Source organism: Carcharodon carcharias, chromosome 1, assembly GCF_017639515.1.
Source record: "Carcharodon carcharias isolate sCarCar2 chromosome 1, sCarCar2.pri, whole genome shotgun sequence".
NCBI lineage: Eukaryota > Metazoa > Chordata > Chondrichthyes > Lamniformes > Lamnidae > Carcharodon > Carcharodon carcharias.
Window position 1 is genome coordinate 250,148,287 of NC_054467.1, and position 72,089 is coordinate 250,220,375.

Below are 72,089 nucleotides of genomic sequence, written 5' to 3' on the forward strand. Positions count from 1 at the left end.
GGCACTGTATTCTGCTTCTCAACGTAAACAGGATCATTTTAACCTAAGACGACCATTTAAACCCTGCCTGATTTACATTTAAGTAAATATAATCTGATCATGGGAACAATATAGGAACAGGGTTAGGCAATTCTACCCCTTGAGCCGATTCCTTCATTTTATTAGATCATGGACCTTCAGCTCAGCTCCATTTTATCCGCCTTTGATCCATCATATCTCTTGATTTCCTTTATCCAAGTGAAATATATCTATTTCAGATTGGAAATGTTTAATGCCACCCCCACCCCTCCGTCCCTCCCCCCAGCATCTACGACATGTTGGGGCAGAGTTCTGGGTTTACCTTACCATTAGTGTGAAAAAATGGGTTGTTCCCCCATCTCAGCAGCCTCACTCTAATTTTAAAATTACATCCCCTTGATCTTCGCACCAACAAGAGGAGATGGTTTCCCTGTCTTTGCCCAATCAAAACATTTTAATGTTTTAAACACACCAATCAGAACACCCATTCAATCTCTTATGCTAGCCTGGTCTTTGTGACCTGTCTTCATCATTTAACCCTTGAAGTCCTCGTGTCATTCTGATAAATCAGCGCTGCACTCACTCCAACACCAATATATCCTCACTGAGGTGCCATGCTCAGAATTAATTGCAGGTGGGGCCTGATCTGCAGTTCCCAGCCAGACTTATCCGGGTAATGTACACCTCACAAACCAACACCACCCCCACCCCCCAACAACCACGCCCCCACCCCCCCCCCCCCCCCTCCGGGGTGAAGGGAAGATGTGTTTGGTGGTGGCATCATGGTCCATCTCTGACACTTCCTTTCCCTTCCTTGACGTCTCTGTCTCAATTGCTGCTGAGAGACTGTCCACCTTCAAAAACAGTTCCTCTGACATGTCCTTCTTCTTCCTTAACCAAGCTTTTCCACCCACGGTAGTTGACAGGGCCCTCAACCGTGTCCGGCCCATCTCCCGCGCATCCGCTCTCACACCTTCCTCTCCCTCTCAGAAACATGATAGGGTCCCCCTTGTCCTCATTATCACCCCACCAGCCACCGCATTCAAAGGATCATCCTCCGCCATTTCCGCCAACTCCAGCATGATGCCACCACCAAACACATCTTCACATCACCACCCCCACCCTGACAGCATTCCGTAGGGATCGTTCCCTCCGGGACACCCTGGTCCACTCCCCCATCACCCCCTATTCCTCAACACCCTCCTACAGCACCTCCCCATGCAAACACAGAATATACAACACCTGCCCCTTCACTTCCTCTCTCCTCACCGTCCAAGGGCCCAAACACTCCTTTCAAGTGAAGCAACATTTCACTTGCATTTCCCCCAACTTAGTCTACTGCATTCGTTGCTCCCAATGTGGTCTCCTCTACATTGGAAAGACCAAAAGCAGACTGGGTGACCGCTTTGCAGAACACCTTCGGTCTGTCCACAAGCATTACCCAGACCTCCCTGTGGCTTGCCATTTTAATACTCCACCCTGCTCTCTTGCCCACATGTCTGTCCATGGCTTGCTGCATTGTTCCAGTGAAACTCAATGCAAACTGGAGGAAAGCACCTCATCTTCCGACTAGGCACTTTACAGCCTTCCGGACTGAATATTGAGTTCAACAATTTTAGATTGTGAACTCTCTCCTCCATCCCCACCCCCTTTATGTTTCTTCCCCCTCCTTTTTGTTTTTTCCAATAACTTATATAGATTTTTCTTTCCCCACCTATTTCCATTATTTTTAAATGTATTCCACCTATCGTTTATTTCACCCCACCCCCACTAGAGCTACCTTGCTTGTCCTGCTCTCCACCCTTAATTAGCACATTTTTTTAGATAATATCACCACCTTCAACACCTCTTTGTTCTTTTATCTGCAACATCTTTTGGTTATCTCCTCCTATCACTGCTTGCTTGTCCCAACAACAACCCCCCCTCCCCCACCCCAACCAAACCAGCTTATATTTCACTCCCTTCCCTATTTTTACTTAGTTCTGTTGAAGGGTCATGAGGACTTGAAACATCAACTGTGCTCTTCTCCGGCGATGCTGCCAGACCTGCTGAGTTTTTCCAGGTATTTCTGTTTCTGTTTTTGTTTTGGATTTCCAGCATCCGCAATTTTTTTGTTTTTATAATCCAGGCTCATGGTCTGGGGATATACAAATTCAAATCCTACCATGGCCGCTGGCAAAATTTAAATTCAATTAATGAACAAATAAAACCTGGAATCAAAAAGCCATTCTCAGGCTGTCAATGACTGTTGTAAAAAACCCATCTGTCTCACTAATGAGGATATCAGGTCTGACCTCAGTCTGACTATGCTGCTCAGTTCAAAGGCAATTAGGGATGGACAACAAATGCTGGTCTTGTCAGCGATACCCACATCTGATGAAAGCATAAAAAGAATCAGAACAAAGAAACACATGAACGTTTGCAGTGCTGAATTTTTTTTTATAAATTGGAGAAAAGCTCTGTACATTCGGAAAGTGCCTTTCGGGAGTCAAAGGATTAATTAAAGGTTATTTGTAAAACAGGGGCTATTACTATGTTAAACGGATAATATAAATGTGAGGAGATGTTGCTGTGGTTAACAATCGAGTGCCCAAGAGGGAGGATTTCTGAAATTTGCCCTGTAATAACTGAGTGTTGTTCAGTACGTGTTGGTGTGTTGTGGCAGGGTGGGGGGAGGGCTGGGGATTGTGGTGGGAGGGGCTGCCAGACTCCTCTCAATGGAACACTACTGCAGGCTGACTGAGTGTCTACATGACAGGCTGCACGAAGTCCTGCCTGTGGCCTGTACAGAGTGACCTCATTCTCCTCACTGCTCTCTTTAGTGTCCTACATAAATTGGATTACACAGTGAGAGAAAGAGAGAAAAAAAACCTCCTTAACTATTTCAGCACCACAGTTATGGTTGTGCACTAGGACAAGAAAGAAGGAAAGAAAGAGAAAGAACTCGTATTGATATGGAGCTTTTTAGAATGTTTTATAGCCAATAAAGTTGTTTTTGAGCTGTATTCACTGCTCTAAGCTACAAAGCACAGCAGCCAATGTGTGCCAACTGCAAACTCCCACAAACAGCAATGAGATAAATTACCAAATAATCTCTTTTGGCAGAGGGACAAATATTGGTCAAAGCACCTACAAAAACTCCCCTCTTCTTCTTCCAATTGTGCCATTGGATCTTTAAGGTCCATCTGAGAGGGACAGTGGAGCCGTGGCTCAACATGCCATCCAAAAAGAAGGTGCCTCCAACAGTGCAGCACTGCTTCAGTACTGCAATACGAGGTTCTTGGGACATAAAACAGCCAGAGACACCGAGAATTAAAATTGCAGGAGCAAACGATGGTTTTCTTTGCTAGTACAAATGAGTATGGTAACTTCACAGAATCACACAGTGCAGAAGAGGCCCTTCGGCCCATCGAGTCTGCACCGACAGGTGAGAAACACCTGACCTACCTACCTAATCCCATTTACCAGCATTTAGCCCATAGCCTTGAATGTTATGATGTGCCAAATGCTCATCCAGGTACTTTTTAAACGTTGTGAGGCAACTCGCCTCCACCACCCTCCCAGGGAGCGCATTCCAGACCGTTACCACCCTCTGGGTAAAAATGTTTTTCCTCACATCCCCCCTAAACCTCCTGCCCCTGACCTTGAACTTATGTCCCCTTGTGACTGACCCGTCAACTAAGAGGAACAGCTGCTCCCTATCTACCCTATCCATGCCGCACATTATCTTGTACACCTCGATCAGGTCGCCCCTCAGTCTTCTCTGCTCCAACGAAAATAACCCAAGTCTATCCAACCTCTCTTCTTAACTTTTATGTTTCATCCCAGGCTACATCCTGGTAAATCTCCTCTGCACCCCCTCCAGTGCAATCACATCCTTCCTATAATGTGGTGACCAGAACTCCACACAGTACTCCGGCTGTGGCCTCACCAAGGTTCTATACAACTCCAACATGACCTCCCTACTTTTGTAATCTATGCCTCGATTGATAAAGGCAAGTGTCCCGTTTGCCTTCTTCACCACCCCACTAACATGCCCCTCTGCCTTCAGAGATCTATGGACACACACGCCAAGGTCCCTTTGTTCCTCAGAACTTCCTAGTATCATGCCATTCATTGAATACTTCCTTGTCAAATTACTCCTTCCAAAGTGTATCACCTCACATTTTTCAGAGTTAAATTCCATCTGCCACTTATCTGCCCATTTGACCATCCTGTCTATATCTTCCTGTAGCTCAGGACACTCAACCTCACTGTTAACCACCCGGCCAATCTTTGTGTCATCCGCAAACTTACTAATCCTACCCCCCACATAGTCATCTATGTCGTTTATATAAATGAGAAGTAATAGGGGACCGAGCACAGATCCCTGTTGTACGCCACTGGACACTGGCTTCCAATCACTAAAGCATCCTTCTGTCATCACCCTCTGTCTCCTACAACTAAGTCAATTTTGAATCCACCTTATCAAATTACCCTGTATCCCATGTGCCTTTGCCTTCTTTATAAGTCTCCCATGTGGGACCTTGTCAAAGGTTTTGCTTAAATCCATATAAACTACATCAACTGCACAACCCTCATCTACACAATGTGGTCACCCACTCAAAAAATTCAATCACATTTTTTAGGCATGACCTCCCTCTGACAAAGCCATGCTGACTATCCCTGATCAAACCTTGCCTCTCCAAGTGGAGATAGGTTCTCTCCTTCAGAATTTCAAGTGAACAAAATGAACATTGCCCTTCTGAGTAAATAAGAGACATATCATGTTTTAATGTTTCATCTCAGAAGGTCAAACAATAAACTTTCATATTCTAGCTTTTGTATTAACTTAACAATGCATTCGATTATATGCAATGAGATGAAAGGTTTGTTCACCAATTGGAAATAGTCCACTTCGTGACATAAGCACTTAAGTACGGTGGGTGTTTTCTCTCGCCAGTAGGATATTGACTGACATCAGGTATCGTTTTATTCAACTCCAGTGCTTCATCAGAGCTGTCAGTGTCAGAATCGGATCCAATGCTTGTGAATGGTGTTTACAGAGCTTTGAAAATTGACACATTTTGTATGATGACTTGTGAACCACACTTAACAGTGATAATTGATCTTTTGTGTTCGTCACAACAATTGGATGTCATAGGGGGTTGTTTGTTTTCCAACATGAACTTCACATTCCCAGTTGCGTTCATGTACATGTTGATCATTAACTCTGCGGCGTAGCTCGGGAAGACATGTGCCCATAGGAATTGCAAAGATGAGGGTAGCTGGTGGCTTTCCAGTAGCCGAGTGAGAAAAGCAATACAGCCATTGCTTCCATGACATGCTTTCAAGTGGAGCTGTAGGTATCCATTTTTGCCAGGTATGCATAAATCTATCAACTTCTCTATTTGCTCTTAGCCACTGGGGTGTAATCTTTCGACGAGTGAAACCTAGCTACTTTGTAAATTTACCAAACTCATTGCTTTTGAATGGGGACCCATTGCCACTTCTCACAATTTGAGGAATTCCAAACATGGTGCGAACCTGGTCAAGCTTTGGGATGACCTGCTTTATCTGAATTTAATGTGACTTTCCACAACTGGGAATCTGCTGTAGTTGCCAGTGACAACAAGCAGGTGGTCACCACTGGGCAAATCCGAAAAAAAATCAACACTAATCATAATCCAGGATCTTGGTGGCAGTTCAGGCCTCTTGAGAGGATCACAAAGATTTGCGTTTGTGGTTGCATAACACGGCAACTGCTGACTGATTTTGCGTTCTACCATGCAGTCATTTCCCTGGGAACCACACCTTTTTTTTTCCCTAAGGGGTTGTTTGGTTTTGACAAATCCCTGGTGATCTGCATGTGCTACATCCACAACACGTTTCCTCCCTCAATGATTGTGGAATGACAATGCAGTTGTTGCGTAACTCGAGGTCGGATGTGGTTGTATGGTGAGCTCATTTCGAACATTGTGAATACCTTTTGTAGTATGAGCGATTTAGTTTGTAGATGCTCTTTTGATCTCGCCTTTCCCATTTTGTGTTTCCATGGCTCTCATACATAGTTGTAACGCCTCACTTGTTTTGTTGCCACTTTGATGTCAGCTACTTTTAGTGACATTGGCACTGCACTTAGGCTTAAATAGTTAAGATTGCTCAGCAACCTTTCCCTCACGACTAGTAGGGCTGACTATTGGCAAAGGATGTCATGAAAGACAGTCCACTGGATTGAGCTTGCCTGGTTGATCACTTGACAGGGAACTCCTACTCTTGCAGCTTGAATATCCAACACTCTATTCGAGTGGGTGCTTTGCTGTGTGGATTGTTGAACAAGCTTGGTCTATGATCGGCTACGACTTCAAACTCATGTCCAAAGAAACAGAGATGAAAATGTAAGAAGCCGGCTTGAGAGCGCTTCTCAGTCTCTGTGAATAAAATGCCCTACAGGCGTTAGCGATCTGCTTCCCACTGTAATAATCGATGTGTTCCCTGCCTTGCTGCCCAAGAAGTTTTCTTTCCTTATTCTTTCACGGGCATTTCAGTGGGCATCACTGACAAAGCCAGCATTTGGTGCCTGTCCATAACGGCCCTTGAACTGAGTGGCTTGCTACGCCATTTAAGAGTCAACAACAACATTGCTATGGGTCCGGAATCACATGTAGGCCAGGCCAAGTAAGGATAGCAGGCTCCCTTCCCTAAAGAAGATTAGTGAACCAGATGGGTTTTTAAGCAACAATTGATGATAGTTTCATGAGACTAGCTTTATATTTCAAGTTTATTCATTGAATTTAAATTCCCCCAGCTGCCATGGTGGGCTTTGAAGCCATGTCCTCAAACCACTTGCCTCAACCATTGGATTATTAGCCCAGTAACATTCCCACTACACCCTCATCTCCCCCATAATGTGCCTAAGCCAACCAGGCTTGCATCCATGACTAGCTGGGTGGTTTACTCAGGGCCAAAGTAGGCATTTATGCAATTTGCTGAAAACTGTTGTTTGATCTGGTGGACAGCCTGTTTGTGTGATGTAGTCCACTCTCACTTGGTGGTCTCTTTTGTCAGATTGCGTAAGGGAGAAGGTGACATAGCGAGGTCAGGAATGAAGCAACTACAGTAGGTGATGAGTTCAACCCAAACCTCATAGTGCCATTCTCAAACTTTCTTTAGAAGGTCAGTATTGAGCTCAGTAAAGCTTACAAAATTATTTGGGTCATGGTAGGTAACAGGTACATCAATGTGCAGCATAGAAACAGGCCATTCAATTAGCATATCCTTCTATTCTTTTCTACTGCATATGCTCATGTAGCTTCCTTTTAAATGCATCTATCCAATTTGCCTCAACTACTCCTTGTGGGAGCAAGATTCTCATCACCCCGGGTTAAAGAAGTTTCCCTATAGTGACTATATTATATTTATGGCCTCTGTTTTGGACTCTCCCACATGTGGAGACTTTTTCTCAACATCTACCCTATAAACCCTTTCAAACATCAGCTGTAGCTCAGTGGAGAGGCTCTGAGTCGGAAGGTCATAGGTCCAAGTTCCAGTCTACAAACTGGAGCAGAGAATCTAGGCTGTCTCTCCAATACTGAGGATGTACAGCACATTACCATTATGCCACCGTCTCTCCATGTAACTAATGTTGTTACTTCAACATAACTGATTAAGATAGAGCTTTACCAACTGTTTAATGTTTCCACATCTCAGAGAAAAGCAGTTCTTTATATTCATCCTTCAATCTGCATTACTGAAGAAACAGGTTATCTGGCCATTATCATATTGCTCTTTGTTGGGCCTTGTCTGTAAACTGGCTGTCAAATTTCCTAAATGATAACCATGACCACACTTCAAAAGTAGTTCATTGGTCTTTAAGTGCTTTGGGATGTTCTGAGATCGTGAAAGGTACTAGACAAATACAAGTTTATCTTTTAAAAGACCTTTATTAGATCATCCTTAGTCTTTTTTCTCGGGGAAGGAATTTCAGCCTGTTCGTCCTTTCCTCCTCAATACAACCGCTCAGCTCTGCAGTCATCCTTGTATATTGTTTTCAAGCTTCTCCAGTGCCTCTATATCCTTTTCTCATGATATGCAGATCAGAAAGCCTGTATAATTTCGGGGATGCGGAGCTAAGTGTCAACTGTGTCAGAAACTTTCCTTGTTGAGCAGGTGGGAATTGAGCTGGATGAGAAGACCATAGACATAGGAGCAGAAATTAGGCCATTCAGCCCATTGAGTCTGCTCCGCCATTCAATCATGGCTGATACATTTCTCAACCCCATTCTCCCACCTTCTCCCCGTAACCTTTGATCCCATTACCAATCAAGAACCTATCTATCTTGGTCTTAAATACACTCAATGACCTAGCCTCCACAGCCTTCTGTGCCAATGAATTCCATAGATTCACCACTCTCTGGCTAAAGAAGTTTCTCCTCATCTCTGTTCTAAAAGGTCTTCCCTTTACTCTGAGGCTGTGCCCTCAGGTCCTAGTCTCTCCCACTAATGGAAACATCTTCCCCACGTCCACTCTATCCAGGCCTTTCAGTATTCTGTAAGTTTCAATCAGATCCTTCTAAACTCCATCGAGTATAGACCCAGAGTCCTCAAACGTTCCTCATATGTTAAGCCTTTCATTCCTGGGATCATTCTCATGAATGATCCCAGGGTGAATGAGAAGGATGAGAAGGATGGGATCAGGTCCACGCATCGAGCTCTGGGTGCATCTTGCAGTGTGCATGATCTCTCCTGGTGCAGATAGGGTCTCTTTGTCCCTTGTCAGCTCCTGGGTTGTGGAAGAGGGTCTTAAACTCTTTACAATCATGTCATATCCAATCTTTACATCAAGGTCATTACTTCTTGTCTAGTTTTGCTTTTAGTTGTTTACTTGCAGCTGGCGAGTGTTAAAGCGGCTTCCTGGAACTGACTCTAAGACAGAAGTTCATTTCAAATAGAAGCGTTAAATGAATAATAAAGCTATGCCGAATAATCAGTTCCCTTGAAGTCAGCAGATTTCATATTTGCATTGCTGCCCATTTAGCACTACTGACATATAAATATTTCTGTGTAATATAGCCAATGAACTAACACAGAGTGGGTGTGCCTACACTGCAGAAACTGCAGCGGTTCAAGAAGGCCGCTCACCACCACCTTCTCAAGGGCAACTAGGGATGGGCAATAAATGCTGGCCCAGCCAGCGAAGCCCACATCCTGTGAATGAATTTTTAAAAACCTTCATCTTTTGCCTTTTTTAATTCTTTCAGGGGATGTGGGCATCTCTGGCTGGGCCAGCATTTATTACCCATCTTTAATTGCCTTTCAGAAGGTAGTTCTTGAACTGCTGCAATCCATGTGATGTAGGTACACCCACTGCGCTGTTAGGGAGGGAGTTCCAGTATTTTGACCCAGTGACAGTGAAGGAGTGGTGATATATTTCCAAGCGAGGATGATGTGTGACTTGGAGGGGAACTTGCAGGTAGTGGTGTTTTTAGGAAATAGAAACAGTTTAAGTAAATTATACTTGTATTTGTGGGTTTTAGGGATGAATTTTAGCTTTAAAGTTTAAGCTTGATTTGTATTTCTGTATTTGTGCATTAAGAGAAAGGTCAAGTTGAGTTTTAGTTTCATTTTAAAAGTTGAAACCTGGGATTTAGTTTCATTTTTGAGGGAGGCAGAAGATCTAAAGCTATTTGTATGCCTGCATTTCTAATAAGAGCTTTACGACTCTTTAGGAGAAGTTAAAGCAAACACAAGAGTAGAAAAAACTGTGCTGTTGCCTAGCAACAGGGGTCCAAGAGGAACACCCACCCACACACACATGCACAGAAAAAACTAGAAGAAGCAGTTTTGAGTTCAGCTGGAGGCAGTTGTCAGCAGAAGCAGCCCATATAGCTAGTCCCAAACCAAAGTTCAGTTGAAGCCAGGGCTCCAGAGAGACTGGACACTGGGAGAGAGAACTGCCGAGTGAGAACAGGTTTTCCAAAAGAACGGAAAGGTCCCAAGGCCAAGGAGTGAGGCAGAAACAGGCGAAAGTCCCCAGAAGACTTCTAGTCAAAAGAAGGATAGGAATTTGGGAAACGTCCTGTTAAGTGAAGTTAAGAGTGAGGAGCAGAGGAAGGCTCCAAGCTTCAAGCTTAAAGGAAGAAAAACTGCAGGAAGCAGATTTAAAGGTAGAGGCCAGAAGGTCCAAAGAGACAGCTGAAGGTCAATAGCTCTTTGTTATGGGCATGTAAAGCAGCGGTGTATTGTTGACAGCTGAGTCAGTGAGAGAGAGTGCGTGGAAGAAAGTTTGAATGCACATGGCAATGCAGGGGAGAGGTAAACCAGAAGGAGAGTTGGAAACCCTGGAGGAGGACCCTCACAGGAGGTGTCTGAGAGAAAGCGTCACACTCCTGACTTGTAACTTGTGGGTGGTGGACAGGCTTTGGAAAATCAGGAGGTGGGTTACTCATCACACGATTCCTAGCCTTTGACCTGTTCTTGTAGCCATAGTATTTATATGGCTCGTCCAGTTCAGTTTCTGGTCAATGGTAACCCCTAGGATGTTGATAATGGGGGTTCAGCAATGGTAATGCCATTGAAGGTCAATGGGCAATGGTTAGATTTTCTCTGGTTGGAGATGGTCTTTGCCTGGCACTTGTGTGGCACGAATGTTATCTGCCACTTATCAGCCCAGCCTGGATATTGTCCAGGTCTTGCTGCATTTGGACATGGATTGCTTCAGTATCTGAGGAGTCACGAATGGTGTTGAACATTGTTCAATCATCAGCAGACATCCCCACTTCTGACCTTAGGATGGAATGAGGCAGCTGAAGATGATTGGACCTAGGACATGACCCTTTAGAGAGGGAAATCTGCCACCCTTACCTGGGCTGCCCTACATGTGACTCCAGAGCATGACAATGTGGCTGAAATGGCCTAGCGAGCCACTCGGTTTAAACTGCTACAGAAAACTCAAAAAGGAATGAAACAGGATGGGCCACCCAGCATTGACCTAAGCAACAACAATGGTACACCCAGCCCTCTTGACCCTGCAAACCCCTTCTTACGAACACCTAGGGGCTTGTGCTAAAATTGGGAAAGCTGTCCCTCAGGCTCGTCAAACAACACTGACATAGTCATAATCACGGAATCATACCTTATAGACAATATCCCAGACACCAGGGCCAGGGAGAGAAATCATGAGCCCTGGTACCTCTCCTGTTTCTAGGCCCTTTAACCCTCCCCCTCACATCCTTCAGGTGGCCAGGACATGTAAACCATAGTCACAGTGGAGTTGAACTGTTTCATATATGATTAGCAGAACCTCTTGGCTTTTGTACTCCATGCCTCTATTTATAAACCCATTGAAAGCTCAGGTTTCAGGATGATATACTTTACAACCATGGCTTTGCTGGACAATTGCACACAGCTTGGTCATTGATATTATGCAGCCAGCTTCACATCTTTGAACCCGGCTTCATGTAACATCTGGACAGTAACATCCAAAAGGCTTGAACCTCACAAGCACTGTAAACAACAGTCCTATGCATAAATCAGAATATCTTAAATTAACAGTGGCATATTCTATTGGCGCACAATTGAGCAATAAATATTTTCTCATTTCAAATTGAAACGCACAGCATTTACAAATGCTCAGTGTGGAGCTTATAATAGGAGAGCAAAGTACTGCAGATGCTGGAAATCTGAAATATAAAAAAAAAATGCTGGAAGTGCTCAACAGGCCAGGCAGCAGCTGTGGACAAATAAACAGAGACAGGGATTTTCCAGCCCGGTCTGTGGCGGGGATCATCGCGGGTGGGGTGGAAAATTTGATGGACCAGCCAGAGGTCCGTCGAGTTTGGGTGGGGAATTTCTGGACGCCCTGCAGGTGGGGCCAAAATATACCGGCCAGAGTCAACGCTTCAAGTCCACTGTCTGCACCAGTTCTGATGAAGGGTCCCTTTCTTTCTGTACAGTTGCCACCAGACACGCTGAGCATTTCCAACATTTCCCGCTTCTAGCGGAACAAAAATAACTCCTTCTGCCAGTCCTCCAAAAAGCAATCAGACTTATTGCGAGCGTCTCATTCCCCGTTAGCAAAACGCCCAGCAGCAGCTGCCCGGTTTGGTACAACATTAAACAGAATTTTTTTTTTTAAATGTTAAGGCGTGAAGAAAACATAAACAACTTGCTGAGCAAAAAATCAGTCAAAGCTACAAACTGATCATTTCTAAAAAAATGATTAATCAATATGAATGGCCATTAAAAACTGCCAAGCAGCAGAGCTAACTAATAAAACCGTTTTTGCCTCTTCATTTAAGAAGTAGAGTTAGAGAGAGACAGACAAGACCCCAAATCCTGGTCACCAAGGAGGAGGGAAGGGGCTGAGCTAGGGAGGTAAAAACAAAAAACTGCGGATACTGGAAATCCAAAACAAAAACGGAATTACCTGGAAAAACTCAGCAGGTCTGGCAGCATCGGCGGAGAAGAAAAGAGTTGATGTTTCGAGTCCTCATGACCCTCCAGCAGAACTGGGTGAATCTTAGGAAAGGAGTGAAGTATAAGCTGATTTAAGGTGGGGGGGGGGGGTGTGGGGAGAGAAGTTGGGGGCGCTGGGGTGGTTGTAGGGACAAGCAAGCAGTGATAGGAGCAGATAATCAAAAGATGTTACAGGCAAAAGAACAAAAGAACACAGAGGTGTTGATTTTGGTGATATTATCTAAACGAATGTGCTAATTAAGAATGGATGGTAGGACACTCAAGGTACAGCTCTAGTGGGGGTGGGGTGGAAAAGCTAGCAGGGCATAAAAGATTTAAAAATAATGGAAATAGGTGGGAAAAGAAAAATCTGTATAAATTATTGGAAAAAACAAAAGGAAGGGGGAAGAAACAAAAAACAAAAGGAAGGGGGTGGGGATGGAGGAGGGAATTCAAGATCTAAAGTTGTTGAATTCAATATTCAGTCCAGAAGGCTGTAAAGTGCCTAGTTGGAAGATGAGGTGCTGTTCCTCCAGTTTGCATTGGGTTTCACTGGAACAATGCAGCAAGCCAAGGACAGACATGTGGGCAAGAGAGCAGGGTGGAGTGTTAAAATGGCAAGTGACAGGGAGGTTTGGGTCATTCTTGCGGACAGACCGCAGGTGTTCTGCAAAGCGGTCGCCCAGTTTACGTTTGGTCTCTCCAATGTAGAGAAGACCGCATTGGGAGCAACGAATGCAGTAGACTAAGTTGGGGGAAATGCAAGTGAAATGCTGCTTCACTTGAAAGGAGTGTTTGGGCCCTTGGACGGTGAGGAGAGAGAAAGTGAAGGGGCAGGTGTTGCATCTTTTGCGTGGGCATGGGGAGGTGCCATAGGTGGGGGCTGAGGAGTAGGGGGTGATGGAGGAGTGGACCAGGGTGTCCCGGAGGGAACGATCCCTACGGAATGCTGCCGGGGGGGGGTAAAGGGAAGATGTGTTTGGTGGTGGCATCATGCTGGAGTTGGCGGAAATGGCGGAGGATGATCCTTTGAATGCGGAGGCTGCTGGGGGGGGTGATAAGTGAGGACAAGGGGGACCCTATCATGTTTCTGGGAGGGAGGGAAAGGCGTGAGGGTGGATGCGCGGGAGATGGGCCGGACACGGTTGAGGGCCCTGTCAACGACCGTGGGTGGAAAACCTCGGTTAAGGAAGAAGGAGGACATGTCAGAGAAACTGTTTTTGAAGGTAGCATCATCAGAACAGATGCGACGGAGGCGAAGGAATGGAGAAAATGGAATGGAGTCCTTACAGGAAGCGGGGTTTGAGGAGCTGGAGTCGAGGTAACTGTGGGAGTCGGTAGGCTTGTAATGGATATTGGTGGACAGTCTATCACCAGAGATTGAGACAGAGAGGTCAAGGAAGGGAAGGGAAGTGTCAGAGATGGAGCATGTGAAAATGATGGAGGGATGGAGATTGGAAGCAAAATTAATAAATTTTTCCAAGTCCCGACGAGAGCATGAAGCAGCACCGAAGTAATCATCGATGTACCAGAGAAAGATTTGTGGAAGGGGGCCGGAGTAGGACTGGAACAAGGAATGTTCCACGTACCTCTAAAGAGACAGGCATAGCTGGGGCCCATGTGGGTACCCATAGCCACACCTTTTATTTGGAGGAAGTGAGAGGAGTTGAAGATGAAATTGTTCAGTGTGAGAACAAGTTCAGCCAGATGGAGGAGAGTAGTGGTGGATGGGGATTGTTTGGGCCTCTGTTTGAGGAAGAAGCTAAGGGCCCTCAGACCATCCTGGTGAGGGATGGAGGTGTAGAGGGATTGGATGTCCATGGTGAAGAGGAAGCAGTTGGGGCCAGGGAACTGGAAATTGTTGATGTGACGTAAGGTGTCAGAGGAATCACGGATGTAGGTGGGAAGGGACTGGACAAGGGGAGAGAGAAGGGAGTCAAGATAACGAGAAATGAGTTCCATGGGGCAGGAGCAAGCTGACACGCTCGGTCTACCGGGACAGTTCTGTTTGTGGATTTTGGGTAGGAGATAGAAGCGGGCCGTCCGAAGTTGGGTGACTATCAGGTTGGAAGCTGTGGGAGGAAGATCTCCAGAGGAGATGAGGTCAGTGACAGTCCTGGAAACAATGGCTTGATGTTCAGTGGTGGGGTCATGGTCCAGGGAGAGGTAGGAGGAAGTGTCTGCGAGTTGACGCTCAGCCTCCGTGAAGTAGAGGTCAGTGCGACAGACAACAACAGCACCACCCTTGTCTACGGGTTTGATGACAATGTTGCGGTTGGACCTGAGAGAACGGAGTGCAGCAAGTTCAGAGAGAGACAGATTAGAATGGATGAGAGGAGCAGAGAAATGGAGACAACTAATGTCGCGCCGACAGTTCTCAATGAAAAGATCAAGAGAAGGTAAGAATCCAGAGGGAGGGGTCCAGGTGGAGGGAGAATATTGGAGGTGGGTAAAAGGATCCGTTGAACAGGGAGAGGACTCCTGCCCAAAGAAGTGAGCACGGAGACGAAGCTGGGAGAAGAAGAGTTCAGCATCGTGCCGAGCCCGAAATTCATTGAGATGTGAGCATAAGGGTATGAAACTAAGTCTCTGTCCAAGGGCCCAAACACTCCTTTCAAGTGAAGCAGCATTTCACTTGCACTTCCCCCAACTTAGTCTACTGCATTCGTTGCTCCCAATGCGGTCTCCTCTACATTGGAAAGACCAAACGTAAACTGGGCGACCGCTTTGCAGAACACCTGCGGTCTGTCCGCAAGAATGACCCAAACCTCCCTGTCGCTTGCCATTTTAACACTCTACCCTGCTCTCTTGCCCACATGTCTGTCCTTGGCTTGCTGCATTGTTCCAGTGAAGCCCAACGCAAACTGGAGGAACAGCCCCTCATCTTCCGACTAGGCACTTTACAGCCTTCCGGACTGAATATTGAACTCAACAATTTTAGATCTTGAACTCCCTCCTCCATCCCCACCCCCTTTCTGTTTCTTCCCCCTTCCTTTTGTTTTTTCCCAATAATTTATATAGATTTTTCTTTTCCCACCTATTTCCATTATTTTTAAATCTTTTATGCCCTGCTAGCTTTTCCACCCCATCCCCACTAGAGCTGTACCTTGAGTGTCCTACCATCCATTCTTAATTAGCATATTCGTTTAGATAATATCACCAAAATCAACACCTCTGTGTTCTTTTGTTCTTTTGTCTGTAACATCTTTTGATTATCTGCTCCTATCACTGCTTGCCTGTCCCTACAACCACCCCAGCGCCCCCAACTTCTCTCCCCACACACCCCCCACCCCCCCCCACCTTAAACCAGCTTATATTTCACTCCTTTCCTAAGATTCACTCAGTTCTGCTGAAAGGTCATGAGGACTCGAAACGTCAACTCTTTTCTTCTCTGCCGATGCTGCCAGACCTGCTGAGTTTTTCCAGGTAATTCTGTTTTTGTTTTGGCTGAGCTAAGGAGTTGGGTTTTACTAACAATGACCTTGCCTTTGCCTCTGGTGATGCACACTCTGAAATGGCCTCAGCAGAATTCATATGAAAGTGGGAGTGGAAAGGGTGTTGCCTTTCAACCTGGGTTTTTCTCCACTCACGAGAGGGAGGGGGTGGAGTAGGGGCTGTGTGTGTTTGTGTGTGTGTGTTTGAGTGTGTGTGCATGTGAACACACAATTCGAAGCAGGAGTAGGCCATTCGGCCCCTCGAGCCTGCTCTGTCATTCAATGAGGTCATGGCTGATCTGAATGTAACCTCAACCCCACATTCCCACCTACCCTCTGTAACCTTTCACCCCTTTGTTAATCAAAAACCTATCCAGCTCTGCCTTAAAAATATTCAAAGGCTTTGCCTCCACCACCTTTTGAGGAAGAGAGTTCCAAAGACTCACAACCCTCTGAGAGAATTTTTTTCCCTCATCTCTGTCTTAAATAAGTAACCCCTTGTTTTTAAACAGTTACCCCTAGTCCTAGATTCTCCCACAAGAGGAAACATCATCTCCACATCCACCCTGTCAAGACCCCTCAAGATCTTAAAAGTTTCAATTAAGTCGCCTCTTTCTCTACTAAATTCCAGTGGCCACAAGCCTGTCCTTATAAGACAACTCGCCCATTCCTGGTGTTAGTCTAGAAAACTTTCTCTGAACTGCTTCTAATGTATTTACATCTTTTTTTTAATAAGGAGGCCAGTACTGTGCACAATACTCCAGATGTGGTCTCACCAAAGCCCTGTATTACTGCAGCATAACCTCCCTATTTTTGTAATCAATTCCTCTCACAGTCAGCTCCATTAGCTTTCCTAATTACCTGCTGTACCTGAATACTAACCTTTTGTGATTCATGCACTAGGACACCCAGATCCCTCTGAAATCAGAGCTCTGCAATCCCTCACCATTTAGATAATTAGGTTTTTTCTTATTCTTCCTGCCACAATGAACAATTTCATATTTGCCCATATTGTACTCCATTTGTCAGGTCTTTGCCCACTCACTTAACCTATCTGTGTCACCTTACATCCTCTTCACAATTTAATTGACTTTCCTACCTATCTTTGTGTCATCAGCAAATTTAGTAACCATCCCTTCAATTCCCTCATCCAAGTCATTTATATAAATTGTAAAAAGTTGAGGCCCTGCAATAATCCCTGTGACACATCACTCTTCACATCCTGCCAACCAGAAAAAGACCCATTAATGCCAACTCTCTATTTCCTGTTAGCTAGTCAATCTTCTACTCATGCCAATATGTTACCCACTATACCATTAGCTTTTGTTTTCCACAATAACTTTTGATGTGGCACTTTATCAAGTGTCTTCTGGAAATCTAAGTACAGTACATCTACAGGCTCCCCTTTATCCACAGCAAATGTAACTCCTTCAAAGAATTCCAATAAATCGGTTAAACACGATTCCCCTTTTACAAATCCATGTTCATTCTGCTTGATTGCCTTGAATTTTTCTAAGTGCCCTGCTATAACACCTTTAATAATAGCTTCTAACATTTTTCCCTATGACAGATGTTAAGCTAACTAGCCTGTAGTTTCCTGCTTCCTGTCTCCCTCCCTTTTTGAACAAACAAGTTATATTTGCTATTTTCCAATCTAATGGAACCTTCCCCGAATCTAGGGAATTTTGGAAAATTAAAACCAGTGCATCAACCATCTCACTAGCCACTTCTTTCAAGACCTTAGGGTGAAGTCCACCCTGACCTGGAGATTTGTTAGCCCACGGCCCCAACAATTTGCTCAGTGCTACATCCCTGGTGATTGGCATTTTCCTGAGTTCCTCCCTCCCTTGCATTTCCTGCTATTTCCGATTTACAGCTATTTCCAGGATGTTACTTGTGTCTCCTATAGTGAAGACTGAAGCAAAATACCTGTTTAACTTGTCCGCCATCTCCCCACTTTCCATTATCAATTCCCCAGATGCATTTTCTGTAAGACAAAAGCTCATTTTGTTAACTCTTTTCTTATTTAAATATCTATAGAAATTCTCACGACCTGTCTTTATATATTACCAGCTAGCTTTCTCTCATACTCTAATTTTTCTCCCCTTATTAATTTTTTTGGCATTCTTTGCTGTTCATTATATTCTTTCCAATCTTCTGACCTGCCACCAGCCTTTGCATAATTATATACTTTTTCTTTAAGTTTGACACGGTTTTTAACTTTTTTAGTTAACCACAGATCTTGGGCCCTCCCCTTGGAATTTTTCTCTCTCGTTGGAATGTATATATTCTCTGGATTCTGAAATACCCCTTTAAATGTCTGCCAGTGAACTGCTATTGAAATATCCCTTTACCTCATTTGCCAGTTCACTTTAGCTAGCTCTGCTTTCATGCCCTCATAATTGCCCTTCTTTAAGTTTAAAATACTAGCCTTGGACACACTCGCTTCTCCCTCAAAATGAATGTAAAATTCAATCATATTATGATCGCTGCTACCTAGGATTGTCTTCACTGGGAGCTTATCAATTAGTCCTATCTAATAGCCCAGCACATCAGTGCAACAGATAAGGCTGAAGCATTTGCTACAAGGTTCAGCCAGAAGTGCTGAGTGGATGATCCATCTCGGCTTCCTCCAGATGTTCCTAGCATCATAGATGCCAGTCTTCAGCCAATTTGTTTCAGTCCATGTGCTATCAAGAAGCAGCTGAAGGCACTGGATAGTGCAAAGGCTATGGGTCCTGACAATATTCCGGTAATTGTACTTGTGCTCCAGAACTTGCTGTGTCCCTGGGCAAGCTGTTCCAGTACAGCTACAACACTGGCATCTGCCTGGCAATGTGGAATATTTCCCAGGTATATCATAGCCACAAAAAGCAGGACAAATCCATCCAGGCCAATTACCAGTCTACTGTTGATCATCAGCAAAGTAATGGAGGGGGTCACCGACAGTGCTATCAAGCAGCACTTACTCAGCAATAACCTGCTCACTGATGCCCAGTTTGGGTTCTACTGGGGTCACTCAGTTCCTGACCTCATTACAGCCTTGGTTCAAACATGGATAAAAGAGCTGAACTTCCGAGGTGAGGTGAGAGTGACTGCCCTTGACATCAAGGCCGCATTTGATTGAGTGTGGCATCAAGGAGCCCTAGCAAAACTGGAGGTAATGGGAATTGGAGGGAAACCCTCCACTGGTTAGAGTCACGCCTAGCACAAAGGAAGATGGTTGTGGTTGTTGGAGGTCAGTCGTCTCAACTTCAGGACATCGATGCAGGAGTTCCTCAGGGTAGTGTCCTAGACCCAACCATCTTCAGCTGCTTCATCAGTAACCTTCCTTCCATCACAAGGTTGAAGTGGGGATGTTCGCTAATGATTGCACAATGTTCAGCACCATTCGCAACTCCTCAGATACTGAAGCAGTTAATGTCCAAATGCAGCAAGACTGGACAATACCCAGGCTTGGGCTGACTAGTGACAAGTAATATTCGTGTCACACAAGTACCAGGCAATGACCATCTCCAGCAAGAGAGAATCCAACTGCATCCGATTTACATTCAATGGCATTACCATTGCTGAATGCCCCACTATCAACATCCTGGAGGTTACCATTGACCAGAAACTGAACTGGACTAGCCATATAAATACTGTGGCTACAAAGAGCAGGTCAAAGGCTGGGAATTCTGCAGCGAGTAACTCACCTCCTGACTCCCCAAAGCCTGTCCACCATCTAAAAGGCACAAGTCCGGAGTGTGATGGAATATTTCCCACTTGCCTGGATGAGTACAGCTCCCACAACACTCAAGAAACTTGACACCATCCAGAACAAAGCAGCCCATTTGGTAGCATCCCCATCCATCATCCTAAAGATTCAATTCCTCCACCACCAACAAACAGTAGCAGCAGTGTGTGCCATCTACAAGATGCACTGCAGCAACCCATCATGCCTCCTTCAACAGCACCATCCAAACCTGTGACTTGTACCACCTAGAAGGAAAAGGGCAGCAGATACATGGGAACACCATCACCTGCAAGTTCCCTTCAAGCCACCCACCATCCTGACTTGGAACTATATCGCTATTCCTTCACTGCCTCTGTGTCAAAATCCTGAAACTCCTTCCCTGGCAGCACTATGGGTGTAACTACACCACATGGGCTATAGCGGTTCATGAAGGTGGCTCACCATTACCTTCTCAATGGCAAACTTATGCTGCAAATGCTGGCCTAGCCATTGACACCCACATCCTGTGAAAGAATAATGAAAACAAATCTGTTTTTTACTTACAGCCCACTAGCCACCCATTCTGGTACTTATCTCCTGACTCCCCATGTTCTGACGTTATTCATTAATGTATTATGTGGTGCCTGAAGGAAGGCCTTTTAGAAAACTAGATATATTACATCTACTATGTAACCCTTGTCTATTCTCTTTGTTACCTCCTCAAAAAGTTCCATGAGGCTGCTCAAGCAAGGCTTTCCCTTTTAAAATCCATGTTCACTATTCAATGTTATATTTTTTTGGTTTCTAGATACTTTTTGTATCTCCTCCTTTAATAGGGATCCCATCATTCTTCCCACTACTGTTTTTAAAGTGACTGGTGAAGAGTCCTTTCGATATGTTTTAGCTCCCTTCTTAAAAGGATATTGTATTGCGATCTGCCAGTCCTCTGCTATAACACCTTTTTCCAACAAATGATTAAATGTGTATAATAGTGCATCTGCTATCTTATCCCTAGATTCTTGTAAAATATCTTGATTCTATCCATCTGGGCCAGGGGTTTTACCCTCTTTGATTTGATTAGTTTATTGAACGTTTCTCCTCTTTTTATTTTAATTGCAGTTGCTGGCATCCTTCTGTCGGTAAGAGAGGCTGGATGTGCGGGAAACAATGCATTTAGCTTTTGGGGGAGAGGCATAGGGGAGTCTTCATTTTGGGGGCCTTTCCTGATGATTGAAAAGGCCGAGACACGAGAGGTGGGTTTTGCCACAAGCGCCAAGTGACGTTGTAGGTTGTTGCTTTCAGCGTTGCCGTCTGTTGCCATGCAGCTGGAGCCACTGGTCATCGTGGTGGTGCCCGCCAGCCCACAGGGTGTCACCATTTTCCTCTGTTGTCAGCCAGGGACTCCCAGGTGTGACAATCGATGTTTTGGGCCCTTATGGCATGCTTTAAAGCACCCACGAAGCAAAGTCTTGGGCATTCCACTGGTCACCTGGCTGCGGCTATCTCCCCATACAGGATGTCCATGGGCACGTGGCAGTCTTACATCCTGAGCAACCATCTGATCCAATGAAGCATTGAAGATCCATTGTTTGATGAGTGCCAACGCACTTAAGCGCTCTGTCTTTGACAGACCTGCCACATTCATGACTTTGTCTGGTCCGGGTATACCCATAATGCAGTTCTAATCTCACTTTCTGATGCCACGTCCACCTAATCTGTCTTCCTGGTAAATAGTGAAGCAATTATTTAAAGCAATTATTTAATATTCCTGTCATTTCTCTATCGTTACCTCTGCTTTTATCCTGTTCAATCCTTAGATCCTTTTCCCATCCTGATTTTCATTTTCTTAGTTGCCAGTAGAATATTTTACTAATTTGCTTTATGTTCTTTGAAAAGTTAATTTCATGGTTCCTCTTGGCCTTGTTAAATGTTCGTTTTTATTTCTGTTCTGGTCCCTTCATATTCTACGTTGTCATTATCTTCTCTTATCCATGTACTTAGTGTCCAGCCCTTTTCTCTCCCTCGGGTCTTCTCTTATGTCTTACTTATCCATGACCTCTCATGAATGCTTAGTTTGTTCTTTTTCGGTGGAATTATTCTTTTCCTGGACTCTGCTGAACAGTTTTAACTGTTTTCCCGTTGCAGTTCTACGTTTTTGTTTGTCAGTCTTCTTGTCCCTTTTATTTTCCCAAGTTCTACTCGCAAGCCCCTCAAAAAATCAGCATTTTTTTCCAATCTGTTAACCTGTTATGTATCATGATTACATCTTTCATAATTATCATCTTATATCATATTATACCTAGTACAGTCACTAGTGCTAGCACTAGCACAGTGCTGTGCTCAATGGATGTGAGAGTTTTTAAAATTCTGTCAAGGGATATGGGGGTCACTGGCAAAACCAGCATTTGTTGCCCATCCCTAATTGCCCTTGAACTGGGAGGCTGGCTAGGCCATTTCAGAGTCAACCACATTGCTATGGGTCTGGAGTCACATGTAGGCCAGACCAGGTAAGGACAGCAGATTTCCTTCCCTAAAGGGCATTAGTGAATCAAATGGGTTTTTTATGACAATCAATGATAGTTTTGTGTTCACCGTTACTGAGACCAGCTTTCAATTCCAGATTTATTAATTGAGCTGCTGTGGTGAGATTTGAACCTGAAACCCAGAGCATTAGCCTGGGCCTCTGGTTTACCAGTCCTGTGACATTACTGCTACACACCACCTCCCCTCTAACACTGTGAAGGAGGGTGAGAGGAGGATAACAGTTTTCGAAGTGTGGGTATGGCGGAGGATGCTCAGTGTCAGCTGGATGGACAGAAAGGCAATTGAATGGGTTAGATCAAGAGTAGAAGTTCCGGAATAAAAATGGCAGCTAAACACAGTTAGAGAGAGAGAAAAAGATGGTCAAGTACGGACATTGGAAACGAAGACCAGACAGCCCTGTCCTGGCAACAACTGAAGGAGATATTGAGGGTAAAAATAGAAGAGGAGGAAGAAAAACCTGATGGGTGGATATTATTGAGACATGGACTGAGAGAGGATTGAAGAAAACCAAAGAAGAAGGAAGACGATACCAATGGCCCACCAAGGCTATGGTGACAACAAACAAAGGAATGAACTGTATTGTATTGTGGTCACTATTGCTTAGATGCTCCCTTACTTTGACTCCCCTTATCTGACTGGCTCATTCCCCATTACCAAACCCAATAGCACAGTGAGTCCTCCTTTGTTTGGCTTCTTGCATATTGGGTTAAAAGGGAGTCCTGGACACATTGTAGGAACTCACCCTTATTCTGTTTACCCATCTCTTCTGGCCAATTAATTTTGGGGTGGCTGAAATCCCCCATGATTATTTTTTTTTTCTAATTTCCCTAATTTTTCTATATATTTCTTCCTCCACCCCCTTCCACTATTAGGTGGTCTGTAGACTGCCTATTAGCCAGACTTGACCAGCAGAGGTTGATATTTATTGTAGCAAATAGAATGCTCCAACTCATCTCACAAGGCAACCCATCTCACAAGACAAAGTAAAAGTACTCATTAAAGTCTAAATCAGCAGGAATTGGACTTACACAAGATTTACTCTTCTTACTTGGAAGAGATTATACTGTGCTTAAATATATGTCAGCAAACTGAGGTATCACCTAAGTCGCTGTCAGGGTAATATGCCATTTATCTGATTGACATGCTCCTGTTCAGCTCTGCCCTGGACACAGTTTGCAGTCAACTGCCTTAACCCTATACAAAAACAGAATTACCTGGAAAAACTCAGCAGGTCTGGCAGCATCGGCGGAGAAGTAAAGAGTTGACGTTTCGAGTCCTCATGACCCTTCGACAGAACTTGCGTTCGAGTCCAAGAAAGTTTAAATATTCTTGGACTCGAACGCAAGTTCTGTCGAAGGGTCATGAGGGCTCGAAACATCAACTCTTTTCTTCTCCGCCGATGCTGCCAGACCTGCTGAGTTTTTCCAGGTAATTCTGTTTTTGTTTTGGATTTCCAGCATCCGCAGTTTTTTTGTTTTTATGCCTTAACCCTATGTTGTTTTTTAATTACCTTTCTGTAAAGTGTGTAACCACTGCCACCCAGTGGTGATTATACAGTTAGTGCGACTCCTTCCGCAGTTTACAATCTATCCTACCAATTTAACATCCCAGGCACACACACTATCTTAATGACTCCACCCATTAGTTTCATTCCACAACTCATGTACAATTTATTGTAGCACTATTCAGCACATTTAATTTTCCACAGAAGAAAGACTTGCATTCATAAAACATCTTTCCATGACCTGAGGATATTCCACTTGCTTTACAGCCAATTAAGTAATTTTGAAGTGTGACCATAGTTAATTTACACCCAGCAAACCCCCACAATAAACAGTAATAGTCAGATAATCTGCTCTTAGTGAGATGTTGAGTGAGGGATAAATATTGGCCAAAATATTGAGGAGAACTCACCTGCTCTTCCTCAAAAGCATCATAAAATATTTAACTTTCAGAAGATTTTTCCCAGGGTGGAAGAGTCAATTACTAGGGGGCCATAGATTTAAGGTGAGAGGAGAAAACTATAGAGGAGATGTGCAGGGCAAGTTTTTTACGCAGAGGGTAGTGAGTGTCTGGAATTCGCTGCCAGAGGAGGTGGTGGGAGCAGGTATGATAGTGGTGTTTAAGAGGCAGCTTGAATAGGATGGGAATAGAGGGATACAGACCCCGGAAGTGCAAAATGTTTTAGTTGATGGGCAATATGATCGGTGCAGGCTTGGAGGGCCGAAGGGCCTGTTCCTGTGCTGTACTTTTCTTTGATCTTTGTTCTCCTTCAGGTTGGAGCTCGGTTTAAAGTGTTGGTTAAAGACGGCACTTCTGACAGTGCAGCGCTCCCTCAGTACTGCACTGAGTGTCGGGCTAGAGTTCATGCTCAAGGGTCTGGAACGGGGTTTGAACCCACAAATTTAGAAGCTGCTGATATGCCAATGATGTACACCATTCCCTTTTTCTCTTCGAAAAGCGCATCAAATTGCTGCCTTTCACATTGAAACAAGTGACTGGGCCTAAGGGCACAGGAGGAGAGCTAGTGGGTCCTCTGTTAGGCAGGAGGGAACACAGCAGACTCTCTATTACCGCCATTGGTTCAATTCTCAGCTCCTTACATCTGCTCAGGAAGAAATAAAAGAGTTGAAACAAATGACTGCTCCAGTCCTGACTAGGAACTGATTCGGGACTTCAGTTACCCAAATGTAAACTGGGGCAGTGGTAGTTTAAATGGGGGAGAGGGGTAAAAGTTCCTCGATTGTATTCAGGAGAATTTTCTACAGCGGTATGTGTCCAATCCAACAGGAAAAGATGCACTGTTGGACCTGGTTCTTGGAAATGAGATGGGCCACGCAGATCAAGTGCCTGTGGGGGAACATTTAGGAGACAGTGATCATTGTATTGTACATTTTAGGATGATGATAGAAAAGGACAATAGGCAATCCAGAGTAACAATAATTAACTGGACAAGAGATGACTTCGATGGGGCAAGAACGGAGCTGGACCAGATAGACTGGAACGAAAGATTGGCAAGAAAAACTGTAGCTGAACAATGGGCTACCTTCAAAAAAGAATTGGTTTGGACACAGTCAAGGTATATTCCATTGAAAGGGAAAGGTAGGGCAAACAAATGGAGATTGAAATTAAGATAAAGAAGAAAAAGCATGCTTATGACAGGTGTCAGGTAGAAAATACAACTGAGAACCAAGAGGAACACAGAAGGTTCAGAGGGGAGGTGAAAAAGCATATTAGAGAAGCGAAGAGTGATTATGAGAAAAGACTAGCAGCCAACATATAAGGGAATCCCAAAATCTTTCATAGGCATATAAATAGTAAAAGGGTGGTAAAAGAAGGAGTAGGGCTGATTAGAATTTAAAAGGGAATTTACACATGGGCAAAGGGACCATGGCTGAGGTATTAAATTAATGCTTTGCACCCGTCTTTACCAAGGAGGCAGATGCTACCCAGACCATGGTGACAGACAAGGAAACCCTGTCACTAGAAGGATTCAAAATTGATAAGGAGGAAGTGTTGCATAGACTGTCGATACTTAAAGCTGACAAGGCATCGGGACTGGATGAGATGCATTCAATATTCTTACATTGAAGAAAGTGAGAGTAGAAATTGCAGGGGCATGGCCATAATCTTTCAGTCTGCCCTGGACTCAGGGGAGGTGCCAGAGGACTGGAGAATTGCAAATATTATGGCCTTGTTCAAAACAAGTGGAAAGGATAAGCACAGCAATTACAGACCAGTCAGTTTAACTTCAGTGGTGGGTAAGAATTTAGAAACAATTATTTGGGATAGAATTAGTAGTCACATGGAAAAATATGGGTTGATAAGGAAGAGCCAGCATGGATTTCTAAAGGGGGAATTGCTGGAGTTTTTTGAAGTGGTAATAGAAAAGGTCAATGAGGGTAATGCTGTTGATGTGGTGTACCTGGACTTTCAAAAGGTAGGGCGCTACACAACAGACTAGTGAGAAAAGTTATTGCTCATGGAATCAAAGGGACAGTAGCAACGTCGATAAAAAATTGGCTGAAAAATAGGAAGCAGTGGGTAATGGTCAATGGATATTTTCCGGGCTGTAGGAAGGTTTGTAATGAAGTTCCCGAGGGGTCGGTGTTGGTACCGTTGCTTTTCCTGATACATATTAATGATCTAGATCTTGGCATGCAGGGGACAATTTCACAGTTTGCGGATGATATGAAGGTTGGGAGTGTTGTGAACGCGAGGAGGATGGTGTGGAACTTCAAGAGGAAACAGACAAGTTGGTGGAGTGGACAGATAGGTGGCAGATGAAGTTCAATGCAGAGAAGTGTGAGGTGATGCATTTTGGTAGGAAGAACATGGACAGACAATATAAAATAAGGGGTGAAACTTTGAAGGGGGCGCAGGAGCAGAAAGACTTGGGTGTATATGTGCATAGATCATTGAAAGTGGAGAGAGCAGTTAATAAAGCATATAGTACCCTGGGCTTTATTAATAGGGGCATAGAGTACAAGAGCAGGGAGGTTATGCTGAATTTATATAAGACACTCATTACACCTTAGTTGGAGTATTGTGTACAGTTCTGGGTGCCACATTATAGGAAGGACGTGAACACATTGGAGAGAGTGCAGAAGAGGTTTAAAAGAATGGTTCCAGGGATGAGAAACTTCAGCTATGAGGGTAGATTGGAGAAGTTGGGACTGTTCTCCTTGGAGAGAAGACTGAGAGGAGATTTGATAGAGATGTTCAAAATCATGAGGAGGCTGGACAGAATAGATAGGGAGAAATTGTTCCCACTGGTAAAAGGATCAAGAGTGAGAGGGCACAGATTTAAAGTGATTTGCAAAAGAAGCAAATGTGACATGAGAAAAAACCTTCTCACACAACGAGTGGTTCAGATCTGGAAATAACTGTCGGGAAGTGTGGTGGAGGCAGGTCCAATTGACACATTCAAGAGGGCATTAGAGGATTATTTAAATAGAAACAATATACAAGGGTACGGGGAAAAGGCTGGGCAACGACACTAGGTCATAATGCTCATTTGGAGAACAGGTGCAGACATGATGGGCCAAATGGCCTCTTTCTGTACTGTTAAAATTCTGTCACTCTGAAGCAAAGAATTATTATTATGATTTGAGCAAATCCCAGTGATCCACCACTGTACCATCACTCTCCACTCCTGGTGCAACCTCCTCGATAAGGTTGTACCCCGGACATGTTTGGAAGGGGAATTGGCAGGCACCCTCCCAATCACAGCCTCTGTGCTGCCTGTCAGCTACACAGAGTCTCTAGCACATGATATCACAGATGGGTATTGTGTAATGAGAAAGGAATAATTGGCAATCTAGCTGTGCGCGGCCTCTTGGGGATGAGCAACCATAATATGATAGAATTCTTCATCAAGATGGAGAGTGACGTAGTTGATTCTGAGACTTGGGTCCTGAATCTTAATAAAGGAAACTACGATGGTATGAGGAGCGAGTTGGCTATGATGGATTGGGAAAGGGATGATGGTGGATAGGCAATGGCAAACATTCAAAGAGCGCATGGGTGAACTGCAACAATTGTTTATTCCTGTCTGGCGCAAAAGTAAAACAGGAAAGGTGGCCAAACAAGGGCTTACAAGGGAAATTAGATATAGTATTAGATGCAAGGAAGAGGCATACAAATTGGCCAGAAAAAACAACAGACCTGAGGAATGGGAGCAGTTTAGAACTCAGCAAAGGAGGACCAAGGGATTGATTAAGAAGGGGAAAATAGAGTACGAGAGTAAGCTTGCGGGGAACATAAAAACTGACTGTAAAAGTTTCTATAGGTACGTGAAGAGAAAAAGATTGGTGAAGACAAATGTAGGTCCCTTACAGTCAGAAACAGGGTAATTTATAATGGGGAACAAAGAAATGGCTGAGCAACTAAATACATACTTTGGTTCTGTCTTCACAAAGGACGACACAAATAACATACCAGAAATGTTGGGGAACACAGGGTTTAGTGAGAGAGAGGAACTGAAAGAATCAGTATTAGTAGGGAAATGGTATTGGGAAAATTGATGGGATTGAAGGCCGATATATCTCCAGGGCCTGATAATCTACATCCCAGAGTACTTAAGGAAGTGGCCCTAGCAATAGTGGATGCATTGGTGGCCATCTTCCAAGATTCTATAGACTCTGGAACAGTTCCTACAGATTGGAGTGTAGCTAATGTAACCCCACTATTTAAAAAGGGAGATAGAGAGAAAACAGGGAATTATAGACCAGTCAGCCTGACGTCGGTAGTGGGGAAAATTCTGGAGTCCATTATAAAAGATTTAATAGCTGAGCACTTGGAAAACAGTGGCAGAATCGGACAGAGTCAGCATGGATTTATGAAAGGGAAATCATGCTTGACAAATCTACTGGAATTTTTTGAGGATGTAGCTCATAGAGTTGATGAAGGGGAGCCAGTGGATGTGGACCAGTGAAATGAAGACATTGGAAAGTACCAGACAGTGTCCAGACCAGTTTTGAGCACGGGTGCTCCATTCTGATAAGGATGGCACCTTCTGCCTTACAATTATGGATCCAAACTCTCCGGCCCGGAGTTAAGGGTGGTAGGGTTTTGGCCCTGTGCCTGGAATTATGTCATTTCTGTTGTTTCTCACAGAGGCTCGTTTCCCTGTTCGTCAATCTTTTGTGGTCAGCAGGGGTAACATTATGTTGGAGGTTTCTTGGCAGGAGAGGAACATGCGTCTTTAGATGTCAGCCCATGAGTAATCCAGCTGGAGAGAATCCATTAGCCAGAGGCGAGGTCCAAAAATGCAACAGGGCTAAATGCCAGTCTGGATTCTTAGACATTAGGGCCTTGCTGATCCTGATCACTCGCTCAGCCTCCTCGCTGGATTGAGGATGAAGTGGGGGAGCTGGTGATGTGGGTGATCCCATTATCAGCAGTGAATTTCCGGAAGTGGTCATTAGCAAATTGTGGATCGTTACCGAGATGATTTCATTAGGGAAGGCACGGGTATGGAAGATGGTCTGCACCACTCTCATCACCGACTCAGCTGTAGCGGTGTGGAGGCTGACTGCTTTCAGCCATCGTGAGTAAGAATCAACTGCAATGGGGTATGTCTTACCTTGGTTATCAAAGAGGTCAAGCCCCAACTTCAGCCAGGGTCAGTGCCAAAACCCACAATTAACATTGAGTTTGTTGAACAGGGTGCTGTAGGCAAAATTTGCCAGGTTGTCATCTACAGACGCCATTGGGTGGACCTCCCTCTGGACTGCTTTGTTTAATTGCGGAGGGTCTGCACACAGTCTGAGTTGACCGTTTGGACTGGGATCTGTAACCATGCCAGAACGCCACCGTGTTGGTGAAATGGCACCCCCTGTGCAATATGCGGACAAGTTCCTCCTTGACCTGCGGTAGTAGAGGGTTAGGTAACTGGCACACCGGCATGGCGTCTGCGAGCAGTGAAATGTTTTTTAGTTTACCCAGCCCCCCGGAGGAGTCATGGAAAAATCCGGGCAGAATTCAGTCCTGTTGTCCAGTGGAAGGATGTCATCTACTTTTTGTGGGATATCCAGTTGTATACACACACACATTCCTGTTGTATATCCAGTTGTATACACACACACACATTCCTGTTGTATATCCAGTTGTATACACACACACACATTCCTGTTGTATATCCTGTTGTATACACACAAACACATTCCTGTTGTATATCCAGTTGTATACACACACACACATTCCTGTTGTATATCCAGTTGTATACACACACACACATTCCTGTTGTATATCCAGTTGTATACACACACATTCCTGTTGTACATCCAGTTGTATACACACACACACACATTCCTGTTGTATATCCAGTTGTATACACACACACACACATTCCTGTTGTATATCCAGTTGTATACACACACACACATTCCTGTTGTGTATCCAGTTGTATAAACACACACACATTCCTGTTGTATATCCAGTTGTATACACACACACACACATTCCTGTTGTATATCCAGTTGTATACACACACACACATTCCTGTTGTATATCCAGTTGTATACACATACACACACATTCCTGTTGTATATCCAGTTGTATACACATACACACACATTCCTGTTGAGTAAAGAGATGTTTTGTAGAATATAAAGAGTCTGTGTGATCCATCACCCCTTGTGGCATAGACTGGCTGTACTCTGACCTTTGACCTGCAGATCAGGCCCACTGGAAGTCGGAGAGCTGTGAGCTGCAGTTGTCCTGTTGTTTGCTCCACTTTTTCGGAGGTTTTGAACTGCTGGAAGTGCCCTGCCTTCCCACACTGGAAGCACTCTGTACCCCCTGCTGGATGGTCTTGCTGCCTGTGTTGTCTCTTTGCGCCAAGTGCGCCACACTTCAAGATGGTGGCGGTACGGCTTCCTACCTTTTTGGCCTGTTTGGCGGGCATCTGTGTGGGCCGGGCTACCGTGTTCAGGGCCTGAAGGGCGAGTAGGCCTCCCTGACTCCTCGGAGCGTCGGAAGGTGATAGGCTGAATTCGGGAACTGGGGCCAACCTGACTAGTGTCATGAAATGGTCAAAGGAAAATGCAACCAGACTCCTGTTTGTGGGCACGAGCGACAGTGCACAAAGTGACAAGAAGTGATTCGACCGATTTCCTTGGTGTGTGGGACCCACGGTTATAGCGCGTTTGTCCAGTGGTGGTAACCCGAGATGAAGTGAAAGGCTTTTAACGCAGAGCCAAAGCCTGCAGAGGTCTCGTCATAGATAATCTATTAACATATGAAGGTGGTTTAGACGGGGAAGATCCTGCTTATGACATCCATTAGGTTTCACTCCAATCAAAACCTTCTCCGGGATTAGCATTTGCAAGGGTTGCGGATCCAAATCTGTCCGTATTATTCACAATTCCACAGATTGTAGACGTGTGCCCATGGTGTGGCCTGCAAGCTTCACTTGTCTTTTCACTAGCGTATTGGAAAAGTCACCTCAGGGCCTGCATGACAGGCTTTCAATGTCCTGTGGAATGCTGGGACGCAGAGCTTGGCCAATTTCTGAAAATTGTCCGTCACAAACAGCCTGCTTTTGTTTTGCTGGACCTTTGTTATTGGCTTTTAACCGTTGGCTTCTTTTAATTTTAATGCGTTGGGGCTGAAGCATTGCTTCACTGTTAGATGGCCTTTGATGGCCTCAGCTTTGTCGACTGTTATCAATTTGTTATTAAAGGGAAATCACAGCTAATTCCAGGCATACAAGGAGACATTAGTCCACGAAAGAGATATGCTGGTTAAAGTTAGACAGGGCAGAGCTCTGTCTGGTGTGAGAATATTTATACAGGGCAGAAAGATAAGGAGTAGGATATTAGTGAAAGAGCATGCACAGCAGATTTGTGAACAAGACATTAATCCTGTACTGCACTGCTGAGCGCAAGAGCAAGTCACCCCAACCTTGAATCTCATAGAGTCATAGAAAAAGGCCCTTCGGCCCATCGAGTCTGCACCAGTCAAACAAGTACCTAACTATTCTAATCCCGTTTTCCAGCACTAGGCCCATATCCTTGTATGCCATGGCATCACAAGTGCACATCCAAATACTTCTTAAATGTTATGAGGGTTTCTGCATCTACCACCCTTTCAGGCAGTGAGTTCCAGATTCGTACCACCCTCAGAGTGAAAATATTCTTCCTCACATCCCCTCTAAACCTCCTGCACCTTACCTTAAACCTATGCTCCCTGGTTATTGATCCCTCCACCAAGGGGAAAAGTTCCTTCCTGTCTACCTTATCTATCCCCTCAAAACTTTATACACCTCAATCATGTCACCCCCTCAATCTCCTCTGCTCCAGGGAAAATACCCCCAGTCTATTCAATCTCTCCTCATAACTAAAACTCTCTAGCCCAGGCAACATCCTGGTAAATCTCCTCTACTCTCTCTCTAGTGCTATCACATCCTTCCTATAATGCGGATTCCAGAACTGCATGCAATACTCTAGCTGTGGCCTAACCAGTGTTTTATACAGTTCCAGTATAACCTCCCTGCTCTTATATTCTATGCCTCGGCTAATAAAGGCAAGTATCCCATATGCCTTCTTAACCACCTTATCTACCTGTCCCACTACCTTAAGGGATCGGTGGACATGCACACCAAAGGTGGTCTTTCTGATCCTTGGTGCTTCCCAGTGTCCTACCATTCATCTTGTATTCCCGTGCCTTGTTTGTCCTGCCCAAGTGCATCACCTCACACTTATCCGGATTAAATTCCATTTGCTACTGATCATCCCATCCGACCAGCCCATCTATATCCTCCTGTAATTTAAGGCTACCCTCCTCACTATTTACCACCCCACCAATTTTCGTGCCATCTGCGAACTTATTGATCAATCCTCTTACATTCAAGTCTAAATTGTATATATGTACCACAAACAGCAAGGGACCCAAGACCGATCCCTGTGGAACCCCACTGCACACAGGCAACCAGTCACAAAAACACCCTTCAACCATCACCCTCTGCTTCCTGCCACTCAGCCAATTCTGGATCCAATTTGCCAAATTGCCTTGGATCCCATGGGCTCTTACGTTCGTTATCAGTCTCCTATGCGGCACCTTATCAAAAGCCTTGTGAAGTCCAAGTAAACCTCATCAACTGCATTGCCCTCATCTACACACCTGGTCACCTCTTCAAAAAATTCAACCAAATTGGTCAGACATGACCTCCCCTTAACAAAACCACGCTGACTGTCCTTGATTAATCCCTGCCTCTCCTAGTGTAGATTAATTCTGTCCCTCAGAATTGCTTCCAATAGTTTCCCCACCACTGAGGTTAAACTGACTGGCCTGTAGTTCCCTGGTTCTTAGCGTGAGTTACTGTGTGTTAACGGAATGGAGTTAGGGTGAGTCACTGTGTGTTTCCTCCCTTCTTGAATAACGGCTGTCCTCCGGTCCTCTGGCACATCTCCTGTGGCCAGAGAGGTATTGAAAATTATTGCCAGCACCCTATCTCCTCCCTTGCCTCACTCAGCAGCCTGGGATACATTTCATCCGGGCCTGGAGATTTATCTACTTTTAAGCCTGCCAGACCACTTAGAACCTCCTTCCTTTCTATGCTAATTTCTTTAATTACGTCACAGACCTTCTGCCTGATTTCCATACCCACGTCGTCCCTCTCACTTGTGAACACCAACACAAAGTATTCACTTAGAACTCTACCTACGTCTTCCGGCTCCACACACATATTACCCCTATGGTCCTTAATGGGCCCTACTCTTTCACTAGTTATCCTCTTACTCTTAATGTACTCGTAAAATAATTTTGGATTTTCCTTTATTTTACCTGCCAATGATTTTTCATGCCCCCTTTTTGCTCTCCTAATTTCCTTTTTAAGATCCCCCCTACACATCCTATACTTCTCTAGGGCTTCTGCTGTTTTGAGTCCTCGGTATCTGCCATAAGCCTCCCTTTTTCTCTTTATTCAATCCTGTATATCCCTTGACATCCAGGGTTCCCTGGATTTGTTGGCCCCACTCCTTATCTTTACTTGAATACGTTGGCCCTGCACTCTCCCTATTCCCTTCTTGAATGAGTCCCACTGCTCTGATGCAGATTTACCTAAAATTAGTTGCTCCCAGTCCACTCTGGCCAAATTATATCTGAGATGCCTGTCTGTTCCCCATACTATTGAGTCTCCTACCACTATTGCTCTACCCATTTTTTCCTCCCCCCCCCCCGCCGTGTAGCTGAGCTACTCACAGTGCCATGAGTGTGGCTGCACTCCCCAGAGGGACTGTCACTCTCACCGTTTACTAACACAAAAAGATGGTTCTTGAGCGAGATGCACCCTGGGGATTTCCTGACTATCTGCCTGACACCTTTCTTCTGACTAAAGCTCACCCATTCCCTCTCTGTCTGCACTTCCCTAAGCAATGGGATGACCACGTCTAAAAACGTGCTATCCACGAAACTCTCAGCCTCACGGATGCACCTCAGTGCCTCCAGCTGCCGCTCAATCTCCGAAACCCGGAGCTCAGGTCGCTGCAGCCGGTGGCACTTCCTGCACACGTGGTCGGTCAGAGCGCAAGGATTGTCTAGGACTTCCCACATGTTGCAGGCAGTACATGACACAGGACTGAGCTGCCCTGCCATGCCTCTAGTTGGAAAAAAACCCCTTACTTTAAGTTAAATACAGTAAAAAAAAGTTGAGTTATTTATGTTCTTTAAATAAAAACTAGATCTCTTACCTTTCCTTAGCTTAATCTATTTTACACTGGAGAAAAACTGGAGAAAAACACTTACTCACTACTCACCAATCAGCTCTCACCTTTGTGCTGATGTCATTTTTTGAAGCTTTCCTGCACTCGCGCTGGTTCTGATCTCTCTGCCGCACTCTCGCGCTGTCTTGTGATGTCACTCTTGTTACTTTCAACAAGAACTGACTGCAGGACACTCTTCCCAGACTGCTTCACCGCGATGTTGACTGCAGGACACTCTTCCCAGACTGCTTCGCCATGATGGTGACTGCAGGACACTCTTCCCAGACTGCTTCGCCATGATGCTGACTGCAGGACACTCTTCCCAGACTGCTTCGCCATGATGCTGACTGCAGGACACTCTTCCCAGACTGCTTCGCCATGATGCTGACTGAAGGACACTCCTCCCAGACTGCTTCACCGTGATGCTGACTGCAGGACATTCTTCCCAGACTGCTTCACCGCAATGCTGACTGCAGGACACTCTCCCCTGAATCTGTGTCTTGTGGTTTGAATACTGTGTGCCTGACAGATTCTACTGCCATTATTATATTGTTCCATTCCATTGGGATTGCCGAGCAGAATCACTGTCATAGTAACCTGGGGACAAGCATTTCTGGCACGAGGGGACCAGACTGGGAGCCTAGTTTGCATGTCTGAGTTGCCTGACCCTGGACTTCTTGCCCATTTCCAGGCCCGTCTTGGGGAATGAGGTGACTGAGCTTTTTTTTAATATTCGATCTCCCCCCAATTTTCAACCACTGACTACCGATTTCACAGTTGTAAGCTGCATTTTAAATTTTTTAACCTCTCTGCCTTAAATGTGAAAGTTCCTGACTGCATTGAACCCTCAAAGCGATTCACTCTTTTAATATTTATCGACATTCTCTCTAGCATCCTTTAAGATTGCGAATAGTGTTCCCTGAAACCAAACTCAAAATCCAAACGAGTAAATAGGGTCGGAGAATGTGATTTAATTTTGTGCACCTTCGTCCTGCTGTACCAGTCAAACCCCACAGGTGGTGCTATTGAGGACAGTTGCTGAATGTTGCCAGCTGCAGGAGTTCAGTGGCACAAGCTCACATTTCAGGGAATGTGATTAAGTGGAGTAATTAAACTAGATATTCCAATTCACATGCCCATTAGGGGAGCAGAAATGGGCAACTTTCAGATGAAACGTTAAACCAAGGCTCAGTCTACCCTCTCCCCCATGTGTAGGTAAAAAACCTTCTTTTCATCTTGCTATTTGTGGGAGCTGGTTGTGCACATATCAGATTCCATGTTTCCTGAATTAGAATAATGATAGTATTTAAAAAGTACTATAAGGCACTTTGGGATATCTGGTGGTCCATGAAAGACACTATAGAAATGCAGGTCTGCCTTCCTTTCGTTCTTTCTTTCATTAGCTGTAAGGTGCCATGAGACGTCCTGAGGTTGTGTAAGGCGCGATATAAATGCAAGCCTTTTCTTTTTTTTTCCACCTCATTTTGTGTCATGTGTAATGAGGTGTTATAGTTAAAAAAGATTCAAGTTTAAAGATCTCTGTACTTTTTTTATTATTATTTATTCACAGGATGTGGGCTTCGCTGGCTGGGCCCAGCATTTATTGCCCACCCCTAATTGCCCTTTTGAAGGGTGGTGGTGAGCTGCATTCTTGAACCGCTGCAGTCCATGTGGTGTAGGTGCACCCACAGTGCTGCTAGGGAGGGAGTTCCAGGATTTTGACCCAGCGACATTGAAGGAACGGCGATATATTTCCAAGTCAGGATGGCGAGTGGCTTGATGGGGAACTTTGTGGGCGGTGGGTGTTCCCATGCAACTTAGTTGCCCCTCTAGGTGGTAAAGGTTGCAGGTTTGGAAGTTACTGCTGAAGGAGGCTCAGCAAGTTGCTGTATTTGTCCCGCATTTATCAGATGCGGGAATTTGAACCCTGTATTTAACTTGGGACACAAGAAGGTGCAGGCCAGCAATACGCTTGTCTGGGTGCGATGGTGAGGGGCTATAGTCATGTTTAATTCCCCCACCCAGAGCTCATTACCATATTCTGAATTGGACTGCCGGCCTGGGCAGAAATGATGCAGTGGTTGGCATTGGAAGTGAAGCCAACGAAATGGTTTCTGGCAGGATGAATGGCAGGGTGTGGAGGCCGGAGTGGGGGGGTGGGGGGAGGGGGAGGGAGCATGCCTGAGGCCTGCAGACACTCATTTTGTATTTTTCCATTTTACTTCTGCTTTGTTCTTGCTTTAAAGAAAACCATATTAATCTTGTACTGAATATTTAAAGTCGCTTTGTAGACCTTAATTTAAAGCTGAGTGTGATTGTGCTTTCATTAAGTCAAATAATTAATCAATAGCAATCAGTAGTGATGGTGTGAACGGCTGGTATTTTGTCTATGTTGCTGCTTTCCCTTTTCAAGTTAGGCTCACTAAAATAAAAAATTGTTATGTTTAGCAGAAGTCATTTTGCCTACTGCGTTTGATGACCCTTCAACTAAAAGCCAGGACAGTGAATAACCTTGCATGTGGGGTGGTCAACTAACGTGTGGAATCAGGAGACAGAGTTCGATCGATGGACACGCAACCTGATTGATTTCAGATGGGAGACACCATCAAAAGATGCATAAACAACTTCAATATCGTGAAGTCTGAAAGCCTTTCAGTGCCTGTGAGGATAATTTGATAAGGGCTCATGTTTACCAGGCCCCTGTTTCGAGAAAGTCTGCATAGAAGCCTTGAAGGGCTGGAATGGATTAAGAGATTGGACTTAAAGGGGACAACGTCCAACATTGGAGGCTGCAGCCAGAGTGGATTCGTCAACTACTCAAGACTATGGGAGGAAGGGCTGTAGATGGGGGTGACTGACCAAAGTGTCCAGCCCCGTGCAAGATTATTCAGAGACTTGGTGATGTATGAACCAAGGGAAATTGGAGGCCAGGTCATTGAGTGTACTTAAGACCGAGATAAATAGGTTCTTGATTGGTAAGGGGATCAAAGGCGGGAGAATGGGGTTGAGAAATTTATCAGCCATGATTGAATGGCCGAGCAGACTCGATGGGCCGAATGGCCTAACTTCTGCACCTATGTCTTATGGTCTTATGGAAATGTCACCATTTTGGGGAGCTGTTGTGAACAGACCAATTTGGGGTTAACATTTGTAATATAGCATGTACTTGTATGTATGAAAATTTGTCTTTCTTCAAATATGTATATATATATAGTTCACATATTTATATACCAAGTGTTTTTTTCTCTTCTTTCCTTTTTTTTCAATAAAGTTATCTTCCTTTCATTTACTTTCAACCATTAAAAATTGTTTAATAGTTGTCTAATAAAAGATTGTTGTTTTTCTATGTTGTTTGACATTGAGTCACTCGTTCCTGTTTGTCCAGAGTTACGGCCCTGAGTCTAAGTGAGACTCGGCAAGGGACTCTCACGCCTTTACAAGGGAGAAGGTAAAATGGCGGGTGTTGCATCTCCTGCGCTTGCCTGGAAAGGGTGCTGGAGCAAAGGGAAGGCGTGTTGGGGGGGGGATTGAGGAGTGGACCGAGGTGTTGTAGAGAGGGAACGGTCACTTCAGAGCGCTGAAAGCAGAGGGCAGGAGAAGGTGAGTTTGGTGGCGGTACTGCGTTGGAGGTGGTGAAATGGCAGAGGATGATCCAATGAATAGAAGTCTTACAGGAAACAGAGAGCGAGGAAGTGCAGCAACTGGAGCTGCGCCAGCCCCTGGGCTTTTAGTTAATATTAGCCGATAATCTTTCCCATAATGGAAACAAAGAAGTCCAGGCAGGGAAGGGAAGAGTCAGAGATGGACAAGGTGAAGGTGAGCGAAAGGTTAAACGCGAAAACAAAGTCAATGAAACCTTCCATTGCCTGAGAGCAGAAAATGATACAGTTATCAAAGTGCCAAGAAACGAGGGACCGGAACAAGGAATGTTCCACATATCCCACAAAAAGACAGGCATAGCTACCCACGCGGGTACCCATAGCAATACCTTTTATTGGGAGGGAGTGAGTACAGTTGAAGAAGTTGTTCAGAGTGGGAACAATATCAGCCAGGCAAGGGAGGGTGGTGGTAGATGGAGGCTGGTGGGCCACCATTCAAGGAAGAAGCGGAGAGCCATCAGGCTATCCTGGAAAGAGTAATTACTGCCATTAGAAAACATGTTAAACTGGTCTAATCTAGGCGAGTGCTGGTCCTGGATCTAAAATAGTGGCTAAGTTCCTTGGGCTGGCCAACATTGTGTGAGTCACATGACCTGGAGTTAAAATGCTCCCCAATTTTAACCCTCACGCATGCTTAGCTCTTGTTGGATTCAGTGGGTGGTTAATCTTGCAGCTTTAATTTCTAAGTGCAAAAAGCAGCTTCGCATCTTTTGATTAAGGCTTCCTCGAGTCAGTATTAATTTGAACAACAGATTATACGAACATAAAAATAGGTGCAGAAGTAGGCCATTCAGCCCCTTGAGCCTGCTTTGCCATTCAATAAGATCATAGCTGGTCTGTTTGTGTTTTGAATTCAACATTTCCATTTGAACCCAGTAACCTTTGATTCCTTTGCCTAACAAGAACCTATCTACCTCTGTCTTAAAAATATTCAGTGACCCTGCCTCCACCATCTTTTGAGGCAGAGAGTTCCAAAGTCACACAACCCTCTGAGAGAAAACATTTCTCCTCATCTCTATCCTATATCTATATCTATTAGCGTTACCCCTAATTTTTAAACAGTGCCCCCTAGTTCTGGACTCACCCACAAGAGGAAACATCCTTTTCACGTCCACTTTGTCAATACCGTTCAGGATCTTATATGCTTCAATCAAGTTGCCCCCCACTCATCTAAACTCCAGTGGAAGCAAGCCCAGTCTATCCAACCTTTCCTCATTAGACAACCCACTCATTCCAGGTATAAATCTAGTAAACCTCCATTGAACTGCCTCCAATGCATTTACATCCTTAAATAAGGAGACTAAGACTGTACAAAGTATTTGAGATGTGGTCTCACCAATGCCCTGTACAACTGAAGCATAACATACTTACTTTTATGTTCAATTCCTCTCATAATAAAGAATAGAATTCCATTAGCCTTCTTGATTAAATGCTGTACTTGGATACTAACTTATTGTGACTCATGCACAACAACACATATATCCCTCTGTACCTTAGGATTATGCAGCCGTTCACTGGTTAAGTAATACTCTGCTTTTTTATCCTTCCTGCCAAAGTGAACAACTTTACATTTTCCCACGTTAAGCTCCATCTGCCAGATTTTTGCCCACTCACTCACCCTATCTATGTCTGTCTGCACACTCCTGTTGTCTTCTTCACAACATACTTTCCTACCTAACTTTGTGTCATCTGAAAATTTAGCTACCAGACCTTTGCTCCCCTCATCTAAGTCATTGATGTAAATCGTAAAAAGTGGAGGCCCCAGCACAGGCTTCTGTGGGACTCCATTCATCACATCCTGCCAATCAGACAAAGGCCCATTTATGCATAATCTCTGTTTTTTGCCAGCCAGCCAATCTTTTACCCAGGATAATGTGTTGCCTTCTACACCATGAACTTTTATTTTCTGCATTAACCTTTGATGTGGCATCCTATCAAGTGGAAACCTTTCCAGAATCCAGGTAATTTTGGAAAATTAACACTAATGCATTTACTATCTCATTAGCCATCTCTTTTAAGACCTTGGGATGAAGTCCGTCAGGCCCAGAGACTTGTCAGCTCCATCAGTTTGCTCAGTACCATTTTCCTAGTGATTGTAATTTCACCAGGTTCCTCTCTCCCCTCCGCCTCCTGATTTACAGCTATTACTGGAATGTTTTTTGTATTCTCCATAGTGAAGACAGAAGCAAAATATTTGTTTATTTCATCCACCATTTCCTTATTTTCTATTACTAAACCCCAATTCTCACTCTCCAGAGGACCAACACTCACTTTACCTACTCTTTTCCTATTTAAATACCTGCAGAAACTCTTGCTATCTGTTTTTGAATTTCTAGCTAGCTCCCTCTCATAGTCTAATTTCTTTTTCCTGATTAACATTTTAGTCATTCTCTGCTGTTCTTTATATTCTGACCAATCACCTGACCTGCCACTCATCTTTGCGTAGTTATATGCTTTCTCCTTAAGTTTGATGCTTTCCTTAACTTCTTTTGGTTAACCACAGATAGTGGGTCCTCCCTTTAGAATTTTTCTTTATGGTAGGAAATACTTATTCTGAGTATTCTGAAATATCCCTTTAAATGTCTTCCACTGCTTCTCTATTGTTCTATCCTCTAGCCTAGTTCCCCAGTTCAGTTCAGCTAGCTCAGCTTTCATCCCTACATAGTGACCCTTACTTAAGTTTAAAATATTTGACCCACTCTTCTCTCTTTCAAACTGGATGTAAAATTCAGTCATCTTGTGGTCGCTGCTACCTAGCAGTGCCTTTACTCCAAGGTCATTAATTAAACCTGTCACTTCACACAATACCAAGTCTAATATAACCTGCTCTCTGGTTGGTTCCAGAACTCGCTAAAAAGCGATCTCAAAAGCATCCTATGAACTCCTCATCCAGGCTCATACTGATTTTTCCAGTTTATATGTAGATTAAAGATTGTCGTCCCTTTATCACAAGCACCCAATATTTCTTCTTGTATACTTTGCTCTACATTGTGGTTATTGTTAGGGAGCCTGCAGACCCCTCCCACTAGTGACTTCTTTCCCCGACTATTCCCCATCTCCACCCAAACTGATTCTACATCCTGATCTCCTGAACCAAGGTCATCTTTAACCATTGCACAAATGCAGTCCCTGGTTAACAGTGCTACCCCTCCACCTCTGCCAAGGTTCCTATTCTTCTTAAATGCCATGTACCCCTCAATATTCAGGACCCTGCAGCCACCTCTCTGAAATGGCTATCAGATCATATTTATTTACTTCTTTGTGCGCTATCAATGCATTTACTTTGTTATGAATGCCACACGCATTATAACTTCTGCTACCTTTTTTTGCAGACTCTAGGTGCTGGTAAAGTTTCTACTGTTGCTATTTAGACAACCTCTAGATCCATCTTACATCTTAAAAACAGAAGATCGCTGGAAGCACTCAGCAGGCCAAGCATCATCTGTGGAGAGGGAAACAGAATTAAATTGTACCAGACCAATGAGGGTGAGCTGGCTGGGAGGTGGGGGAGGCCATTAAAATAGTAGGGAGCCACATTGGAATAGCTCTCCACCCCCGCCGCCGGGGAAGTTTCCCAGCAGTGAGTATGGGAGTCAGGTTGGCAGTCAATTCAAAAATTAAGCTCCATGAAGCTGGCGACAGGTGACGAGGTCGGGGGCGGTGGGGTGGGGTGAGGGGGAGGCGGGGTGGGTGGGGGGGGACACGCTGTCATTTTGCCACAGTTGGGGCAACCCCATCCTCGTAACCTGCGGAGGCCACCATCTTCATGGAGGTGGCCTTCCTGCACTAGGCCATTCGACCCATCGTGCCTGCACCGGCACTCTGAGCATTTTAACTTAGTGCCAATCTCCTGCCTTTTCCCTGTAACCCTGCACGTTGTTTCTATTTGAATAATTATCCAATGCCCTCCTGAATGTCTCAATTGAACCTGCCTCCACCACACTTCCAGGCAGTGCATTCCAGACCTGAACCACTCGCTGTGTGAAAAGGTTTTATCTCATGTCACACCTGATTCCTTTGCAAATCACTTTAAATCTGTGCTCTCTCATTCTTGATCATTTTACGAGTGGAAACAGCTTCTCCCAATCCACTCTGTCCAGCCTCTTCATGATTTTGCAAACTTCTATCAAATCTCCTGTCGATCTTCTCCTTTCCAAGGAGGACAGTCCCAGCCTCTAAACTTTTCCTCATAGCTGAAGTTTCTCATCCCTGGAACCATTCTTGTAAACCTCTTCTGCGCCCCCTCCAATATGTTCATATCCTTCTGATAATGTGGCGCCCAGAACTGTACACAATATTCCAGCTGAGGTCTAACCAGTGTCTTATATAAATTCAGCATAACCTCCCTGCTCTTGTACTCTATGCCCTCTGCCCCTTTTCACACAAATCTGTTGTGTGTCATTGTGTCAAATGCCTTTTGAAAGTCCATGTACACCACATCACCAGCATTACCCTCATCAACATTTTCTGTTACCTCTTCAAAAAACTCCAGTGAGTTAGTTAAACACGATTCCCCCTTTAGAAATCCATGCTGGCTCTTCCTTATCAACCCATATCTTTCCATGTGACTACTAATTCTATTCTGAATAATTGTTTCTAGAATCCTGCCCACCACTGAAGTTAAACTGATTGGTCTGTAATTGATGGGCTTATCCCTGCAAACCTTTTTGAACAAGGGCGTAATGTTTGCAATTCTCCAGTCCTCTGGCACCTCCCCTGAGTCCAGAAAAGGGTGAAAGATTATGGCCGGTGCCCCTGCAATTTCTACTTTCACTTCCTTCAATATCCTTGGATGCATCTCATCCTGTCCCAGTGCCTTGTCAACTTTAAGTACCGACACTCTATTCAACACTTCCTCCTTGTCAATTTTGAACCCTTCTAGTGACAGAGTTTCCTTATCTGTCACCATGGCCTGGGTAGCATCTACCTCCTTGGTAAAAGTGGGTGCAAAGTATTAATTTAATACCTCAGCAATGGCCCCTTTGTCCATGCGTAAATTCTCTTTGAGGTCCCTAATTGGCCCTACTCCTCCTTTTACCACCCTTTTACTATTTATATGTCTACAGGAGACTTTGGTATTCCCCTTTATGTTGGCTGCCAGTCTTTACTCATAATCCCTCTTCGCTTCTCTAATACGCTTTTTCACCTCCCCTCTGAACCTTCTGTGTTCCTCTTGGTTCTCAGTTGTATCTTCTACCTGACACCTGTAAGCATGCTTTTTCTTCTTTATCTTAATTTCAATCTCCATTTTCATCCAGGGAGCTCTGGATTTGTTTGCCCTACTTTTCCCTTTTGATGGAATATACCTTGACTGTGCCCAAACCAATTCTTTTTTGAAGGTAGCCCATTATACAGCTACAATTTTTCTTGCCAATCTTTCATTCCAGTCTATCTGGTCCAGCTCCATTCTTGCCCCATCAAAGTCATCTCTTGTCCAGTTAATTATTGTTACTCTGGATTGCCTATTGTCCTTTTCTATCATCATCCTAAAACGTACAATACAATGATCACTGTCTCCTAAATGTTCCCCCACTGACACTTGATCTACTTGGCCCACCTCATTTCCAAGAACCAGGTCCAACAGTGCATCCTTTCTTATTGGATTGGACACATACTGCTGTAGAAAATTCTCCTGAACGCAATCTAGGAACTTTTGTCCCTCTCCTCCCTTTACACTCCCACTGTTCCAGTCTACATTCAGGTAATTAAGGTTCCCCATTATAACTACTCTATAATGCCTCCATTTCTCTGTAATTTCCCTGCAGATTTGTTCTTTTAAGTCCTTCTCACTATTTGGTGGTCTTTGGACAACACCGAGCAATGTAATTACACACTTTTTGCTCCTTAGCTCTATCCAAATTGATTCTGTCCTTGAACCCTCTGGGACATCATCTTTCCCCAGCACTGCAATGCTCTCCTTAACCAATACCGCCACCCCTCCTCATTTCCTTCCTTTCCTATCTCTTCTGAACATCCTGTATCTGGAAATATTTAACACCCAGAATCACAGAATCACACAGTGCAGAAGAGGCCCTTCGGCCCATCGAGTCTGCACCGACATGTGAGAAACACCTGATCTACCTACCTAATCCCATTTACCAGCACTTGGCCCATAGCCTTGAATGTTATGACATGCCAAGTGCTCATCCAGGTACTTTTTAAAGGATGTGAGGCAACCCGCCTCCACCACCCTCCCAGGCAGCGCATTCCACAGCATTACCACCCTCTGGGTAAAAAACATTTTTCCTCACATCCCCCCTAAACCTCCTGCCCCTCACCTTGAACTTATGCCCCCTCGTGACTGACCCTTCAACTAAGGGGAACAGCTGCTCCCTATCCACCCTATCCATGCCCCTCATAATCCCGTACAGCTCAATCAGGTCGCCCCTCAGTCTGCTCTGCTCCAGCGAAAACAACCCAAGTATATCCAACCTCTCTTCATAACTTAAGTGTTTCATCCCAAGTAACATCCTGGCGAATCCTAACTGGTTCACTCCCATCCTTCAAGGAAGGGAACCTACTGTCCTTACTTACTCTGGTTTGATTGATGTGACCCCCACACCAAGGTCTTAACAGCCCTGTGAAGTGACTTAACAAACTCACAGGGCTTCACCACACAGGCTCACAGCTGCCCATCACCTCCTTCTCAAGGGCTGATAAATGTTGGCCTTGTCAGTAATGGCCACATCCTGCGAATGAATAAAACCAAAAAAAAAAGGTGCATCCAACACTTGCATTAACTCAAGAGCTGTGCTGCATAAGCTCACGCCCACCAGATGGAGCCAGAGCTACAGCAAAACCATCTCCTTCGACTTGCAGGCACCATTCTCCCGGGAACTGTTCCTTCAGTTTGCGGCTGCCATTTCCTTTATCTGTTCTGAATTAGTTGATAGATGAGTGGCAGCAGCTAACTTTTCGATAAGTGGCCTCATGCCCTAGACTGGCCAGCCCAGCATGGGCATACCCCTGGAGGTTTCAATACACGACATCCAGACCCACCCCTCACCACATTCCCATCCTTGGTTACCTTCCAGGAACGCTGCCTTTTGACTTCCCAATTATTACCTAATCGGATTGATCTTGACTGCCGGTGAAATAACCTGGTCTTTATTCCCCCATCTCCCATATTTTTATCCAAAGAAAATATACAAATAAATACTCAATTTCGTTTAATGAGCCTATGATTTTTCTTCATTGCTCTGAAACATGAGAACATAAGAACTAGGAGCAGGAGTAGGCAATTCAGCCCCTTGAGCCTGCCCTGCCATTCATTACGATCATGGCTGATCTCATTTCGGCCTCAACTCCAATTTCCCGCCCTCTTCCCATAACCTTTCAACCCGTTACTAATTAAAATTCTGTCTATCTCCTCCTTAAATTTATTCAGCATCCCGGCTGCATCCACTGCATTCTGAGGTAGTGAATTCCACAGATTCATGACCCTTTGAGAAAAGTAATTCCTCCTCATCTCTGATTTAAATCTACCACCCCTTCTTAGCCCAAAACTATGGCCTCTTGTTCTAGAATGACCCACAAGGGGAAGCATCCGCTCTATGTCTATTTTGTCTATCCCCTTTAGCATCTTATATACCTCAATTAGATCTCCTCTCATCCTTCTAAACTCTGGCGAGTATAGGCCTAAACTGCTCAATCTCTCCTCATAAGACAAGACCCACATCTCTGGAATCAATCTAATGAACCTCCTCTGAACTGCCTCCAATGCAACTACATCCTTCCTCAAGTAAGGGGACCAAAACTGTGCTCAGTACTCCAGGTGCGGTCTCACCAATGCCTTGTACAGTTGCAACAACACTTCCCTATTTTTATACTCTATTCCTTTAGCAATAAATGCCAAAATTCCATTTGCCTTCCTTATTATCTGCTTCTCTACACACGGATGCTGCCTGACCTGCTGAGGGTTTCCAGCATTTTCTGTTTCCATTCCCGGCTTTTAGTCCCATCATGTTAAACCTGGCGTTCCGTGTTCACAATTTCGCTTGTCTAACTGCACATGCAGTGGACTGAGCTTTGTGATTTTCCGATCGATTATCTGAACCTCGTCCTCTCCCCCCTTGGTTTCCATGGTTGCTAGGATGCCCTGTGATGTCACTGACAGGAGATCATAAGAATTAGGGACAGGAGGAGGCCATTCGGCCCCTCGAGCCTCCAACATTCACCAAGATCATGGCTGATCTGATTCTGGCCTTAACTCGACATTCCTATCTGTCCCTTCCCCCCACCCCCGCCCTTGACTCCCTTGTTGATCAAATGTCTGTCTAACACAGCCCAATGACCCAGACTCCAATGCTCACGGGGGAAAGAGAATTCCAAACGCTAACGACCCCCTGAGAGAAGAAATTCCTCCTCACCTCTGTCTTAAAAGGGAGACGCCTTTTTTTTGAAACCGCGTTCCCTAGTTCTAGATGCCCCCAGGATAGGAAAGGCCCTGTAAGCTTTGGCCTTGTCATGTCCCCTCAGAATCTTACACGTTTCAATAGGATCACTGTAGGTAAAAGACTGGCTCAATGAAAGGCACAGGAGAGTGGGGGGAGGGGGGAAATGGTGGTGCGGGGCTGGGGGGTGGGAGGAGAGGGCAGGCAGCCAAGACTTTGAGCCAAACTAAGAGCCCATGTGGAGATGAAATAGCACTTACCAGCTGGGTACTTCCTATCCTTCTGAATAATCAAAGTGAAAGCAATACAGGTATGAGGAAATCAGCTGCTGACTGGTATATAAATAAATCACATTGGCATTTTCTCCTTTTCCTTGTAAATTGTTTAGTTCCCTTTCCATTTTCTAAGTCAGGCTTTTGTCTGCCACAAACTCCGTTCCCTCGCCACTGACTCCATCCTTCTATCTGGCCACTGTCTGAATCTGAGCCAGACTGTCCGCAGACTATAATTCCTGTTTGAACCAGGCCTGAGCTGAGTACCACATATCCACTCCATTATCAAGGTTGTCCACGTCCACCTCTGTGACATCACCCATCTCAGCAAAACTTAGTCCGACTGCTGTTGAAACCCTTATCCGTGCCTCTGTTACCAGGCCCGGCTATTCCTGGTCTCTCATCTTCCACGATATATAAACATCAACTCATCCAAAACTCTGCGTAAACTCCCAATCACCCATCGCCCCACTGCCTGCCGCAGATGCATCTGTCCATGACGGTATCGGTAGGAGTGACCACCGCACAGTCCTTGTGGAGACGAAGTCCAGTCTTCACACTGAGGATACCCTCCATCGTGTTGTGTGGCACTACCACCGTGCTAAATGGGATAGATTTCGAACAGATCTAGCAACTGAAAACAGGGCAATCACGTGGTGCTGTGGGCCATCAGCAGCAGCAGAATTGTACTTGAACACAACCTGTAACCTCATGGCCCGGCATATCCCCGACTCTACCATTACCATCAAGCCAGGGGATCAGCTCTGGTTCAATGAAGAGTGCAGGAGGGCATGCCAGGAGCAGCACCAGGCATACCTAAAAGTGAGGTGTCAACCTGGTAAAGCTGCAACACAGGACTACTTGTGTGCCAAACAGCATAAGCAGCAAGCGATCCCACAACCAACAGAACAGATCTAAGCTCTGCAGTCCTGCCACATCCGGTCGTGAATGGTGGTGGACAATTAAACAACTCACTGCAGGAGGAGGCTCCACAAATATCCCCATCCTCAATGATGGAGGAGCCCAGCACATCAGTGCAAAAGATAAGCCTCAAGCATTTGCTACAATCTTCAGCCAGAAATGCCGAGTGGATGATCCATCTCCGCCTGAGGTCACATCTTCTTGTGTGATTCAGTGTCACATTTTGTTTGATAATGTTCCTGTGATGTGCATTGGGATGGTTACTACCTTGAAGGCGCTATATAAATGCAAGTTGCTTTCTACAGAGAAAATGCTTTGCAGGAATTCCTACCATTGATCAACACTTACTCAGTCTATAAGGAGTTTCAATTCTCAGGAATTTCCTGAGAGTGAGGCCCACACTGAACAAATTTAACAAAAGAACTCAAGTCAAATCTCCTGGCTTGAGGTAAGGCTAAATCATGCAGTGTGTAATCCAAAAATGCAAAAGAAATACATATTTCATCATGCTATCTCTCCAGAAATAAATGCCTTGTAGGGATCAGACTCCAGATGTGCCCCCGTGTTGGTACCAGGGGGCTTGGGGGTGTGGAGAGGAAAAGGCTGGAAATGTTGGACCCCAGCCAGCAGATCCCTTGATCAGAAAACCCGACTCCCAGCCATTTTAACACTAATTGCAGACAGGACATTTGACCACCTGGCTGTTAGTTATTAATAATGATCGAAAGCACTGGTTAAGCACTCTTGCCTCTGAGTCAGAAGATTATGGGGCCTAGTCGCAGCCCAGCACATAATCCAGACTGTGCAGTTACCGAGACAGCACAGCTAATGAAGATTTTTTTATTCGTTCACCTGATGTGGGCTTCACTGTCGAGGCCAACATTTATTGCCCATACTTATTTGCCCTTGAGAAGGTGGTGGTGAGCTGCCATCTTGAACCGCTGCAGTCCATGTGGTGTAGGTACACCCACAGTGCTGTTAGGAAGAGTGTTCCAGTGTTTTGGCCAGCAACAGTGAAGGAACGGTGATATATTTCCAAGTCAGGATGGTGAGTGGCTTGGAGGAGAGCTTCCAAGTGGTGGTGTTCCCATGCGTCTGCTGCCCTCGTCTTTCAAGGTTTTAGAGGTCGAGGGTTTGGAAGGTGAAGTCGATGGAGTCTTGGCAAGTTACTGCAGTGCATCTTGTTGATGGTACACACTGCTGCTACTGTGCATAGGCAACGGAGGGAGTGGACATTTTAGTTGGTGGATGGGGTGCTGATCAAGTGGGCTGCTTTGTCCTGGATGGTGTTGAGCTTCTTGAGTGTTGTGGGAGCTGCACTCATCCAGGTAAGTGGACAGTATTCCATCACACTCCTGACTTGTGCCTTGTAGATGGTGGACATGCTTTGGGGAGTCAGGAGGTGAGTTACTCATGGAGAATTCCCAGCCTCTGGTTTGCTCTTGTAGCCACAGTATTTATTTGGCTGGTTCAGTTCAATTACTGGGAAATGGTAGCCCCCAGTATGTTGATGGTGGGGGATTCAGCTATAGATTCAGATGTTAAACATAGACTCCATCTCCCCTCACAGCCATAGGTGAAAAATCCATGGTGACTATTTAAAGGGAGAACTTCATGCCCTGGTCAATATTTATCCCTTAACCAACATCACTGAAAAATAATGCATCTGGTCATCCCATTGCTGTTTGTGGGACCTTGCTGTGCGCAAATTTACTGCCCACCTTGTCCTACCAGTGCTGCATTGCAAACAATTAATGAATTTTACGATTTCAGTCCTCAAGAGGAAAAGCAATCACAAAAACAAGTCACAGGTGGGCCTCATAGTCTCTTTCCAGGTGCAATTTAATCTTCTAATATTCCCAGCTTAGTCGATACTGAGACATTTTGTGATCAGCCAGTTGTTGTGTACATGAGAGTGATGGTGTACTGGAAGTGGCAGATCTGATGGATGCCAACCTCCAAGCATAGAAACATAGACACATAGAAACATAGAAACATAGACACTTGGAACTATAGAAACATAGACACATAGAAACGTAGACACATAGACACATAGAAACATAGACACATAGACACATAGAACTATAGAAACATAGACACATGGAAACATAGACACATAGAACTATAGAAACATAGAAACATAGACACATAGAACCATAGAAACATAGACACATAGAACTATAGAAACATAGACACATAGAAACATAGACACATAGAAACATAGAACTATAGAAACATAGAAACAGACACATAGAAACGTAGAAACATAGAAATATAGAAACATAGACACATAGAAACATAGACACATAGAAATATAGAAACATAGACATGTAGAAATATAGACACAAAGAAACATAGAAACATAGAACCATAGTCACATAGGAACTTAGATACATAGGAACATAGACACATAGACACATAGAAACATAGAAACATAGACACATAGGAATATAGAAACATAGAAACACAGACACATAGAAACATAGAAATATAGACACATAGAAACATAGACACATAGACACATAGAAATATAGAAACATAGAAACATAGAACCGTAGTCACATGGAAACATAGACAATTAGAAACATAGAAACATAGAACCATAGTCACATAGGAACTTAGACACATAGAAACATAGAAACATAGACACATAGAAACATAGAAACATAGACACATAGAAATATAGAAACATAGACACATAGAAATATAGAAACATAGACACATAAACACATAGAAACATAGACACATAGAAATATAGAAACATAGAAACATAGAAATATAGACACAGAAATGTAGACATGTAGAAATATAGACACGAAGAAACATAGAAACATAGAACCATAGTCACATAGGAACTTAGATACATAGGAACATAGACACATAGACACATAGAAACATAGAAATATAGACACATAGAAACATAGAACCATAGTCACATAGAAACATAGACACATAGAAATATAGAAACATAGAAACATAGAACCATAGTCACATAGAAACATAGACACATAGAAATATAGAAACATAGAAACATAGAACCATGGTCACATAGAAACATAGACACATAGAAATATAGAAACATAGAAACATAGAACCATAGTCACATAAGAACTTAGACACATAGAAACACAGAAACATAGACACATAGAAATATAGAAACATAGAACCATAGACACATAGGAACATAGAAACATAGAAACATAGAAAATAGAAGCAGGAGTACGTCATTTGGCCCTTCGAGTCAGCTCCGCCATTCAACGTGATCATGGCTGATCCTCTATCTCAACATTCTCTCCCCATACCTCTTGATGCCTATTGAGTCTAGAAATCTATCTATTTCCGTCTTAAATATATTCAGTGACTTGGCCTCCAAAGCCTCCTGCAGGTTCCATGGGTTCAACACCCTATGAGTGAAGAAGTTTCGCCTGATCTCAGTCCTAAATGGCCTACTCCGTATCCTGAGACTGTGACCCCTTGTTCTAGAATCCCCAGCCAGAGAAACCTTCATCCCTGCACCCAGTCTGTCCATCCCTTTCAGAATTTTATATATTTCAATGAGATCCCCTCTCATTCTTCTAAACTCCAGTGAATACAGGCCTCGTCACCCCAATGACTTCTCATATGACAATCCTGCCATTCCATGTATCAGTCTGGTGAGCCTTCACTGCACTCCCTCTATGACAAGTGTATCCTTTCAATTTACAGGGGAAGTTCGGACAAGGCAACGTGTATTGAGAGCAGCAGAGTAGAAGACGGAGAGAAATCCTGTTCAAACTGTGCACTGCTGTGGTCAGATAGTGGCCTCCTTGTCACTTTCTGTTCCTCATGGTCACCAAAGGACAACAACAACAACACTATTTGCATTGATATAGTGCCTTTAACATAGCCAAGGCTTTTCATAGGAGAATCGTCAGGCAAACTGTTGACACCGAGCCACAGGAGAAGACAATAGCGCAGGAGACCAAACACTTGGTCAATGTGTTAGATTTTAAGCAGTTTTAAAGATGCAGCGGTGGTGAGGCGGGGAGGCTTATGACGGGAATTCTAGAGCTTAGGACCCAGGTGGTTGAAGGCACAGCTGCCAATGGTGGGCGATGGAAATTGGGATGGACAAGAGACCAGAATTGGAGCAGTGCAGAGATTGAGAATGGATCTTTCTGTGCACAAATTGTTAGCTGCATTTCGTACATCACAACTGTGAATGTACTTCAAAAGTACTTAACTGGCTGTCAAGTGTTGTGGGTTAATCTGAAGACTTGATATCAATAAAACATTTCTTTTTTTATTTATCTTTGAAAATAAAAGGGTGCAGCCTCACCTAATCATTAACAGTCAATTTGTTCAGGTAGAAGTGCTCATTACTTGGAGTTTCCTCATTGTCTCCTTTCAAGGCTTGGGGTTTCCTCGTGTCTTTAATGCCGTGGCTAACCCTGTTGGTTTCCACTGAGCAGCCTCCAAATATGCTTCAGCTCATCCAAGACTCTCCTGCCCGTATCCTAACTTACATCAGGTCCAGTCACGCATTACCCCGGTACATTGGGTCTTGGTCCATAATACCTTGGTTTTAAAGCTCTTATCCTTGTGTTCAAATCCCTGTATGGCCCTGCCTCTGTAACCTTCCCAAGCTATAGTCTCCATTAGGAACACTGCAATGCTCCAAGAGGACAAGGGACCAGAATTGGAAGAGTGCAGAAATCCAGAAGGAACAAATGGACATGAAGATGGAATCGGGTGCATGAAATAATGCAGCACTCCCACAGTACTGCACTGGATTGTCAGCCTAGATTATGTGCTGAAGTGCTGTAGTGGGGCTTTAACCCCATGACTTGCTGTATGAGAGGTGAGAGAGCTGCCATAATTCAGGCTGCTGCAATGATGCACCTCTCAGAGAGCAACATTCATTGGACTTTGTATCCTCACCTCCCATGCTGCATTAATTCCTCTCTGAAACTTGCTGGAATGTCAAAGCTGGTGCCGGAGGAGTGACATCAACATTGTCTCTGACTCCTTGTGAATCCCATAACCAATAGTCCATCTCACTGACCAATCACTTGCCACTATATTAAGAACTGATAACAAGCTCCTTACCTCCGGCAAGGTGTGGACGCTGAGGGTTGAGTGACCTGCGACTTCTGAAACTACCTTAAACTAACTGTAACAAAATTACTAAAAAGAAAAGTGTTTTTTTACAAAGCATTAGAAACTAATAAGCTGTGTCTTTGAATTTGCATTTTTTCCACGCTTGGGATGCAGATACTTGTCTTGATATTGAAGGAAAAACACCAAATTGCATCCGGAAATATTGGGCTTTAAGAAAGTCCTGAGTTTTTAAAAAATGTAGACAAGCCACTGGCTGGAATGCTGCAGGGTGACTCCCTAAGTGGTAATGCACCCCATCTTGTTGCCAGACAAGGTACTTCTAAAGACATCCAGAAACTAATTGCTCCTTCCAGTAGAGACAATGGGGCATAATGCAAAATGAGTATCATTTCATCAAGAAATCCTGTGAGCAATGCCCAGACAGATTTGTGAATGTGCTTCCCACTTGGAATATACAAAGAAGGGGTTAAAAGTGAGCTGAAAAGCTGCCCTGGCCTCTGTCTGTTGGTGGTTGTTCTGAGAGAGCAAGTGCAAATCACCATTTTACAGGTATCCCGATCTCTCTCCCTCTCTACCGAATTCAACTCTGCTGGAATCCTGAAAGCAACTATTCATCTGCCGGAGTCAACTCTATTGGAACCTTGAATCCGACTATTTGTTTCCTGGAGTCAATTCTACTGGAATCTCAAATCGCAACTGTTGCAATGCTCAATCACCTACACCCCATGACTCAAGGACTGTTCCGTATACTTTTATTATATACTTCGATAAATTCACTTAATTCAAGCTGAATTCTTAGCCTGTATGATCATATATGCATGTGTTTTATCATTTCTTGCCTTTAGTAGTTAACAAACTTACCTTTAACTCAAGAAAGTCTGATCAAATTGGCTCCTTCGAAACCAGAACAGTTGGGTCTGGGAGAAAGGTATCTGCGAAAGGGATTCTTTTTAGGTTAAATCTTGTTGCCACCAATGGGGTTGCTGAATAAAGACAGGGAGCCAGTTCACCCCTCCTCACCCAAGCCATGGGAAATAACAATTTGGGGGTGTCCCAGATGGATGGTTTTAAATTAAAGGGTTTCTTCGCCTCGACCAACAGCTTTGGGGAAACTCACCTAGGGGTGGGTCAAAACATACTATAAGCAATAGCTCAGGTGCCATCGCTCTTGCAGATGAGTCAAAGGTTGTGGATTCAAGCCCCATTCTAGAAGCTTAAGCACATAATCCAGGCTAGCATTCCCAGTGCAGTACTGGAGGAGTGCCACACTGTCAGAGATGCTGTTTTAAGCCAAGGCCTCGCCTGCCCTCTGACGTGAGGATAAAAGATGCCATGGAAGCATTTCAAAGTAGAGCAGGGAGTTCTCCGTGGTATCCTGGCCAATATTTATCCTTCAACCATCATCGAAAACATTATCTGGTGACTAATATTCCATAAGACTCGTTTGACGGTACCTCCAAACCCACAACCTCTACCACCTGGAAGAACAAGAGCAGCAGATGCATGGGGACACCACCACCTACAAATCCCTGAACTCCAAGTGGATGTACCTACACCACATGGACTGCGACAGCTCCAAAAGGCATCGCACCACCAGTTTCTCGAGAGCAGTAGGGAAGTAAAACAAATGCTGGCCCCGCCAGCGATGCTCACATCCCGAAAACGAATAAAAATAAATCCTTGCTGTGCACAATGAGGCGACAACACTGACTACACTTCTAAAGTACCTCATTGGATGAAAAGCACTTTGGGGGCACCTGGAAGTTGTTATATAAATGCAAGTCTTTCTTTTTCTGCTTCTAACCATCCAGAAAATTAAGGATAATACAGATCCAGTGATGCAGCCAAAAGTTGCCCCACAGCCGGAGGCAACTCCCTAGTCATCACGACACAGAAGACTCACCACACCATGGAAGCAACATTAAGAATCCAACTCACAGATTGTGAGTGACAGGGACGTGGGCTCGAGAGCAGGCAGGGGCAGAATAGGATGCCCCATCTCATACAGAGTCCACCTCCTCTCATTCAATCAAAGCGGGTCCTCAGACACTCCAGTCAGTTTGCAACAGCAGAGCTCCTGTCATCTTGTCAATGGTATGACATTACTACTGTAGCTCCTGTGTTACTTATAATTCTCCCGCTGCTAAGTGAGACATCTTCTGCAACTTTTTGAAACTTTGAAAAACGTTAATAACATTTAACATGTTTACATTTAAAAGTGGTACTAGAAGTCACTTAGAGCTTTTTGGTATTGTTGAACAGATCCACTTGAACAGTCAAAAGATAAATTGAGCAATGCCTTTTAAAAGGAGCTGCTCATTTTAAAACAGCTGCCTTGGGTCAGTGTTACCACTGCTGCTCAGTTCACGGGCGTGGTAGGACGTGCAATTAAGTTCCCAGCCTCCAAGCTCCTTACCATTTCTGTAACTTCCTCCAGCTCCTCCAATTCTGGTCTCATGTCCTCCCTGATGTTAATCGCTCCACCACTGGCCATGCCTTAGCTGCCAAAGTCGTCCACACACTACTCTGCCACTCTAACTCTCTCCCTCTTTAAGATGCCCCTTAAAACCCACACCTCTGACCAAATTGTTGGTCACCTGTCCCAATGCCCCCCTCTGTAGATCAGTACCAAGTTTTGTCTGATAATGCTCCTGTGAAGTGCCCACAGTTTTTCACCAGGTTGAAGGAACTATAGAAATGCATGTTGACATTATTCATAAAGATTTGCATTGTTTCGTTATCAGCCCTCCTGCCGATGCTATGGTTTTTCATTCTCATCTATGTTGACGTGTACAAAGTTATCATTTAAACTGTCGCACTAGTTTAAAGTTTGACTATTTCGCTCTGAACCTCACAGGTCCTTTCTTTTGTCCACCCCACAATGGGGAACGATTCAGTGGACACTTTCAGGACATCCTGGTCCATCTCGATTCTGCTGGTGGCATCCTGGTGGGCAGGGGCCGGGTTGGGGGGGTGAGGTGGAGTTGGTGGGGGCAGCTATAGTTGTCCAAACAGCTGGGGCACCAGCAGCCAAGTAACCATCTTGCATTCTGCAGCCATGCATCCCACAGGGGAGAGTGGGGGCTCTGTGACCTTTTGTTGGGGGGGTGGTGAGGGGGACTGCAAGCCACAGCTTTCTATTATATCCGGGTCAGGATCCTCCACTTCATGATTGCCAGGTAAAGAGTCTGACCTTACCACAGGGCAAGATTGTACTGTAGGCAGCTGATCAGCCTGGAACTCAAGCACTTTGCTAGACAAGTACTGATAGATATTCCTGAAATATAGCAATGAAGGAGGAATGGGAGCAATTTTGATTAAGGAAAAACAGCAGCGCTAGAAAAGGAAAATGCCCTTGAGAAATGATGGACAGAATCCATTTGGTTTGATTTAAGAAACAGCCAAGGAGCCATTCCTCTGCTTGATGTGTTTTACAGGCCATCAGGTTGTGGGAAGGAGACAGAGAAGCTGAGGAAACTTGCTGAGAGGTGTAAGAACATTTGAGTAGTGATAATGGGATATTTTGGCTACCCTAATATTAAATGGATTGATTAGTACAGGAATTGTGTTGAGGGCAGAGAAGGAGGTGGATGTTATGATGTATGTTCAGCAGGACTTTTGTGGTCAGTATCTTTCTTTCCTAATGAGAATGGGGGAATTGCCGGATCTCAGTCCTGAGGAGTGGAATGGCTCAAGTGAAGAATGTCAGCATGTGGGAGGACCAGGGAGAAGGTAATTTTATTGGCTTGTTGAGGTTATCAGGCACAAATCAGACAGTGAGTTTTGGAGAATCCGAACGTCTTTTTAATTTTCTAATTTAACCATATTTCTTTTATGTCTCAAGTTGCTGGGCTTTTAAATTAATGGAGAGGACTTAGATTCATATACAGAGAACCATTTCCTGCAAATAAAAGGAATGTGTTCAAGCCTTGCCCTTTTTTTGAATTTCCCAGGAGCTTGGGATGCCTATAATTTTCAGTTGCTTTCTTCATGGCAACACCTCAGCCAATCAGGGTGCCAACCAATCAGCACCCTTTTCTCCGGTAGTGTAATTTGTTGTGATCATTTGAAATTTGGCATTCTTGCATTTGTCCTGATGAATGTAAGACAAAAAGCTTCGGTAACATGTCTCTCTTTTCAGCAATGATTGGATAGCTCTTTCAAAGAGATAGCAAGGGCATGATGGACCTAAGGGCCTCCACCCATGCTGTAGGGTTCTATGAAATGCAGCAGGCAAACAATGTGGATTGGGGGTAGGTAGGTTAGATGGACAGAAGGGCCTCTCCTGCCTAAACTGTTACTATTTACAATGTACAAGAAGAACACAAAAACACAAGAAATAAGAGCAGGCATAGACCATTTGGCCCAGTGAGCCTGCTCTGCTGTCCAATATGATCATGGCAGTATTAACAGAATCAGGTGTATAAATGCACACTGTTTATAGTTCACACATAGAACCTCCCTTTCCTTTACCCATATATATAAACTATTGGGGGTTAATTGGTGTATTCAACAGTCATAAACAAATGGAAGGATTCTTCTCAGCTGTGCACTCACAGCTCTTACATTTCCATAGGCACACATGTTACTGAAAGAATTCTCCCTTTCACAGGCTACAATCAAGACAACAGCTTAGAGATTACAATATGTTACATCTCTAACTTTCTCCTTTTCCGATGGAAGGTCATCAACCTGAAATGTTGGGCTGAATTTTGCCACTTACATCTAGAAGGCACAAGTCAGGAGTGTGATGGAATACTCTCCACTTGCCTGGATGAGTGCAGCTCCAACAACACTGAAGAAGCTCAGCACCATTCAGGACAAAGCAGCCCACAGGGTTGGCACCTCATCTAACACCTTAAAGTTTCACTCCCTCTGCCACTGACGTACAGTGGCAGCAGTGTGTACCATCTATAAGGTGCACCGCTCCAACTGACCAAGGCTCCTTTGACAGCACCTTCCAAACCTGTGACTTCTAAGCTAGAAGGACAAGGGCAGTAGATAGATGGGAACACCACCACCTGGAAGTTCCCATCCAAGCCACTCACTGTCCTGACTTGGAAATATATCGCCGTTCCTTCACTTTCGCTGGGTCAAAAGCCTGGAACTCCCTCCCTAATAGCACTGTGGGTGTACCTACACCACACGGACTGCAGTGACTCAAAAAGGTAGCTCACCACCACCTTCTCAAGGACAATTTGGGATGGGCAATAAATTTTGGCCCAGCCAGCGATGTCACATGTCATGAATGAACAAAAAGCAAATAACCTTGAAGTCCAGCTGTCAGGGCTGAAAGTGAGAGGTGACTTGCTTCAGCGGGTGATGGGACCCTGGGTGACATTCTTCCAGCAGCCGCCAATTTAGGGGCCACCACCAGGTCTGCTGTCCAATGAAGGACAGCGGCTCACCTCCAACCGCTGCCAGCCAAATCAGGGGGCTAGTATCTCAGAGGCCTCAACAGCGGCCTTTTCCAATGCTACAACATCAGCAAAAGAAGGGTTCAATGGCAGAGCCACCCTCGAATGCAGATAAGTAAGATGAGGGGAAGCTGCCAAGTCCGGGAGATCAAGGATTGGGGGGGGCGGTGGTAGTGCCGCAAGGTGGGTGGGGGTGGGGTGGGGGGGGCAGTGTCATTGGGATGGGCCTTCCGTGGGCCATGGGGCACCCAACAAAGATGGTCACCACCACCGCCCCCCCCCCACCACCCCCCCAACTCCAGAATATGCTGGAAAGCCTCCAGGGTTTACCTGGCTGTATCTTTATGCAGTGCTGGTCCCTCCCGACGTGGGAAAAGAGCCACACAGAGGCAGAGAGTGGCCCTCATTTAGCCTCTTAAGTGGATTAATTGACCTCCTGGTGGGCGGCCGAGCTGCCAATTTTCCCGCTGCTGGCGGTATGCCATGGCGGCAGAACGACGTTGGGCTCCCCTCGTGATACCTTTCACTGACATGTCCCCCAGCCTTCCCACAGCCCAGTCCATTGCCAGCAGGGCAGTTCAACCAGTTAACCCCCGTCTCTCCGCAGATGTCTCTGGACCCTGCCGAGCATTTCCAGCTTTTTCTGTTTTTACGTTGGCTTCCCTCAAATGAAGCTGGATCCCCGGCTGAAGGGTGCGGCCCACTTAGCTCCTCTTGGCTCCGTAAGAAACAGGGGGTTGTGGCAGGATCCTGTAAGCTGGCAACTTTCTCAGTGGTGTCCTTCAAAACAATTTAACATAACGAAAGGGCCCAATGTCTGTTTCAGGCAGGCGCGGGACTTCTAAAGAAAAGACAGGTTTTCAGGCCCAAAACACCTATCACGACATTCCGGGACATTCATTACAGTGAATGAGGTAATGCTCTGGGGACCTGAGTTCGAATCCCACCACGGCAGGTGGTGAAATTTGAATTCAGGAGAAATCAAGGCCGGGATTTTGCCCTCGTCAGGCAGGCTTGGTGGGGTTGGTTGGGAGTGGTCGGGAAGCTGACTGCCGCTGGCGATCGGGGCCAGACCACGATTTCACGCTGGCCGGGGGGCCAATTGAGGCCCACCCAGCATGAAAAGTGCGCTCGGGGCTGCCTGTGTGGTGGGGTGGGGAGGGGAGAACTTCGCGCAGGCTGCCTCAGGGAGATGAAGATGTGAAAAATTAAAAATAAAGCATTTTAAGGTGTTAAAAAAAAATGCCCCCTCATGAGCAGGGACATGTTAAAAATTAGGATGAAATTTGGTTTTTAGTTTTTAATGGCAGATTGAAACATCATGCCGCCCGTGGATGAGGTTTCACAAAAAAATGCAAAGGCCGCTTGGCCTTTTCGCCTGCCCGCCAACCGTAAGGTTGGACACGCAGTGAAAAATTTAATTCTATTAGATTGTTAATGGCCTTAATAAGCCTTTTAATTGTCACACTTGCCCAATGTCATCGCGTTCATTCAAGTTGGATACGTGCCTGCCCGACGAACAGAAAATCCTGCCCTAAAAGTCTAATGATGACCATGAAACCATTGCCAATTGTCCTTTAGGGAAGGAAATCTGCCACCCTTACCTGGTCTGGCCTACATGTGACTCCAGAGCCACAGCAGTGTGTTTTTTATAATTCATGGGATGTGTGTATTGCTAGTTCAGCCAGCATTGATTGCTCATTCCTAATTGCCCTTGTTCAGAGGGCAAGCACATTACTGTGGGTCTGGAATCACTTGTGGGCCAGACCAGATAAGGGTGGCAGGTTTCCTTCCCTAATGGACATTAGTGAACCAGATGGGTTTTTAATGACAATTGGCAATGGTTTCATGGCTATCATTAGACTCTGGATTTTTACTGAACTCAAGTTCCACCATCTGCCATGGTAGGATTTGAATCCAGGTCCCCAGAGCATTATCTCTGGGTTTACTAGATTACTGGTCCTGTGACAATACCACTACACCATCGCCTCCCCAAGACTCTTAAATCCCCTCCAAACAAGGGCAATTAGGGGTGGGCAATAAATGCTGGCCTAGGCAGCAACAACCATATCCCATGAGCGAATAAAAAAAATGAAGTACTTTTGAAGTGTAATCACTTTTACAATGTCGGAAACGTAGCAGCCAATTTGTATACAGCAAACTCCCACAATCAGCAATGTGGTAATGAGCAGATGATTAGATTTTGTGATGCTGATTGAGGGTTGACTGATGGGTTGGGCGCTGTGAATAACTCCCCTGATCTTCTTTAACACAGGGCTGTGGGGTATTTCACAGCTACCTGAAAGAGCAGATGTTTTAACGTCTCATCCAAAAGGTGGCACCTCCAACAGCGCAGCACACCTTCAGTGCTGCGCTGCAGTGTCAGCCTAGATTTTTGTGCCCAAGACTCTGGAGTGGGACTTTTAAGAATAGCAACACTTGTGTACATTATAGAGAATAGCAGCCCTGTGTACATTATAAAGAATAGCAGACCTGTGTACATTATAAAGAATAGCAGCCCTGTGTACATTATACAGGATAGCAGCCCTGTGTACATTACAGAGAATAGCAGCCTTGTGTGCATTATAAAGAATAGCAGACCTGTGTACATTATAGAGAATAGCAGCCCTGTGTACATTATACAGAATAGCAGCCCTGTGTACATTATAGAGGATAGCAGCCCTGTGTACATTATAGACAATAGCAGCTCTGTGTACATTATACAGAATAGCAGACCTGTGTACATTATGTAGAATAGCAGCCCTGTGTACATTATAGAGAATAGCAGCCCTGTGCACATTATAGAGAATAGCAGCCCTGTGTACATTGTACAGAATAGCAGCCCTGTGTACATTATAGAAAATAGCAGCTCTGTGTACATTATACAGAATAGCAGCCCTGTGTACATTATGCAGAATAGCAGCCCTGTGTACATTATAGACAATAGCAGCTCTGTGTACATTATACAGAATAGCAGCCCTGTGTACATTATGCAGAATAGCAGCCCTGTGTACATTATAGACAATAGCAGCTCTGTGTACATTATACAGAATAGCAGCTCTGTGTACATTATACAGAATAGCAGCCCTGTGTACATTATAGAGGATAGCAGCCTTGTGTATATTATAGAGAATAGCAGCTCTGTGTACATTATACAGAATAGCAGCCCTGTGTACATTATACAGAATAGCAGTCCTGTGTACATTATAGAGAATAGCAGTCCTGCGTACATTATAGAGAATAGCAGCCCTGTGTACATTATACAGAATAGCAGCTCTGTGTACATTATACAGAATAGCAACCCTGTGTTCATTATACAGAATAGCAGTCCTGCGTACATTATAGAGAATAGCAGCCCTGTGTATATTATAGACAATAGCAGCTCTGTGTACATTATACAGAATAGCAGCCCTGTGTACATTATACAGAATAGCAGTCCTGTGTACATTATAGAGAATAGCAGTCCTGCGTACATTATAGAGAATAGCAGCCCTGTGTACATTATACAGAATAGCAGCTCTGTGCACATTATAGACAATAGCAGCTCTGTGTACATTATACAGAATAGCAACCCTGTGTACATTATGCAGAATAGAAGCCCTGTGTACATTATAGAGGATAGCAGTCCTGTGTACATTATAGAGAACTGCAGCCCTGTGTACATTATAGAAAATAGCAGCCCTGTGTACATTATACAGGATAGCAGCCCTGTGTACATTATAGACAATAGCAGCTCTGTGTACATTATACAGAATAGCAGCCCTGTGTACATTATAGACAATAGCAGCTCTGTGTACATTATACAGAATAGCAGCCCTGTGTACATTATAGAGGATAGCAGCCCTGTGTATATTTTAGAGAATAGCAGCTCTGTGTACATTATACCGAATAGCAGCCCTGTTTACATTATGCAGAATAGCAGCCCTGTTTACATTATACAGAATAGCAGCCCTGTGTACATTATACAGAATAGCAGTCCTGTGTACATTATAGAGGATAGCAGCCCTGTGTACATTATACAGAATAGCAGTCCCGTGTACATTATTGATAATAACAGCCCCTGTGTACAGTATTGGTAATAGCAGAATCCTTGGGCTGAACTTTACCAGGCAGGAAGGCTTGAACAAGGCAGGGAAAGGTGTCAGGATGGGGGCCTTGCTGCCCATGGCATAGTTCCAGCACCGGGCGCCTCAGTGGCATTGCCGCCAACCACTTATGTGCCTAAGGGCCATATCCAGTCCTGCCAGCATTTTTTCATGGCCCACCGAGGAGCCCCCCCACCAGTGGCCATGACTGCTCCCATACGGTGCCACAGCTAGAACGTGAACCCCCAGCTCCCCAATCGCAGAAGCCTACCTGCCTAACTACCTGGTCCAGCTCTTCAGAGCAAGCTTACCTAACTTCGAGGGCACCTTGGCCTTGAGGCGCCTCCCCTTCATCTTGCAACTTCAGCAGTGGCCAGCTACAATAGCGGCATTGCCAAGTTTGCAGTGCTGCCGGCCCTCTGAATGGACAGACAGCTCTGGGAGACAGCCCTCTGATTGGACAGGCACTCTGGGAGATGGCCCTCTGATTGGACGGGCAGCTCTGGAAGGCAGTCCCAGCACAGGCCTGTTAGTTGGAGTGTGTGGGTAAAATTTATCTTTTGTGCTCCTTCACTGGATGTGGGCTTCGCTGGCTGGACCGACATTTATTGCCCATCCCTAATTCCCCTTGAGAAGGTGGTGGTGAGCTGCCTTTTTGAACCTCTGCTGTCCATGTGGTGTAGGTACACCCACAGTGCTGTTAGGAAGGGAATTCCAGGATTTTGACCCAGCGGCAGTGAAGGAACGACAATATATTTCCAAGACAGGATGGTGAGTGACTTGGAGCTAAATTTCCAGGTGATGGTGTTCCCATCCATCTGCTGCCCTTGTCCTTCTAGACGATAGAGTCGGTAGGTTTGGAAGGTGCTGTCAAAGGAGCCTTGGTGAATTCCCGCAGTGCATCTTGTAGATGTACACACTGCTGCTACTGTGCGTCAGTGGTGGAGGGAGTGAATGTTTGTGGATGTGGTGCCAATCAAGCGGGCTGCTTTGTCCTGGACAATGTCAAGCTTTTTGAGTGTTATGGAAGCTGCACTCATCCAGGTAAGTGGGGAGTATTCTATCACACTCCTGACTTATGCCTGTAGATGGTGGACAGGCTTTGGGGAGTCAGGAGGTGAGTTACTCATCACACGATTACTAGCCTCTGACCTGTTCTTGTAGCCACAGTATTTATATGGCTAGTCCAATTCAGGGTTCCCTACCGGGTCATCTGGGGTCAGGTCCCATTTACATTCCCAGGAATGGGACTTCTTAATTGTGAGAAAATTTAGCCCATCTATCGAAAAATTTAGCTTCTGTGGGTGTACCTGTGGGTGTGCATAGTATAGAGAACAGCAGCCCCTGTGAATACATAACAGAGAGTAGCAGCCCTCGTGTGTATGTTACAGAGAATAGCAGCCACTGTGTTTACTATAGAGAGTATAAGTTCCTCTGTAGTAAAGACAATAGCAGCCCCTATAAATATTATAGAAAACATCAGATCCTGTGTATCTTATTGTGAACAGCTGGAGAGATAGCAGCCCTTGTGTATATATTACAGATAATATAGCAGCCCCTGTGTATATATTACAGGGAATATAGCAGCCCCTGTCTGTATATTACAGAGAATAGCAGCGCCTGTATATATATTACAGAGAACAGCAGCCCTTATTTATACAAAGCAGAGAATAGCAGCCCCCGTGTGTATATTACAGAGAATAGCAGCCCCTGTGTATACTATAGAGAATATAAGATCCTCTGTAGTATAGTAGTTGTGGGGAACAAAGAAATGGCAGAGGAACTTAATAGGTACTTTGCGTCAGTCTTCACAGTGGAAGACACGAGTAACATCTCCAAAGTTCAAGAAAGTCGGGGGGCAGAGGTGAGTATGGTGGCCATTACCAAGGAGAAGGTTCTAGGAAAACTGAAAGGTCTGAAGGTGGATAAATCACCTGGACCAGATGGATTACACCCCAGAGTTATGAAGGAGATAGCTGAAGAGATAGTGGAGGAGTTAGTGGTGATCTTTCAGGAATCACTGGAGTCAGGGAGGGTCCCAGAGGACTGGAAAATCGCTAATGTAACCCCCCTGTTTAAGAAGGGAGTGAGGCAAAAGACAGGAAGTTACAGGCCGATTAGCTTGACCTCGGTCGTTGGTAAGATTTTAGAGTCCATTATTAAGAATGATATTTCAGAAGTACATGGTAAAATCGGGCAAAGTCAGCATGGTTTCATCAAGGGGAGGTCATGCCTGACCTCTTTGAGGAGGTAACGGGTAGGTTAGACAAAGGAGAGCCAATGGATGTTGTCTACTTGGACTTCCAGAAGGCCTTTGACAAGGTGCCGCGCAGGAGGCTGCTCAGTAAGATAAGAGCCCATGGTGTTAGAGGCAAGGTACTAACATGGATAGAAGATTAGCTGTCTGACAGGAGGCAGAGAGTGGGGATAAGGGGGTCCTTCTCAGGATGGTGGCCAGTAACTTGTGGAGTCCCGCAGGGGTCAGTGTTGGGACCACAACTTTTCACTTTATACATTAATGACCTAGATTAAGGAAGTGAGGGCATTCTGGCTAAGTTTGAAGATGATACAAAGATAGGTGGAGGGACACGTAGTATTGAGGAGGTGGGGAAGCTGCAGAAGGATTTGGACAGTTTAGGAGAATGGGCAAAGAAGTGGCAAATGGAATACAACAAGGAGAAATGTGAGGTCATGCACTTTGGTAGGAAGAATAGAGGCATAGACTATTTTCTAAATGGGGAGAGAATTCAGAAATCTGGAGTGCAAAGGGACTTGGGAGTCCTAGTCCAGGATTCTCTTAAGGTTAACTTGCAGGTTGAGTCAGTAGTTAGGAAGGCAAATGCAATGTTGGCATTTATTTCAAGAGGACTATAAAAGCAGGGATGTGCTGCTGAGGCTTTATAAGGCTCTGGTCAGACCACATTTAGAATATTGTGAGCAATTTTGGGCCCCGTATCTCGGGAAGGATGTTCTGGCCCTGGAGTGGGTCCAGAGGAGGTTCATGAGAACGATCCCAGAAATGAAAGGTTTAACATATGAGGAACATTGAGGACTCTGGGTCTATACTCGATGGAGTTTAGAAGGATGAGGGGGGATCTGATTGAAACTTACAGAATACTGAAAGGCCTGGATAGAGTGGACATGGGGCAGATGTTTTCATTAGTAGGAGAGACTAGGACCTGAGGGCACAGCCTCGGAGTAAAGGGAAGATCTTTTAGAACAGAGATGAGGAGAAACTTCTTTAGCCAGAGAGTGGTGAATCTATGGAATTCATTGCCACAGAAGACTGTGGAGGCCAGGTCATTGAGCGTATTTAAGACCGAGATAGATAGGTTCTTGATTGGTAAGGGGATCAAAGGTTGTGGAGAGAAGGCAGGAGAATGGGGTTGAGAAACATATCAGCCATGATTGAATGGCGGAGCAGCCGTGATGGGCCGAATAGCCTAATTTCTGCTCCTATGTCTTATGGTCTTATGGTCTTATAGACAATAGCAGCCCCATATAAATATTGTAGAAAACATCAGCTCCTGTGTATTTTATTGTGAATAGCCAGCCCTGATTAAAGTAAAGAGGTAGCAGCCCTAGTGTATATATTACAGAGAATATAGCAACCCCTATGTGTATATTACAGAGAACAGCAGTGCCTGTTATACTATAGAGAATAGCAGCCCCTGTGTATACTATAGAGAGTGTATCCTCTGTATTATAGACAATAGCGGCCCCTGAAAATATTATAGAAAACATCAGATCTTGTGTATTTCATCGTGAACAGACAGCCTTGATTAAAATAGAGAGATAGTACTACAGAGAATAGCTGGTGCTGTACATTTTATAGAACATCCTGTATAAGAAAGCAAGCCGCATGTACTGTAGAAACAAAACACCCTATGTGCATGAGAGAGAATAGAAGATGTACTTTAAAAGTTGGTTGCTACGGTGCTGACACTGTGTTGCATGCTCTTGGTATATCCTGCTGTGATACAAGGCTGTAACAGATCTTTATAATTTTCTGACAATAACAGGATGAAAAAACAGTCTCAGATTGTAGAAAGAAGATTTTTTTATATTCTGAAGTCTAGGTGAAGCTCCAACTTTTAAAAGCTCAGAAGAGGAGAGTGAAAGAAATGAAGAGAGAGTCTTTAATTGTCAACCTTAGGTTTTAAAGTCTAAGGAAAGGAGGGTGAAAAGATTGTATTGTTTTGCAATCCTGGAAAAGAATAGGTTAGTGGTGGAGTGCATAGAATTGTACAGGACAGAAGGAGACCATTCAGCCCATTCTGCTCTTTGGAACAGCATTTCAATTCTTTTTTATTCTTTCAATGAGTGTGGGACTATCCCTAATTGCCCTTGAGAAGGTGGTGGTGAGCTGCTTTCTTGAGTCGCTGCAGTCCATGTGGTGTAGGTACACCCACCGTGCTGTTAGGGAGGGAGTTCCAGGATTTTAACCCAGCGACAGTGAAGGAAGAGCGATATATTTCCAAGTCAGGATGGTGAGTGACTTGGAGGGGGACTTCCAAGTGATGGTTTTAGCATGCATCTGCTGCCCATGTCTTTCTCAATGGTAGCGGTTGTAGCTTTGGAAGGTGCTGCCTATGGAGTTGGACTTGGTGAGTTCCTGCAGTGCATCTTGTAGATGGTACACACTGCTGCCATTGTGCATCAGTGGTGGAAGGAGTGAATGTTTGTGGATGGGGTGCCAATTAAGCAGGCTACCCTGCTTTGTCCTGGATGGTGTCAAGCTTCCTGAGTGTTGTTGGAACTGCACTTATCCTGGCAAATGGGGAGTATTCCATCACACTCCTGACTTGTGCCTTCTAAATGGTAGACAAGCTTTAGGGAGTCAGGAGGTGTGTTACTCATTGCAGGATTCCTAGCCCCTGACCTGCTCTTATAACCACAATATCTATGTGGCTAGTCCAGTTCAGTTTCTGGTCAATGGTAACCCCCAGGATGTTGATAGTAGGGATTCAATGCTGGTAATGCTATTGAATGTCAAGGGGCAATGGTTAGATTCTCTCTTGTTGGAGATGGTCATTGCCTGGCACTTGTGTGGCATGAATGTTACTTGCCACTTGTCAGGCCAAGCTTGGATATTGTCCAAGTCTTGCTTCATTTGGACATGGATTGCTTCAATATCTGAGGAGTCACAAAAGATGCTGAGCATTGTGCAATCATCAGTGAACGTCCCCAATTTTGACCTTATGATGGAAGGAAAGTCATTGATGAAGCAGCTGAAGATGGTTGGACCTAGGACACTATCTTGAGGAACTCCTGCACTGATGTCCTGGAACTGAGATGATTGCCCTCGAACAACCACAACCATCTTCCTTTATGCTAGGTATGACTCCAACCAGTGGAGAGTTTTCTCCCTGAATCCCTTTGATTCCAGTTTTGTTAGAGCTCCTTGATGCCACACTCAGTCAAATGCTGCCTTGATGTCAAGAGTAGTCACTCTCACCTCACCTTGGGAGTTCAGCTCTTTTGTCAATGTTTGAACCAAGGCTGTAATGAGGTCAGAAGCTGAGTGACCCTGGTGGAACCCAAACTGAGCATCAGTGAGCAGGTTATTGCTAAGCAAGTGCCACTTGATAGCACTGTTGATGACCTCTTCCATTTCTTTACTGATGATCGAGAGTAGACTGATGGAGTGGTAATTGCCAGGTTGGATTTGTCCTGCTTTTTGTGTACAGGATATATCTGGGCAATTTTCCACATTGCCAAGTGGATGCCAGTGTTGTAGCTGTATTGGAACAGCTTGGCTAGGGGCATGGCAAGTTCTGGAGCACAAGTCTTCAGTACTATTGCCGGAATATTGTCAGGGCCAATAGCCTTTGCAGTAGCCAATGTCTTCAACCATTCCTTGATATCACATGAAGTGAATCGAATAGGCTGAAGACTGGCATCCATGATGCTGGGGACCTCCGGAGGAAGCCAAGATGGATCATCCACTCGGCACTTCTGGCTGAAGTGTGTGTGTGTATGTGTGTGGAGGGGATTAGTGTGCGGTGTGGGGTGTTGGGTCTGGGGAGTTTGTGGAGAGGGGGTTGTCCTTTGACCTGAGAAAGGCTAAGAGGTGGAGAGGTTTGGGGAGAGAATTCTAGAGATTAGGGCCCCAAAGGCTGAACCCCTAGCCGCCGTGGTGCGATGAATGAAGGTAGTGGGAAGATGTACAAGGGGTTGGAATTGGAGGAGTGCAGAGTTCTGGGCTGGCTGAAGAAGGTTACGGAGATGGGGCAAAGGCCTAACCTTGTAGATTCAGTGCCAGTTTTGGAAGTGCAGGAGGCACATATAATAATGCCAACCTGTTTGGCATGCAATCCGCACAACACATTGCTGCATTCAGTTTTCACTTTAGCTGGGTTAGCACATCCTTCCAATTCGTTGTTTTAAGACGGGGAGGGAGCTCTTTAATGAATCGATGCCGTTTTTTTTTCTTTTTAAATCCAATCTCTCCGTGTGCCCTAGCTGTTTGAGGATCGCGAAGAGTTTGCAGATTGTGTCAGGGTCACTAACATACGTTGCTTGATGGCGCAGAGTGTGGGATATTACATGCTTCTCATGTCAAAAAATAATAGAATTCTAATGTATGGGAACACGGGGCAAGTTCCTGCGTGGAAAATTCTGTGAATCATCAGGAACATTTCATTCACGGTTGATGGAGAGGTTATTGTTGAACATGCACCCTCGGGGTTGGCGCGGTAAAGTCCTGGCGAGCAATGTTGGGTGGGGCGGGAATAAATCTTGCACATTGCTGCTGTCGGTATTATCGTACGGTGAAGGTTCTTAACCCATTCCGCTTATAAGAGCCTCGGACGAGCAAATTAACAGAGCTGACTGATCCCTGGTTGGCAGGTAGATCCAGTTTTGCATTTAGTGAGCGACGGGTTGAGTATTTGATTTCAGAGCAGACGTTCTCATGAGAGGTGTTGTTACCTGTCATTGGGTTCACAGAGGCAAGGCATGGGCTACATCTTTAAATTGTTTTCTGATACAGTAACGAGTATACTGTCATTGCTTTACACTTAGCATCGCATGTTAAAGTATCATTTAGATGCCATATATCCACGTGGAAAGATGCAAAAATCTGCCTGGTTTTACCTTTAAATTATTATACATATTAAACACATAGCGTGCATTGCTAACTGTGATTGTATCCATCACAAGCCTGCACAGAATGACATAGATGTTGCACGTGAACCTACAAATATTAATATCTAAATACTGCACGTGTAAGCTTCTCCAACCTCACAACCCTCAGATTTACCCCCCTCTCCTTATTCTGGCCTCTCCAGCACTCCCCACTTAAATTGCTCCCTCCATCACTGGTGGCCGTACCCTCAGCTGCTCAGAGCCCGAAGCCCCGGAATCCCCTCCCCACACCTCTTGGCCCCTCTCTCCTCCTTTAGGACGCTCCTGAAACGCTCCTTCTTTGACCAAGCTTTGGGTCACCTGTCCTGTTACCTCCGCGTGGCGGGGGGGTGGGGGGGAGAAGGAGGGGTCAAATTGTGTTTGCTAATGCTCTTGGAAAAGGCCCTGGGGCCTCTCGGTGTGCGAAAAGTGCGGTATTAATACAAGCTGTGTTGCTGGGCACATAAATTTTGTTTGGTATGGATCATTAAAATATTTTATATGTTCTGCCGCAATTAGGATTCGTGAATTTAGGCATCAATAATGTGTGAATAAGTTTAAAAGCAATCCCTTTCGGTTTAGCGATGTATAGTTCTATATCTATATAATAAACACACGCATATACGCACTCCCTCCCTAACAGCACTGTGGGTGTAACTACACCACATGGACTACAGCGGTTCAAGAAGGCAGCTCACCACCACCTTCTCAAGGACAGCTAGGGATGGGCAATAAATTCTGGCCCAGCCAGCGACGCCCACATCCCGTAAAATAAATTAAAAAACATATACGCTCACAGAAATAAACATTACATTACACATTTAATCTATGCATACACACATATGCAAAACGGTTGGCGGCACAATTTTTTTTCTCTACACGTGTGATATTATGTCTGTACATTGTGTGGAGGTTGAGGTGCATTCTAGGTAAACATGCCTAAATATATTTCACACAGCATGTACCTTCTATATATGTTGTGGAAAAATACCCATTGTATACGGAAAGATATTCTGTACAGATGTACTGGGTCCTGTGTATGGAGGCTGTGTGTGCCCTTTACATACTGTAGAAACAAGCTCGGGGTATAGGTGCCTGAGCAGGAAGATAGTGCAGGGAGTGAATTCGTAGCTGGTGTAAATGCTGCTACCCAGGTAAGTGATCGAAAATCGCTTCCCTTTTGCACAACGGCAGCATTTGTTACCTGTGCGGCTGATTTTAAGTTTTATTTCAAATGCTTGAACGATCCCGGAGCCCCATCTGGATCTGAAAACAAATTAGACTTATCTTACCAAGCCACAGGTAAACGGTTAAAATAATTAAAACTGCAAACACCAAACAGGGCAAGGAAAAATGAACAAAGCTTCTTTCGCGTTATTTTCACAGCCAAGTCAAAACATTGCGGATGCTGGAAACCTGAAATATAGGCAGAAACACTCAGCGGTCTGGTAGCATCTGTGGACAGAGTTAGCGTTTCAGGTCTGTGACCTTTCATCAGATCATCAGCTTAACTCCCTTCACAGATGCTGCCAGACCTGGTGAGTATTTCCAGAGTTTGCTGTGTTTAGTTTAAGGAATGATTGGAAGTGTTCTTTGATGCAGTAGCACTGGTCTCAATGAAGCAAGGCACAGTTTTGGAAGAAATATCTGGGTGCGTAGAGGAATATCCCGAAAGCCTCATATTAGAAAGTGGGGACTTACAGCTCCCGCAACTCCCGCCTCGGCTCAGACTGATGTGCCGGGAGGGGAAAAGAGGGGCAGAAACCTGATAAAATTCTTTCTCTTTGAAGACCAGCGGAGACCCGGTCTCAATCTGTTTTCCGACGCTCCCTCCCAAGTTCATACGCGGGTGAAAAAAAAAGGAATAAACTATATATTCGAAAATATAAGTCCTGCCCGCCTGTACTTCCAAAAGTTGTCTCAATGTAAACACTTCTGAGGACTGTTTAATTCCAGGCGACGTGTTTTCGATTAAAATAACAGCGCCGTCAAAATACTTTCAGCGCAGACTAAATAGATCACGGAAGGAAGTGATTCTGTTTTGTGAGGCCGTTGGTTTACAATTAAAAAGGCGAATGCACCGATTTTAGTTACAAATCATTATAAAAAAAAAGCTTTTCGTCATAATTCGTCCAACTTCGCATAAAATCGATCAAGATACACTCCAGATTGCGCATTATAAGTTAAATTATACAAACTGTGGCACAACGTTTGTAAACATATTCCCAGTCTGTACCCTATATGATATATGGATACAAGATAGACTTATATAAAATGGTGGATAGTAAGTAGAAGTGTTTTATATCATCTAAATTGATCTGTACAAGCCCATAATGGAGTGATCACAGATATTTATCTTTGCGTGTCTAGAATGTCATATATATTTTGAAAGCCGAAATTTATAAAGACGATACAACGAAAGAAATTAGGGCAGGCGTTTTTACTTGCGAAATTCAAAGCCTAAGTTTGAACAGTCTGGATTTCCCATTTGCAGCTCCCAGGCCCTCTTCACAAGATCAGCCGCACACCTGGGTGCCTCCTGTCCCCTCGTCCCCTCGTCTCCAGCTGTGCTCTTGTACAGGAGCCAAGCACCCCCCACCACCCTGTAATCTCTCCAGGCAGCAGCGGGTCCTGCCATGCAGCTTTAGATGCGAGTTCACCCCCCCAACCCCCAGCACATTAAAGCACAAATATATGTATCAAAACAACAACGAGAGAGGAAGCACTCGATACTAAAGAGCTGGGCAAACAAACACCACGAA